The sequence below is a fragment of the Strix uralensis genome, chromosome 3 (assembly GCF_047716275.1).
Source record: "Strix uralensis isolate ZFMK-TIS-50842 chromosome 3, bStrUra1, whole genome shotgun sequence".
Taxonomy (NCBI): Eukaryota; Metazoa; Chordata; class Aves; order Strigiformes; family Strigidae; genus Strix; species Strix uralensis.
In genome coordinates this window covers 109,266,163-109,330,969 of record NC_133974.1, presented here as the reverse complement: position 1 = coordinate 109,330,969, position 64,807 = coordinate 109,266,163, and the positions used below count along the sequence as shown (strand labels likewise).

At 45.7% G+C, this 64,807-nt stretch overlaps 1 protein-coding gene across 2 annotated transcripts; it reads right to left on the bottom strand.

The window, feature by feature from the left end:
* Positions 1–4,562: 4,562 nt before the first annotated feature.
* On the bottom strand, positions 4,563–53,028 carry STUM (stum, mechanosensory transduction mediator homolog). Of its 2 annotated transcripts, none has more exons than XM_074863858.1 (4): positions 52,778–53,028; positions 19,276–19,455; positions 9,622–10,628; positions 4,563–5,467 (listed from the first exon to the last, which is right to left on the bottom strand). In XM_074863858.1, the coding sequence occupies exons 1-3, from the start codon at positions 52,962–52,964 to the stop codon at positions 10,594–10,596; spliced, it is 402 nt and encodes a 133-aa protein (XP_074719959.1). In that variant the 5' UTR covers positions 52,965–53,028; the 3' UTR covers positions 4,563–5,467; positions 9,622–10,593. The 2 variants fall into 2 exon arrangements, with proteins under 2 accessions (XP_074719959.1, XP_074719958.1); XM_074863857.1 differs by having other exon boundaries at positions 9,622–10,448.
* Positions 53,029–64,807: the final 11,779 nt, after the last annotated feature.

Genomic DNA, 64,807 nt, shown 5'->3' with positions numbered 1-64,807 from the left:
CCTGGTTTCACTGATTGCTTCAGACCATGTATAAAGTCTCAGACACTCCTTGTCAGTGTGGGAGTGTCATTAGTGCCATGGGCTGCTGCCCTGGGTGGCACCCAGCAAGTGCTGCTGCAGGGCTGGATGTGTCCCAGCAGCGTGTAGCGGCCCTGAGAAGGTGAGCTTGGTTTGGGGAGGGGTCTGTGTTTCTGTTGGGGGATGAAGGTGGAAAAAGCCCAGCTTGGTGGGGTTGCAAGTGCAGAGGCAGAGTAATTTTCCCTGCTGCATGGTGGTTGCTGGAAAGAGTTTCCTTGGCCCCAGCACTGCTGTGCTGCACTGAGTGGGTGCATAGAGGAGCTACAGCAAGAGCTGGAGCTGTGCTGTGAGGGCATCTGGGCAGGCTCTGCTCTTGCAGGGGGCAGGGGGGTGAGATAATTTGTGCCTGAAGACAGGGTGAGATGTGTGTGGTGGCTGTGTGCCTCCCCAGGGGCTGCATGCTGTGGAGGAGGTGGGTGGCCAGGCAGGGGGTCTGCCAGGGTGCGGTGTGGGGCTTGGGGCAGGACGGCCACAGGCTTTGGTTGTGTGCTGGGCTTGGGGACAGGAGCGGCTCTGGTCTGGCTTCTGCCCACCCATGGGATGCTGGAGAATGGCAGGGCAGGGCTGTGTTGGGCATTTCTAGCTCTTCAGGAGCTCGAGGTTTGCTGGCTGCTGTCACCTGGTAAGGGCCAGCATATTGTGGGGCAAGTGCCCCAGGAACCTGCTGCTGGGTTTCTGGGTGATGGTGCTGTCTGGCTACAAGGCTGCTCTCAGAACAGGGGGTTTGGTGTCTGTTCCAGCAGAGCTGGTGCTGCTGCCTGTTTGAGGAGCCAGCAGAAGCTGCAGGCTGTACATCACCTCTTCCCTCTCTGCCTCTTTTTACCCCCTGAAAACTTCCTGGGTTTCTGCCTGCTGATGCCAGAGCACCCCCGGGGATGTGGGTGTCAACTGCCTGCAGGGCTGAAAAACTGCTGGAGATGCCTGTCCCTCTGCCTGAGGGAACGGACCTGTCCTCATGATGATGCTTGGCTGAGGATAAGGGACCGGGATTGTTTTCCATGGCTTATCTGTTTTTGCTAAGCTCCAGTTTTTGACTTTATATTTGTGTATTTTATTTTATTTTGGTTTTTCCTTCCCCTTCTGAAACTGTTGCATTAGCAGAGCTTTAAAGAAAACTCTTCAAGATAATTATCCCAGCTCTCTCTAGTGGATTTGCCACGTGATGGTGTGTCTGCATGGGTGTATTAATAGTATCGTAATATTATATATCAGTTTTCATCCCAAAGTGCTTCACATGCTGAGGGACGAAGCCTAAATAGAAAGAGGCAGCAAGTGAAATGGAGCTTTCTGCCTCACCTACCAGATCCCTCAAAGCCTTTTGAGAGGAGTCTTTTTGCTGGTCTTGCACCAAATCTGAGTTTGGCCCCCTGAGTCCCTCTGAAGCCCCCAGGCTTGGACCCACCACCCGGTTTGTGGCTGGGCAGGGCTGCTTTGTGCTGCTCCGTTACGGAGGCTGGTCCCCGGTGAGCTCCCTGCCCCTGATGCTCTTGCCGCAGCTGATGGCCTCGCCAAGCTGCCAACAGCAGTCTGCAGCCTTCCCCCTTCCCCATTCCTCTCCCTAAAGACAAGGTGTGTGGGGCTGGCTGTCCCCGCAGCCCAGCAGCGGGGTGTCAGCTGTGGGGTGTCCCTCCCTGGGGCCGGGTCAGGCGGTTACTGATGGTCTGTGCTGGGCACCGCTTGTGAGGGTGGATGAAGTGGGATCCGTGCTGTCACCTTCCCGATGGCTCCTTCCCCCAGCCTCACTGGGTGGGTACCCTCTCCCACTTCTCCAGGGCCACATTTGGCTTCTGTCTCTTGCCATTCCTCCTGCATGAGCTTGTGCGAACAGGAGGAGCATCGCGCTGCGCTGGCAATTCAGGGACAGGGGTAAGCACACTTTAATCTCTCAAGCTCCATCTCCAAACATTTGCCCTTGCGTTTGGGGCTGTGGAGGATGAATATCACAGGCACAGCTGCACTTCCTCACAGACACCTTTCACCTCCCCCACTGTGCCTCTCCCCTCCCCATCCCTGCCCTCCTCCTGCTCTGCATGGACAGCAGATGCCACCCAGCCCTGTGCCATGGTGCCACCTTCCCCATTCTCAGCAGGGAGCAGGGAGAGTCAAAGTGCTGCAGCAGGAGGGGTAAACCACCCCGGCAGTGGCAGCTGACAGTCGGTGGTGGGCTGCAGGGTGTGCGAGGGACTGCGCAGTCCCACTACAGCACAGAGGAATGTGCTCAAGGTTTGTTTACTCCCTGCAGCCTGCTGTCACCTGTGGCAGTCTTGCAGCCCTCCGAGGATTTGGGGGTCTGACAGAGTAAGAGGCTGGCCCTTTCGCAGCAGGGTTGCAGGCACCCCGGGGGTGGCTGAAACCCGTTCTCTGTTAACGCCACCTGGGCTAGAAAGGGGGTGATGGCTGTAGCCCTCGCTGTCCTGAGCAGCCAGGACAGGGAGTGTGAGGTCTCTTGCGCAGAGGGCAGTTGGTGTTGGACAAGCTGCTTCTGTAAATCTGTGTTTGCAAGGAGCCTCCTGCAGAGGTGAGCCATCCAAGCAGGGCCAGGTGAAGCTTGGCAGCCTGGAAACTACCTGTGTGCCAATGTTTGGGGTCAAAACTACTAGGTTGTGGACATTCATATGAATGAGCAATTGCTTGGAGACTTTAGACCCCTGCTCGTCTCAAGAATGACCATGGGAAGCCTTGACAGTCCAGCTGGGATCTCCCATGTGTTTCCCCACCTGTGGTGGCTTTGGGGAGGGAGCAGAGCAGTGACTTTGGGGTGTTGCATGTTGCAGGAGGAGCAGGGAGCATGAAGTACGGATGGTCAAAATGTGCAGGTGTGTTTTGAGCAGCTGTTGGCCCTTGCAGCAGAGCTACCTTTCATGGCAAAGCTCCCCTGTGATGGCTCTGCCACCTGACGAGGTCTGCTCTGCTCGGATAATGTGCCTGGAGTCATTTCAAAGTGTTAAAACTGCAAAGAAAACCCAGATGAGGATTGCTGGTAGGTGTGTGCACAGGGCTTTCCCCCACACCCTTGTCACTGCTTCAGAGGGGCAGGTAAGGCTTCTCATTAGTTCTCTGCTCCCCTGTGAGGCTCTGGGTCGTTCATTCCTTAAGAAGGCCGTGCCCTGGCCCCTGCCTCCTCTCCTCAGATGATACAGGTGTGCACTGGTGTCTACTGGATGCTCTCCACCACCCAGCTGGTGGAAGGAGAAAGCCCCATTTTTGATCCAGGGCTCATGGGGTTTCTCCAGGCTACGTAAAGAGACTCTGAATTTTGTTCCAGCTGTCCAGCAATAGAATATATTTAACTTAAAAAAAAAAAATCCACAGTATCAAAACACAACAAGTCACAATCCAATACTCGGCGATATAAATACGCATACAAATGGTCCTCTGTAACCCCTCAGTTTGGGCTCTGGCATGAAAATGAAAGGCGGGCTCAACATCGGGGTGCAAATGGCACAGGTGGGCGTGCACCCATTCCCTCCTTCCTAGGGTGGAAAAACCTGATATACCCAAGCATGGCCAAAACCGAGGAAAACATGGACTGGAGCCAGCAACAGACAACTTATCCCCCTCCCAGCCTGTGGAGCAGTGTCTGTGTCTGTATGTCTGCAGTGGGTGGAAAGTGGGGTGCAGGTCAGGGTGTGATCTCTTGCTGGGTGTTTGGGGGAGCGCTGCCATCACGTCCAGGTAGTGCCGGTGGAGGTGAGCCCCTGTTTTGATCCCCAGCCCAAATGTGCCATTCCCTTTGACCAGCCTGCTGCAAGCATCCTTAGAGCTGGAGGATGGATTGAGCTACTCTCGCCTTGTTGGTCCTAGAGTCTATGTGAAGCCTTCATATTCCACAGCACCATTTTGGTGGAGGGGATGGGGGGGGTTTCACCTCCCTCTGGCCAGTGGGTGGGTGCAAGAGAAGCAGGACTGAATTTTAGCCTGGCTCTAGTTACGCATATGGATGATGAGGAGGAAGGATGGCTTCTGGATGGTATGGGCTCTTGTGGGATTCACTGCAACAACCCTGGTTCAGCTGGTGCCACTGTCACCTGGGGTTTTACAGCGTACTGGTACCACGGAGGGGTGGAAATGATGAGTGCCAGTTTGGAAAATAAACTGCAGCACTGCCTGAAAGTGCAGTCAGCTAGAAAACACAGGGGTGTGTTATCATGCCGTGGTTAGCAAGCGTGTGGGAGAAGCCATTGCTTTTGACTGGGAGGAATATCAGATCTAGCCAAGCTTACAGCTCTTCTTGTGTCTGGGCTTTAAATGTCAATGAACTCTTGGTGGTGTCTTGTAGAGGATGCAGCCTGGGTTGAATAGGAATAAAATACACTCTGGCTGGAGCGTATGCATGTGTGTGAACTGCAGGGTCATCCCAAAACAAGTAGGAGGCAAGGCAAGGGTGGAATAAAACAATCCCCTGAAGAATAACGAGACCATGACTGTCCATGGAGCTCAGCACAATATCCCCTGCATCACGGCGAGACTACGACAAGGGGCGATTTCCAGCAGAACTGAAAGATCTTTAATAAAATGTGTGACAGTCGATGCACGTAGGGAGGAACATGCGGCTTTGTGTCTCGGGAAGCACAGGATGCGGCACAGATGGAGGCACCTCGCACGTCTAACACTCCCTACCGCACGGCTGCGTGCCAGAGCCGTTCTCGGCACAAAGACCCCTGACCCTCCCGGCTGCGATTGCCAGGCACGTGTGCCACGGCTGGGAGCAAGGCTGACCCCCTGCAGCAAGCACGGTCAGGCAGGCAAAGGGCCGGGAGGGCGGGGGCCATCTGCCATAGCACCTTTTCCATGGTAATTACGGTTTTGGCAACACCAATGAACTTAGAAAAAACATTAACGTGCTCTGCATTGAAATGGTTGGGCTGACCCAGAAAGAAACTGGTTTACGACTGGCCACAAATTTCAAAAAGACATTTGGTTTGGTTCCTACCTGGAATTGCTTTCCACTGAGTAGTAAACCAGCTGTTCAGCCCGGCTGGGTTCAAGTACCAAGGAACTATTTCATTAAAGCCCTTTTTTTGAGAAACCTGGTTTTCACAATCAGGAAAGAGCAGCAGAAAATACTGTGTTGCTGGCGGATGGGGGTGAAGCATTTGCATTTATTCTTCGTTACCTGCTATTGCTCTTCAGCTGTAAAACTTGCATCTAGAACATCTATATTTAAAAAGCAGATGATATTGGGACAGCCTGGTGCCATGCGCCTTTGACCAGATCAAGCGTTCGCTGGCTGTGGCCTCCAGCTGCGCCGGCGAGGAGGCAGGGGTCGGCTTGCAGCAGCGGGAGGCAAGTTGTCCAGCCCTGATGTTGGTGGGCATCCCGGAGTGAGTGGCCTCCCTCTGCAACGCTCCGGAAAGAGGTGTAAAAGCACCTGGTGATTAATTTGGCCCTAAAGAGAAAGACACGCATTGGTGACAGGGGAAAGCACCAAATTAGCAGTCGTACCTGTGTCTTCACTGCGTGGCTCTTCTCACCAGTGTGTGAATTGTGGGCACCATGCACACACCTCCAGCTTGCTGCCAGCATCCCCACCGCAGGCTCCTCGGGAGCCCCTCGAGGGGACTGGCTCTGTCTGGTCTGTCCCTGGCACAAAGCTCTGGCCTCTTATGAAAGGAGGGGAAAAAAAAGCTGGGGGGGGGTGTGTGTATGATATTAAAGATGGGGCTGAGCAGACCCCACCTTGTGACCACCAAGGCTTGAAATCCCATCTGTCGCCTCCGGCTTCCCCAGCCCTGCCCTGCAGCTCAGCCTCCGAGCTCACTGCAGCCCATGTCTCCCTACTACTTGCCCCATGGAGACCTGAAACCAGGCTCAGGGGCTCCCCACTGCCCGAGAGTGCGCTGCTGTTCACACTTGGTCTGGGGGGAAATTGGGGCTGCTGGTTTTAATCGGGACTATTGGAAAAAGCGGGGGTTTTTATCATCATTACTGCAGCAGGGCAGCTCTGGGGAAAATGCAATTTGGTGCTTGCTCCCCGGTAGCAAGGCCAATGTATAAAGTTGCTCCTGTCCTAAAGCAGAGTGGGAGGCTGTCTGGTGCTAATTAAAATCAATTTAAGCAAATCTCCACAACAGGCAGAAATAAGGCCTTTTGTCCTGGGTGTCCATTTGACAGATTTCAGAGCTTCCAGAGTGGTGTGTTGGCTATTTTCTTGGCTTCACCAATTTGATAGAAAGGTCAAAAATAAGAAAAATTTTTATAGAGCAAAACCTGAAACTAAATTATAAATTCCACACCTCTCCTGCACAGCGCTGCTGTGCCAAATGCAGCCAGTACACAGACGTAACTGAAGTGATGCTCTCTGGAGACCTGCGGCAGTCCTGGGGAGAGCAGCGTTTCCATACAAGTCCTTCCCCAGCTAATCTAACTCTTCCGTCCTCACTAGAGCACAGGGACAGGCAGCACCAAACGTGGCCTGAAAGGCCAGCAAAACCCCGGCAATGCTGACAAGGAGCTAATTCTGCCACTTTTTGTTCCCAGAGGACTTTTTGTACAGGTGACTGGTCTCTGGGAAGGGGTATCTGCTGCTGGTCTGACATCTGATGCCACAGGACATAGGACTTTTGGCAGTTAATGCACCGTGAAAATGTCAGATTATTTAACCCTCCCCAGACTGAGACTTCCTGCACTGCCTGTCCACTAAATGTTTAAACCCATCTTCTAAAAGTGAATCCATCTTCACAGGCACCAGAACAAGTTGTTCTTAAGCCACACTTGGCTGCTCCTGTTTGAGAGCTCCTACACTCAAAGGCTTTGCCTAGTTAGCCATGTCTGCAGAGGCTCCCGCACATCCATCCCGAGACCACAGCACAACTAACTCAATGCTCAGGCAGCGTTTGGAGTTTGCACTTGAACCAGCCATTCTGTTTTGGGAAATGTGAGAGGTAACCATTGCTTTTGGTCATCGTGCTCGCTGCAGCTGAGCTGGCAAGTTGTTTGGGTGGCTTAATGACTAGTTATAAACCGCAAAAAAAAGTTCCCTCCAATCACAGCAGCGGCTTGTGAAGGTGTTTTACAGCTGTGCTACTGATTCCCTGTTTCCTCCTGGTTAAGATCCTATTTACCCCTTATTTTCCCAGGGAAATGAAGGAGCACAGGTTCCCTGTCTCACAGTAAATGCTGAAGCTCAGATCTATAACATCTGCACAGTCCTGCAAGCCACAGAGCTGCAGATGCCACAGCACAGGTCACCGAGCAGCCACCCTCTTAAGCAGTCCTTTTGGTAGAAATGGTCAAAGAGAGTTGAAATTGTTGACCATCATGAGCAGAAATCCTTTTGGTGATTGCTGTGGCAACAATAATCTCTAGGAGCTCATCCCTTGGCTTTAACACAGATGTCAGATGACGGTTTCATCTTTCCACCACTGACCTACTAAGAGTTTGATTTTTTTCAAAGTGCTGCTGTCTTGCAAGCCTCCCCTTAGCAAAGCAAGGTAACCATGCCTCGCTGTGGCACAGCATCATGGCAGGATAACTGTGCTGATTTTCCTCTTGAGCACGTCCAGCCCTGGGTTAACAGCATCACTGACTGGTGCTTGTCTTCCAAAGAAATCCACTTCACTGCTGCCTGTGTTGTGTGGCTTGTGTCTCTAAAAGCTGATGTTTTTGCATCTATCTTCCTCTAAAATTACAAATGAGCAGCTTTCTTGTCTGCATCGTGTTACGGATCTTTGCTTTCTGTGGAGCAGCCCAAAAAGGTTTGCTCAGCACCCCCATTTGGATACAGGGTAGTTGCGAAATACCCGTTTCTGGCTGGCTAGCAGAGCAGTATGAGCCACTGCTTAGGGTGCAAGGCAAGAGAAATGCAGCCCGAGTTATTCCTGTGTTTCTGCCATGGGTGTGCTTTGGAGTCTGGCAGTTTAACCTTACTGCATACTGCTGTTTCTCAGCTGTGCAACAGGGATAGCGATCTGTCTGTCATCTACAGATGCAGGGGGTTGCTGTTAATATTTGGCCAGGACCTGTGAAATATTGTTTTAAACTTAATCTGAAGGGTCTTTCACAAAAACATTTCATGTTGATTTGTTTCCTCGCGCTAACCATGTGCGAAAGACCCAGTTTAAACATATGTCTCCTATAGACTATAGGCACTGTAGGCCATGTGCTCAGTGGGGCTTGTGCAGTTTTGCAGGCATTTAGCTGAGCATGTTGGCTCAGGCGTGCTCGAACACCAGGTAGTACTTGCACATACACAAAGGGAATGTCTGCAAAATACACTGCCCTAGCTGAAATCTGGCTTGGTAAAATATACACTGAGTTCTTTGTGTTACAAATTTGCATCCTTATTATATGCGTTCCATTTGCTCTTCCGATTAAGGCTGCTGAGATCAGGGGAAGTGCTTGAGCCAGCAGTTTCCTGGCTCACAGCGAAGGCTGGTGCTCCCAAGGCTCCTGACTCTCTGCCCCTTTCTCCTGTTCAGGCAGCTTTTTATAGCGCACAGTCGTCAAAGGATGGGATGAAAGAAGTTTGTCATCAGCTCTGATGCCTGCACTGCATAAATGCTAGATGGGTCCTATCCCATCACAAGTTAGTTGGGACTGTGGATTGTGCTTTATTATTAGCTCTGGAGAAGGACTTCCTGAGCTGGGAGAGCAGAGAGGTATTGGTGCCTGCTTTCCACAGGCTGTGGGCTCACAGTGAAGTGTGGGCACTGGGCAGGTAGGAAACTTTCTGGGAGGAAAGGTCCTGCATTAAAGCCTTCAGGCGAGCACCTGGGGCTACAGGGAGGCTAAGCCATGTTTCCTGCTGGTGTAAACACTAAAGAAGCTTCCTACTCCACCAGCTCCCTGGGGGGGATCTCCAACAGGCACCCTGCCCAGTGCAGGCCTCTCCGCCACCCTTGGCAGGTGGCTGTCCTGTTCAGTGCACCCCTGCGATGCCTCTGAGGGTTAAACACACAGTGCATGGAGAACAGCCGGGTGGTCTGCACTTTCTGCCTGCAGGTGATCAGACAAGGAGATGTGTGCTCAGGGGCACTTGAGGCTGTTTTGACACCTGAGCTCTCTCAGCAACATAAGGTATTTCAACTGACAGGATCTGCTCTGCATGGAAAATGAAAACCTGCTTTAAAAGCAAACCATCGTTCTAGGATAGGCTTGCAGGGCAGCGGGGTTTGCTGCTGTCCCCTTGCCCACCAGTTGCCTCTCTGAAGGAGCCATGGGCTGGAAGTGGGTATCAGCTCTGTCACGCTTGGGTGGCTCCCAGTTTGGCAGCCAGTTTGTGTGAAGCTCCTCTCGCTGGAAGGACCCTCCTCTCAGCAAGAAAGCAGCCTGATTTTGCCCTCTTTCAGCGGGGCTCCTCCAGCTACCTTTTTGGAGTGGAAAAGCAGCCAGATGCTGCCACCAGGTCCCCCCGGCTGAGCTCCTCTCGCCCTGCAGGATCAGAGGAGTCACTCAGCCTGGATGCCCAATTTAGCTCTGTGCATCGTGTGTTCAAACCAGGAAAACACAGCCCTACCCCATTTGGCCACGGGCTTCCAACCACGACAGCTACTGAGCAGCTGGTTAGCACCAGGTCGCAATCCTCGAGCTTTGGGCACTTACCCCAGGGAAGTGGAGCGGGGACGCTATTTCAGCCAGGAGCACACACTGCGCTGTAAGGGGATCCATTTTCAAAGCATGGAGACACTGCCAGCAAGTCCTTTTCAGGGGCAGGAGACGAAAAGTCTCTTTTTTTGGAGCTCCCCCAGTATTGTTTTACACTAGGAGCTTGTTGCAGGACGTGGCTGCACCCGCCACCCTAGAGGCAAGGCGCTGCAGGGCACCGGTCCCTTGCTAGATAAAGTCTCCCCAGGACACGGTGGGAGGTCTGGTCTTCACATGGTGCCAGCGGTTGGAAGCAGGGGATGGCCCCAGTCAGTTCCGCAATACAATACGATTTACAGCAAGCACGTTTTTCAAGACATCTGCAAGGACAGAGCTTCATTGAGCATCATATATATACAGACAGTAGAGGAGGCTGGGCTGAGCCCTCCGCTACCGCGAAGCAGTCAAGGATGGACTCTCAGGGTGAGGAAAAAGTACCACTGGTTTGCTTTTACATACTGTACATATATCTATTAATAGCTCCTTGGCATTTGATGTTCACAGCCAGTTTCCTTTAACGGTGAGCGTAAAAAGGAGGCAAAATGTCTTCAGCTACTCTCCCCTGGGAAGAGAGAGAAAGCAGCATCTCCCGCTCCCCCGGCTCAGCTGCCTGCCCAGGTGCCACCTTCGCCAGGGGTGTCTCCTCCCAGCACCCTCCTCCTCCTCATCGGCCGCCCACCGCGTGCTGGCTGGGGCCAGTCCTAACCCACGCCGTGCTTGCCCCATCTCCGCTGCTCAATGGCATCAGTGCAAGTCTCCGTCGGCTGCTCTGCACCTCCGCTCCGCTGGACGGGCAGATGAACCGGGTTCAAACAGAAGGAAACAAAAAAAAAGGAAGAAGAAAGACAAAGGGTAATGAAAAGGTCCGTGGCCCACAGCTGCCCAAGGAAATCTCTCGCCGTGTTTCTCTGACCATACTTGTCCCAGCCACTACAGCTGCTGTGGGATCCCCTGTTCCTTGTAGCCTGTGAGGAGGGAGGGGAAGGGAACATGATTAGTGTTAATACCTAATGAGGACCCTTGGCGAGGCTCAAGTGAGCCATGAGCCTGGTTCACCAGGAGTGGCAAATCATGTGGGAAAATAGGGGGGCTGCCATGTCCCCCCTCGCTGCCAGGCTGCCCCAGGGCAGGCTCAGCCCAGCGAGCTGCCCTGCCTTGCTTTAGCCAACACCTGCCGGGTGCAACCACCTTCCTGGGCACAGCAATGTGGCTGTCAGTGGCCAGCCTTGCCCTTGCGGTGGCTGCCTGCCACCGGCCCCGACATGGGCAGAGGCACTTCTGCTTGAAGAGCTTATAAAGGGATAGTAGGTACTGGCAGCCACCAAGTCCAGTACAGCTAAATAACCTAAAACCTTCTTGAAGCATTTTTTTGTGCAGTGCAGGGGAAGTGTATGCCCTTATATACTGCTCCAGAGACACCGCTGTTCCCAAGTGCTGACCTGGCAGCTTGCTGGTTGTGCATCTGACACACTCTCATCTCTACTTGCGATCTATGTCTGAAACTTGTCCTTCCAGAGGACTGCCAGTTTAGCTCCTGTGCTGGCTTTTGCTAACAGAGCTCTCCAGCAGCAACCAATTCGCACTGCGGTTTGCAGAGGTGAACAAACATCTCTTGGAGGAGAAGGGGAACACCTTTAATCACAGGCTGATGTGTCAAGAGTTCAAACACAGACCTTGGGATGCCTCTGTGGACCCTTTCCCTAATGATATTCTCACTGCCTTGTTATGCATTTGCTTTGCTCCAGCCGGCAGAATTACAGGTGCTTTTGCTGTCCTGCAGGACTGGAGAAAATGGAGCTTTCCAGCAGCAAAACAAATTGCATTGGGAAACTGCCCAGATCCCTCCTCCTCTACCCCTTCTCCTCTTCCCCTGGCCATGGGGTCTAATGTATCACCGGACCAAGGCAGCAAAGCCCTCAGGGGGCTCTGTGTTGGCTCATGCTTGGCCCCAGCAGACACAGGGGCCCTGCTGTGTGGCAGCTATGTGGATGCTGCAAGGGCTAAAGCAGCCTGTCCCGCTGCTCATCACAGCTCCTCAGGGGACTGGGACCCCACTCTATTTGCTATCCTGTATGTAGAGGTTGAGGGGATGCTGCAAATCCCATAGGGGAGGGCTTCTTCCCCCAGGAGGGCTAGGGCAGGAAAGGGCAATAGGAGAGCACCCACTGCTCTTGTGCTGACACAGGATAATGAGAGAAATACCGTGTTTTTTTAACACTTTCCTAGGTGGTTGCAGTGACTGCACCAGAAGCTTCACCTACTTTCTTTTTAAGAGAAGTTGGGATTGTTATTACGATAGTACCAATGCAAAAGATCTCCTTTTTAAAGAAGCAAACTGACCTTAGCTGTACTGCCTGCAATAGTGAAGGTCTTTCAACTAGAAACCTTTCAAAAATCCTGAGTTTTCTTTGTTTAAATAACATAAGCAGCCTGCCATTTTTATATTTTGAATTTCAAATGAGTCTGAAATTTCACATCTCAGAAGAATGTTTAACTCTTTGTACATCTTTCCATTGATGCTTTTAAATATTTCTTTCCAACTCTTATGTCAGGATTTTGTAAGTCCCTTTAAAAAGCTGAACACAAAATACCAGTAAGTACCAAAGCCCTATCTTTAAGGGACTTCTTGATGAAAAGAATTGGACCCGGCAAATTAACTTTGTTGTACTCTGGAAAGTCTATGCATGCCCCCAGCCTTGGCAGCCTGGATCTCCTGCTGCTATATGAGCACAAGATTAACAACACTTACCAGCATGTACTACCCTGCACTGCATTGCTGCCCATCGTGTGCAGCTGAACAGAAAGACTCTCACCTCTTTCAAACAGCTTTTTCTAGGGGGAAAAATGATGATTTCTTATGCATTTATGTTCTAAGTGAGTCAGCTCTGAAGGCAAGATGAGCTGGTTGGAAACTGTAATATGGGCTTGTATACAGCATTGGTTTAATTTGTTGAGGGAGCACAGTAAAAAAAAAAAACAACCAACCATCTGGACCAGAGTTGGGGCCTGCCATAAATCCTTAGCTAGATTAAGCAAGCTAGGTTATGCTTACAGTAACTTGCTTGCATATCCATGCCTTTTATTAAGATATATTAGAAATCCTTTCAGTCCTGCTATCAGTTTTGAAGCTGTCTGGAAGCCAGTTACAGTGGCTGAGCTTGTATCTCTCTTTACATGACCAAAGCAAGCCAAAAGATGCAAAAGATGACCCGTTCTATGCTAAACTTACTTATTAAAATACTTCAGATTTATTAGTTTATATATGAAAATAGTTACTGCATTTTTTGCATAGGAACAGCTATTCTGTATGAAGCAGATTTACATTAGTACGCCTGCAATACAGTTAAGGTTCAGCTCTGTAAAGCAATGAGCTCTGGGATCAAGATTAAGTTGGTCTGAGTATATGTGCACAAAATCACTGATTTAATCAAGTTTGCTTGAAATTGCACTTCCGTAAACAACTGTAAGATTCAGGCAAAAGGAAACGAGTCTGTGCACAGGCTGTCCTACCGGGACTGGGTTCATGCAGAGGGTGGCTTCAGGACGCTCTCGAGGCTGAAATGGGTCCTGCCCTGCTCCGAGGGTGCCCTTGGGGCAGCTTGAGGGGCATTTCAACGCTGGGCGAAGAACACGTCCCCAGGGCTGTGCAGCCACAGGACAGACACAGAGACAGGCGGACACACACGTACAGGCACACGGCTGGACCTGGGTTGGGAGCGGGCAGCACTGGCCAAAGCGGATCCCAAACGGCTTGCCCTGGCCAAGCGCTCGCTGCTTTCCGGGGGGAGCTGCCATGGGGTGTGAGGAGGAGGAGAAGGAGGAAGAACAGAAACAAACTTACCTTGTGAAACTTTGATGGTGAACAAAAGGAGGCAAAGGAACATGAAAGAAAGAGAGAGGGAGAAATGTAACTGTAGACGATATATCCAAAACACATGGAGAACCAGAAAAGAACAAATAAATTGGAGCTGCAGAGTAAACAGAGAACAGCTGCTCTACCATCAGACATTCACACCAGGGCTAAACATTATTTAAAATCCTTGTACTTGAAGCAGATCATTTTACTTGGGGCTCTTGCTTAAAGAGGATGGGGGAGTCCTCATCTGCTTTCCAGCTCACTGGCCCCGAGCCGGACAGGCTGGATGGACCAACACCTGGGAGCGATGCTCCTACAAACACTTTCTCCTGTGACACTGCTATTTCACGGGGTTGACTGAAGGGAAACCACTGAAGGAAAGCAGCAAATGAGACGTCATGGCATACTGGGCAGTGCATGGCACGTCATTCACAGCCCCAGAGCTGTGAAAACTACAGCTCATGGCTTTTTTGGCAGTTTTGTTGCCGAGTTTGCTTGTGCCCACAGATAACCCACAACCGCAGCGTGCCTCAACCCAGCTGGGTGCTGCAAACCCTCGTGGCATTTAACATTCCTACAATATTTTAAGAACTTATCCTATCGCAGCATTTGGTAGGAAACTGCAAAAAAGGGTATTTTAACTACCTTCCTCAGGCATAGTTTGGGGAATGCCTCTAGTTAGATTTAGTTAGATTTCTAGTTAGGTCTAAGCAGGTAATTTGTCCTCAGAATTTCCTTCATGTCATGAAGGGTTACCAGCTGTTTTAGGATGTGGTTCTCTTCCAAGTCTCTCACGCGCTTTCTGCTCCCTTTCCTTCCCAGGACAGCTGCATTACCTGCCCTAGCAGGGACCCTGCAGAGTACAAGAGGCTCGGTGGTGCTTTCCAAAGTCCCTCGGAGCCCGAGCATACAGTAACCATGCAATCATCTGCTGCTGCTTCTGGCAAGGTCTGAGCACTGTAATTAGCACAGGAGTGACAAGTGGACAGCATGATTACAGGTAATTTCTTATGACTAGCTGGCAATCAGTCCCTGAGAGTCAGCTGCCCACTGCAGAAGCAGGAGTCCCTGTCCTGTGAAACCACAAGCAATGGCACCTTACTCATTCACAGGCACAGTCATGCAAGTCGTTAATTCAGAGGCCAGAAGCTGAGCAAGGGCTTCCCTCAGAAACCAGGCTTGACTTCTTGGCTGCTTTCATTAGAGGCAAAACAATGTCTGGACAAAGAGTCCCTGACTTTGGTCCCCTATGCCACCTCAGTGTGATATTACTATATTGATTTCTGTGGTATTTCTGTCAAAAAATGGCACAAAACCTTTTATAATGAGCTCTGAGCAGTTAGGGAGTTCCTGGAAAGGCTGTTCCTCTGCGTTCGTTCTGCACAATGCAGCTAATGAAGACGTGTGTTGCGTGGGCTGGGGACAAGGTGTGCCTTTCGCAGAGGGAAACTTGCCCAGAAAGCCTTAGGAGGCTCATTTTCCAGTTGGCCTTGGCCAGCTAATTAGCTGTTCTGCCTCAGCTCCATGCCTTTCCCCGCAGCCCTGAGGAGGGGTTCGAGGAGATCATGGTGCAGCAGTGCTGCCCAGCCACCACCAAGGGCGGCTGGATATTTGCAGTGGCAAAGGGAAAGTCCTGATTTTTTTTTTTTTTTTCAAAAGAATGACTTCCTTTTAATCTACCTTTGCCTTCAGACAGCAGGTAAAGTGAAGGATGGTTCCCAAAGCCATATGGCTGCTTAAAGAAGATATCTGTGATGTTTAATGGGGCCAGCTGGCAATTCATTCAAATTAGCAGAGAAAATGCCCCATGCCATTGTGCTGCCAAAAGTAATTAAGTGTGACAGCAAAACTGCATTCAGTTAATCTTCCTTCTGGGATATATCCTGCTAAATGTCACCTTACAGGAGATCAGGGCTGGGCGGGACCCCCTGAGGTCAGTCGGTCTCTTCCTGTGTCCCACCTTGCTCCTGGTAGACACGGGTCTACCCGCTCTCGGGGTCTTCCAGTGACAGAGAGGGCAGATCCTGCCATGCCACCTCTTCAGCATTTTGACCTTACTTGAGGGAAAACATCTCCTAATTTCCACACAGATCTTTCCTGCTGTTATTTAAGTAAGTCTGTCTTTGGCTAAACTGCTGCCCTCTCACATTTACTAGCCTGCTGAACCTCTTCATTGCCTGCTGTCTCACAGTCCTCTGGACTCTCTCCAGGTTGTCCACATGAAGTACAGTCTCCAAAGCTGGCCATAAGCCTCGCCGCAGCTTTATGTGTGACAAGAAAGGTGAGGAGACCCATTAATGTCCTACAGGCTCTGCTCCTACCTGTCTGGGCGGTGTTTGGTCCCTCCACAGCAATGTACTCCTGTGGAGCCTTGTGACTCACTGCAGCCACCACAGCCTTCTCTAAAAAACAAGTTGTTCCCTAGCGTGTATTTATGCGGTTGATTAATTTGTCCTTAGTGTCTTGGATTTGTCTCTATTGAGTAGCATTTGTTTTTTCAGACTATGTCTTCAATTTGCTTGAATCCGGACACTGCCCTCACTGTGCCTGCCATCCTTGCAGCTGCCAGTGGTGCAGGGCTGGTAAGCCCCTTCTCCGGTCCATCATCAAGCCAGGAATGAAAATACTGAACAGAGCTGGATTCAGGAGGGAACCTTTCAACACCTTATATCTTTCCAGTTCAGGAAAATGTATTTAAAGAACAGTTCTCAAGTGTATTTTCACCCAGGTCACGTCTTCCTGGCTTTCTGGTAGGAACGCTATGTGAGACGGTGCCAGTGCCTGAAAGTCAGGGGGGATGGCTGACCACCGCCACCACTCACAAAATGAATTCCCCTGCCGTAGGGCATCAGGCGAGTCTGACACAGATTGCTCTGGGCAAACCCAGGATGACTTTGTTTCTTTTTATTCTCTAAATGCATGCAAGTCACTTGTTTGATTACTTCTTCCAGGAATTGAAGTATACCTGATGGGCCTATAATTCTTCTCCTCTTCCCCTCATTAAAGGTAGTATAACATTATCCCCAAAGCTCTCCTCTCAGATGAGGCTTCCCCTTTTAATGACTGAGAATTAGCACTAGATTAAAAGCTGCAATGGGCGTCTTTAACTCCCACCTAGCTCTCTACCAGCTAATAGGCAGGCAGGCCCTGATCCAGGGAGCGAGGCACTCATTCCTCAGGGAAAGCCGGAGAGGAGTCCCGGCTGCTTCCCACCCTTCTCCTCACTGCTAGCCCCCATCAGCTTAAACACCACCCGCTGTGCCCTGCCTCTAGCCCATCAAAATTGTATGGCACCCTTACAGGGATGCATGGAATGGTCCATTTCTAGGCGAAGAAGACCAGAAGTGGACAGTAGTTTCATATTTTTTTAGCTATTTCCCACCTGCATGCAGATTCAAGCTGCAACAGTGTACAATTTCTACAAATAGTTTGTTGCGCACATAAACAAAACCCAACCAAAGCAAACTGTTTCCTGGCAGTGTTTTTAAACGACATGTCTTATTTCTTGCATTTGAAACATTGTTTCCTTTTTAAGTTATTACTTTTTTTTTAACATGAAAACAAAGCATGAAAAAACAAACCATTTTGGGTCTGACAGGGCTGTTTGATCCAGCTGGGAGCAGTTGATCACTTCTGTTCTTTGTTTTGACTGAAAAATTAGTTTTTTCTTTTATTCTCCATCAGCCAAGAGCTGCTTTATTTAGCTATTATTTTCTCTTCATGGTAAGTAAACTTAAAACCCAGCTATTTAATGAGACAGCAAGAAACTGCCAAGGGCTGTAACTTGTCAGATAATACATAGCTGGTTAACATAAGACACGCTGACTCCTCTTACCCTTCTCTACTGCCACCAGGATGAAATACTGTTGCTGTGGTGGGCGACCTCTTGGCCTGAGCATCTCCACCACGTGCCGCTCACCCACCCTCTAACTCCCAAACTAGTGTGGTCCAGCCAGGTGTGGGAAACAGCTTTGGGGCAATACTTCCAAGCTGTATAGTTTTCCCTGGCAACCAAACCGGGAAACCAGTAAGACCCTCCTGAGCCCCAGCCCCTCTACCCAGAGGACATACATGAACAGGACTATGGAGAAAAGCAAGTCACAGTTTCAGCTGTAGCTCTTTGTCTGGAGAAATACTTTCCTGCCTCTCCCCACAACTGCAGAACTGGGTCCTGCCAGACAGCGAACTATGCACAGAGGCTGTCCAGCAGAGGAATAGCAGAAGAGCATATGATTATGAACACGTAATTACGGGATTACACACAAATTGGGCAGGTTCTTAAAGACACATCACAGATGTACACCAATTCACAATTTATCCTCAGAAACTCGGGCTACCCTTGCTCTGTGGGTACATCTGAGAGGAAACTTGGCAGGTGGTTTGCAGGGAAAAACGAAGGACAGTGCTGCCTTCATCCTGAGGGAAGCCTTTTGCCTCGCTTATGTTCAGGTTTTTAATATCCATTGTTTGCTCTGCAATGGGGATTGCCCTTAACTCAGCATGTAAACTGAAGCTGTCTCAGAAATCACCAAGTGGTTTGGTGAGAGGGTTTAACCCCTGGGTTTGGTAGCTGAAGATGTGCACTGTTTTCCTGCTGGTTTTCTTTCAGTTTCATCCCTTTCATCTTTAGGCAGGTGCCTGGCAATTTCCTGAGATCCTCTCTCCTCCTCTGTCATGCAGCCACAGATGTCAGCAGCAGCAATAACAAAGTGGAGCCCCTTCAAACCAAAAAGCAAAAGCTGAGGGTAAGACGTTCTCTGGGAGAAGCGCTTGCTTCGGGAACTGCTTGCCCCGGCCAGCCTGAAGGATCTCAGACCTGTTTGGTTTGGGACAATGCCCACTGGCCTCTGATAGCCTTTGGAAAGGGAGTGGGGTCTTTCTGACGCAATCAGCACCCTGAATTTTGGGCTGCTTTTGGCTCTGGAGAAGAGGTGAGACTGTCACATAATTCTCTGCAATATGATACAGGTGATATGATACAGATATGATACAACTTTTGCACCAGTAAAAGTCTTTAGCAGATAAGTTAGAGAGCCTGTATTCTAGACTGGTAATATATACTAACTGGGTGACCTAAATTATGTATGTTTAAAAAAGGGTTCCTTCCTTCCCTAGACTAATGTTTTGGAGGCTTCTTAAAAGGTGTAGGGGAACTCCTTCTAGGAGTAGCTTAACAGTCCTGCTCAGCCTAAGAATTTGGTGTGAAATAGGAAAAAACCCCTTTGGGTAAATGGATTCTGGGGAGAAAGGGGAGTCCAGGAGAGTCCACAGGGCTTTTCTGGGGACAGCTGGCCCTGCATGCCCTGTGGGAGCAGAACTGGACTTGCGGCAAGGTCTCACTAACTGAAAAAACACAGCTGGAGTTGCGAGCGACAAAGGGCTTTCTTGAGCGACAAAGGGCTTTCTCGTTCAAACACATGTGCAGATCTGACCAGGGCAGAAGGGGCTCCAGACAGCAGAGTTCACAGTGCTGGGATGCCTCACCCCTTCCTGCATTTTTCATTTTATAAAGGGGAAAGGAAGATCTTAAACCACGTGGTGGGATGGGAGGCTCTTCCAGATGTGTCACAGGGCCCATCCCAACTGCCTCCCAGCAATTTCTCTGCCTACTGTGTTTTTCTCACAGACTTGCAGAGCCCATCCTTGTGGCTCTTCTTCCCTACAGTGCAGTCCGATGGCTTGCAGGAGCATTAGCTGGGACCCAGCAACACGGCCACAGAGGGGAGAAGTCAGGGAGGTGAGTGCGCTGTACTTACTTGCGAGAATGACCATGTCCATCCCCCAAAATATACTCATAATCCAGCCAACCATCACAATCGCCGTCAGGATCTGAATCAGAGCAGCAGCAATGTTCAGCCAGAAGACACAACACATGTGCCTGTCGGGGAGGTCGGTCCGGGCTCCGCACAGCACGGTGAAAGCCGATACAAATGTTCCTAGGGAGAGAGCAACAACAAAACACCCAGTGAAAGCCACGGTTTTGTGCCAAATTCCTTCTCTTAGACCCACTTCTCATAGCATCCCACTTCTTGTGCCCGCTGCAGTACTGAAAAGCTGGAAACACTTTACAGGAGGACAAATGGAGGCACAGCCACATCTCACTGGAACATGCTACTCTCTCCCATTGAATTACACCAATAGGTATACTTGAAAACCAGGACAGAAAAAACACTCTTTGCCTTTTGGCTCCTTTTCCCCCACCCAACAGCAACCACTTATGCACTGTAGGCAGTTTACAAGGGAGTGCTGTGTGTCTGTGGAAATACCAGTCTACCTTTTTTTCTGCCCGGTGGCTCTCTCTTGGGGAGAACCTTTACTACACAGAAGCTCTAAAAGGGAACACTGCACTCAGAGTTAAGAGTAGAACTGGCTCTAGAAAGCTGTACGGGTCTGGCAGCCTGTTCCTATTCACAAATACTGCTGTAAAAGGAGCACACACAAAAAGAGAGGTGCTAATGTGGCACTGCATCTTTGCACAACACTTTCCCCAGTCACAAATTGTTACCTGAGAGAATGTTTTAACAAAGCAGAAGCAACTAAACCAGTGCTGGAGCCAGGTGACCTGGTGTTGCAGCCCTTGACAACTCAAGGGTTGGTAAGCCCTTGAGACCAACTTACAAAACTTGCAAACACCCTTCAGACTTCCTAAAACAATTCAGATGAAGGATTTTCTTGATGTATGAAAGTTAAAACTGGGGGGAAAAAACTACACCACAGCAGCCTTCACAAAGACTCTTCCTGAATTTACCACACTGGAAAAACCTGACTGTTTACTCACAGCTGATGTCCTGGACCGCTGGCTAACTAGCTGGGCCCCTGGCTAACTAGCTGGGCCCCTGGCTAGCTGAAACCTCAGCTCAGGGAAGCATTGTCCATCACACAACCCACCTGCAGAAATACACAGCATGGGCAAAGAGCAGAAGAAACCGTTTCTGACCCCTAGAATGTACAAGCAGCTGACCAAGAGGTTCAGTCACCTGATCTAAGTATGCATTTCAACACCTCTTATCATTATGGATTGTTGGGAGTTTTTAATATAAATACAGCATTGCTAAGGTAGGTACAAAGATGTAATGTGGATTGTACTGGATAACATAGTTCTGTCACGTGCTTTCTTTAATGAATGTCTTGAGTTAAAAATCCTGCAACATAAATCCAGTGGTTTCTAAAAAAAAATTGCCCTTTTTCCTATCAAAGGATGGAAGCCTGCAAATGCCCTGTAAGATATGAAGGAATGAGCTCATCGTCAATGCACACAAGTGCTTTGTTGAACTCGGGGGAAGGAGGGAGTCCCTTGGTTTGACTGAAGACCAGGAGGAAACACTCAGTTTACAGCCTTCCAGCAGACCTCACCAGACAGAGAGAGCAGAAGGATTTGGTTAAGAACAAAATACCATTTCGTCCAGCACTGCCAGGGCGGTAGAAGAGATAACCTCTTCCACTGCTGCCTCTTCTTCAGTGGGTCACAAGGATAACAGGCAGTTAAGATGCCGAAATGCCGAGGAAGGCTGGCTACAGCCTATTTTTAATCTCACCATCCTCAGCATCTTCCTAACACTCCACCAGCTCCTAAAACCCTGCTTGTTTTCCTACCGCTGGCTCAATCTGATTTTGTACTCCCACCCGCTCCCTTTGCCGCACACCGAAGCCGAGCGCAGAGCAGTCGTGGAGTGGCACCGTGGCGAAGAGGAGTGGGTGAGCACTGCTGGGGCGGTGGGAGAAGCCCTATGGCAGAGCATCCCTGGCAGGGAGAGGGACAGCGTCTTCTCCCGTGTAAGAAATCCCCCCCAGGCTTCGTTCTCTGACTGACTTTCACAGGCAGGGTTTCATCCCTTATCCACCAAACCAAAAAGGTCTGCCCAGAGAAAAAGGGGAGATCATTTTAATCCCAAAGGACACTGTATAAGTCTCCCCATTGCTTGTCAGAAGAGAGGCTGTCTTTAGCTCTGTGCCTTTGTCTTCCATGTCTTTTGTGTCCTCCATGTGGGATTATGTGAGATTTCTGCCCTGCTTCGCCAACTTTTTTTTTCCTTTATAGTTTCTCCAAAGCACAAGGAAGCCTGGAATATTCCCCTATGCTTCCTGAAACTTGCCTGCAAACTTACACCACAGCACTCTCTGAGATTAAATATGGATTGAGGCAAGATCAGAGACTGGGTGTTCACGTTTTCCCATCAGGATGCAAAATCTTGCCAAATGGAAATGCATGTCTCTCTTTAAAATGAAAATGAAAATCTTCCCCTCCTGCCTTACCTTTAACTCTTCCAAGATGTGTTACAAAAAAAGGTCATAAATGAGCAATAATTTTTAAGCTACAGCTTCAAATCCTTCCAGTGAAGCTTTTAAAATTTTTACATCATTAGAGTGAGGTGCTGAATTAGCTAATTAATCCCCTAAACACCACAGTGACTAAGCTAATGTCTAGTCCCATTCAGAAAGGAATAAAGCAAACAAAGCAGTTAAGTGTCCCTCTCTGGACAGGGAATTGATACAGAAACTAAGATTAAAATCTCATGAAGCTTGGCTTTTGATTCCCTCTTCAGGCCACTTTCAGGGAGCCAATTCATTTTTCAATGCCAGTGCATTTTCTTTATTAATTATGATTAGCTAATCTTTGGGAGGTTGTTGGCATTTTTAAATACAAGACCTCAGGCATGCCAGCAGATACAATATGAAAGTATTTTTCCTCTAGTCCACATATGCTTTAAAATGTGAAGCAGAAGAAAGAGTCTTAAATGCATTTGCCAAGGTAGATGTTTTCCCCTTAAGAAGCCATCGTAGTTACACATTGCCGAATATGGAAGCGCTTGCATCTGGAAGCAGAGAGGTGGAGAGGAGGAGGAGGAGGAGGAGAAGGAGGAGGAGGAAGGCAAACAAGCTGCATCTGTCAGAGCTGGGACACCAAACCATTTCCCTTCCTGACCAAGCATTCAGACGCTTGAATACCTATAGCCTAGAAATCTAAACTTGGTATGCAAACTGCAGCTGAGATGATGTTGGCCAAATAAATCAGCTGTCCAAAAAGGTCTCAGGCTGTGAGTGTAACCAGCAAACACAAACTGCTAACTTCGCAAGCAGATGTAAACTAAAACCCCCACCACTGTGCCAGCATAGCATGAGATAAGTAAATTATATCAAGCATTTCTTATACCTTCCCAATGAAAAATATCCAAAACGCAGTAAAATCTGGCATTATTCTAAATTGTGAATTAACACAGCCTCTTTGGGGACAGAGGGGAGGTGATGGAGAGAAGATGTCCTACAGTACCTAACAAGTCTGTTCATTCAGCCTCATGGGGCATCAGGGCCCACTGCAATCACCTGGCTGAGCCATACAGCCCACCCAGCACCTGGAGCCAGCAAGTACCTGGGGCTGGGCAGAGGGATGGGTGGGAGCTGAGGTTTGCTCTACTGGAGTAGCTGGGGGGCAGAGGGTGAAGGCACCATGTATAGCAAGGCTGAGAGGGGATGGGAAGCTGAGCTTGCTCTTTCAACTCATCTCATCTCACTTGGGGCAGTGTCAGCCAGCTGGGGCACTGCACACCATTTTCGGCAAGGGAAGAAAGCCTCTGGGAGCTTGTGTTTGCTTTTGCTGTCAGCAGAATTGGGGTATTTTTAGATTACACCAGTAAATATCAAAGGCTTTTTGTTTTTAACAGTTTAACCCATTGAACACAAAGGGGATGTGTTATCTGTAGGACAACACTATAAAGGAAGAGACAAAAGGAGGGGTTTTTGCCTTTTCTCTCAGGTCCATTGTCATGAAGAATGAAGTCCCCTCTCCTGTGTATGCTGGTACCCTGGCAGCCATGGCCTTCCCAGGAGCATCACCTGCTGGTTCCTAGCCTCACAGAGTACACAGAAATAGTGTGAGAGAGGAACAGTTTGGGTTTTTTCCTCTTAGTGGGAAAACTCACACCCTGAAGAGAGCTCTCCTGGCTTACCACCTTTTGGGTGGGCTGGGACGGAGCTAGACATGAGGTCAAGCCCATGGCATGTCCTCAGCACAGTCTCCTCTGTGCTATCTGAGTGGAGCAGTGACTGTGTTATAGCGTATCTTAAGCTGCATGAAAGAAGTTTTTCTCTCCCATTTTTGCAAAAAAGCCTATCCTGGGCACTTCTGCAGGAGCTTCAGCCAGACATGGAGCTTGGCGTGTTTCATCTGGAGGACCTGGCTGTGAGCAACCTTCTGATGGCACCTCCCCAGAAACATCAGAAGTGGGAGCCTGGATGGAGCCAGAGTGCAAACCAGAGCGAGGTGAGACACCGATGGCCACACTGTAAGTAATCTGAGCACAGAGATAAGTTGTTAGTGGGCTTCTCACTGACTACCAGATATGTGCAACATCACAACAGAAAGCATCTCTACTGCAAGGAAATCACATCTGATGAGCTGCCCTGTTACAGGTGGAGGAACAGCAGAAACCCCAATTACTGCAGTCAGGCAGCATGTAGAGCAGCTGTTGCTGGTCACAGTCCCTACAAAAACCTGGAGGCAGGGAGGGGCTGTGAAATACCCCTTCCTCTTCCTCCAAGCCTAGAGGTTATTTAAGATGTTCCCCTGTAACACTGAGTGTAAATAAGGCAGTGGGATGGTGCTTCTTTTTCTACTCTCAGAGGGGAAAAGTAGGACCATGTCATGATGCTGGAGTACAGCTGCAGGTAAGCACAGCCAAAGATGGGAAGGAGAGGGGAGTGAAATTTGAGGTGTCTGTGGGAACAAGGAAGGCTGTTGGATTGATGATGGGAGATGTAGTTACTGAGTGTGTTTGTGGGGATGAGCTGTACCTGTATAGTTGTATCGTGTCAGGGGAGTGCTCTGTGTGGGGATATGTCTAATGTGCCTTTGAATTTTTTAAGGAAAATGATTATTAGCTGTCATTAAACAGTGTTGGCAGGTATATGAGGCAGATGTTATGGATGTGCTGAAAATTCATGAGACATGCTGGTTCTCCTTTGTGTGAGTCAGAAAAATTGTGCAAAAAGGGTAATAAAAGATTGTACTTGTGTCCTTGTTATTAGAGTGAATGTGGTATCTGTTGGTTAAGACATTCTTGGGTCCTAAGTGTCCTGAATTTATTTTTATACTCTAGTTTGAGCTGTAAAGAGTTGTTTCAGTTGTGGAGGCCTTTCATCCCTAGTATCAATTCATACGCTAAACTGTAGTCCTTTGGATTATGACGAGGGAAAGAACTACTAAAACTTGCCCAAGAAAGGGCTATAGCAGCATCTGCTGATGTTGAGAGGTTTTTCCCTCTGCTTATGTGGGCAGAGCTCAGCTACACAATAAAACAAAATTGCAAAGCATTAACACTCAGGGTGACTATCTGCTGAAGTTTCCTGAAGCAGAGAATTGTTTGTATCTTTGCTTGAGAAAACAGACACAAGGTAAAACCCCCTCAAAGCATTCTGCCCAGCACCAGTCCTCACCAGTCTCCTCAGTTTCTCCCTCATTGGAACTCAGTAGGGCTTAAGCTGCATCAGAGAGAACCTGCCAGCACAGGTGTATCACCTAAATCCCCTGAGATCAGTGCTTTCTTTCCAAGCTTACTACAGCGCTCTGAACAGAAAAGGCTGGTCCAGAAGAGAACTTGATGTAGCTGTGTGTGAACTACCATGGCTCTTGCAGTTTGCAAGTGCAGCGTTATTGTTCAGGGTCTCCACCATGTCTCTTCCTCCTATGGCCTCCTCAGAGAGCCATGATGGCAGGCAGGAGGCATGCAGCCAATCTCTCTGGTTTGCAGCAAAAGTGGAAGCGCAGAGGTGGGAAGGGGTCCTCCTGAGCAAGGTAACCGTTCTCAAGAGCCTGGGCCTGCCTCCGTGGCCAGATGTTGCTCCTCTGTCAGGAGGCATATTCCTACCTGGTTTCCTTAGAGGCACTCAAAGCAAGTAACAGACACCAACCCACTTGCCCTTCAGGCCCCTCTGGAAATAGGTACATGCAACTATGGCTGCACTCCTGGAGCAGAGCATCCAGCTGAAGTGTGTGTGGCCTTCTACACCAAGCAGCTTGGGAGTGCTGAAGAATTTGTGCTGCTGCTATGGGTTGGGGCCAGTGCTTAGTCCAGGATAGAGGCTGTCATTTACACAGCAATTCTTCACCTGTTAGTGGGTGCTGGACTTGTTTCTCTCGAAATATGAATAATGGAGAGATGGCAAGACTGCAACCCAGTGCTGCAGCATCAGCAAGGTTTAGCTGTCCCACCCAAGAGAACATGCAACCTGAGTGGCAGTGGCATCCCCTATACCCTTCCCCTTGTAGCTCATTTCAGCCATGGAAGTAAGGCAGGACTCGGTGCAATTACCTGATTTTCTTCTAGAAATAATGGTGTTTTAGACCAACATCTTAAAAGCTTGGGGTTTAGGCTAAAGTTTAATGAAACGGCTATTGACAACCTTTCTTTCCCTTCCCAGTATCCATACAGACTAAAGCCTACCCCTGCCAAATACAGTGCAAGGGGGCTACGGTGGATAGGTGGCTTTAACAGTCTGAGGGGGAAGAAGAGCAGGAGCAGTGGACAGCTTAGAAAACAGGAGGTTTGCTTGGTCCCAGGCAGCACCTCTTGGAACAGAATATCTGAATCCCACGTGTGCAGGCCAGGCGTAACAAGCACTGCTGCAAGTGGGGAACATTAATGATGAGCAAACAGCTGGCGTCGAAGCGATCGTCTGCAAATGCCAGGTCTCGTGAAGAGTTGTGTGGGCAGGACCTGGGCAAGAACAGCGGGCACCAAAGGGTCGGAGAGCGAGAAGAGAAAGGGAAGGAGGAGGGAGTTGGAGGCAGAAAACGTGACAGAACCTAGATGTTGCCATGGAGAGTAGCTCATGAATTTTCCTCCGTGGCCTGCTATTAAAAATGCTTTGTTTAGCTTCTGCCAGTGTGTTGTTTTTATTTTCCCCTTCCATATCGGAAGGACATTCAAAGTGAATTCTGGCTCTGTCTGGTCCTTTTGGCCTCACTACGGACAAAAATACACAGTTGCTTGACAAGTGAGAGCTGGTGCTTGCAATTCTTGTCTCTACATCATTTGTTCCAAGTTTCAAGTCTGCAGAAGGCAGGATGTATACACAATTAGCTTTCTGGTTTCCCTACGTACATGAAAAATGTCCAGCATGTCCTAAAGCATTATATGGCCATGACTGATCACAACTGCTTCAGTACATTGCTGTAGCTCCAGCACTGAGCTCTGCATCTGTTTGTTATTAGTAGGTGTGTGTCATGTGGTCAGAACAGACTTGACAATGTTTATGTAGCATATACAGAAGACGGCCCACATGTAAGTAAGATAACACTGCTTTTGCATCAAAAATGAGGGTTTTTAATGCCTTAGAAAAAGTTAACTCTTCTGAAAATGCAGTTTTTTAACACGAACTTCAAAACTTGACTGCAACAAACTTTCACAGACTTCCAAGGCTAAAAATACATAGTGAAATCTTAAATTACATGGGGGGGCTGCATGAAGGTGAACTGACTTACTAAAGCTTTAATTATACACAGAGCCATGGGCATTATTTTTACTCTGTAGCACTGCAATGTTTTGAACACTTAAAAGCAGCGACCCATAAATAGTGAGATTGCAGTACAGCTTGTTCCACTGCCAGACATTCCACAATCCTTGGGTGAAGTTTTCCAATCCAGTCCTATGGTTTAATTCTGTTGACTTGATGCTTAAAATTAAGGGTATACTTTGAAGTATTTGAAATTGGAGAATTTCTGCTGAACGTTGATGCAGGGCCCTGATGCATAATTCACAGTGGTGGAGCAGACCTCAGATTTCTGCCAGGACTTGCTGTTGCTGAATTATTTTTGAAAGTTGTACCTGACTCCTGAACTAAACTAATTTTTTCCCTTCTTGTATAAAAGATGTGGTCCCAGAACTGCCACTGACACTTTGCATTATGCTTTAGGATAGTATGAACCACTGGAGAGAACTTGTAATTTCCCAGAAGGGGGGGAAAATATTGCTACACAGAAACCTAGACAAAGGAAATGGGAAGGATTCACCAAACAACACCTACCACCTATTGTCACAGAAAATTAATAGCTTAAGATAAGCCCATCTACACCAGAAGTGTCATCTTTTGCCATACTTCCAAGATAACATGCCACAAGGAGACATTCTTTGCCACTTATCACAGTATCTTAGCTGACACTCAGGTCAACTCTCGGAACACACCACCAATCTTTCGCTTACTCCCAGCTTCTTCCCGATGTTAATGTTAGTACCTCACTAACAGACATCTTCCTTCCCAACCTGTTCTGGCTCCTGCTTGGGTCACTTGAGAACCCCTGGCTGTCCAAGTTGCACCGTAGCTATGCACTACACCTGTCCTGCTGACTGTGGTGGTATAGAGAGATGCTTTTGCTGGATGTAGGGAAGTCATCCTTTGGGCACAGCAAGCAGTCTAGCAGCTTGAGCTCCTCATAGATTAATCTGGCTTGCTTCTAGCCCACAGCTAGGCTGGCTTGGTTAAAGCTAATACAGTTCCCCAGTAGCACTCTGCAGTTTGTAAGGTAGACGCCTGCTATGAAGCAGACCACAGGCTGTCTGCATGTCACAGACAGGGAACAAAGAGCCAGGGAGGCTCAATGACATGTCCCTTGTTCTGCTGCTAGCCAGAGGCACCACTATGAAAAGACACTGCAGCCTTGCTTCTGCTCGATGACTACTTTTCTTTGCTAATGGAATGAGGGGAGAATTTTAATTAATTTGCATCCTTATTAAGTATGCCAGCATTGAGAGAAATAATGTAACTGGCTTCCAACTATAACAACAAACATAAGGGAGAACAAAAGGCATGACCACTCTGCCCTAAGTGGATGTGTTCCTGCTGCTTTGTAATTTTATCAGCAACTTAGAAGCTCTGTTTCACGGAAACAGCTCTACGTGCTGGTTTCTCTCTACTGTCTCCTGTCACGCAAAACTCTCTGTATCTGTACTGTCTACAATTAAATCAGGTGCTTATTCCACCTCACGCTCCACTCCCCTCCCACCAGCCCACCAGAAACACCAGCTTAGGTGCTTGGCCATGGCTCTTCTAGTCCCAGGCTGCTCTGCATTCATCTGCTGCAGGAGCTCAGGATCCAAGTGGCAGGGGAACCAAGGGGACAGAAACAACCTTCCACTACAATATCTCTTATTTTTAAGACTATGATCCTAATTTACAATTCTCAAGCACCACCAGAAGTCAATTTTGTTTTCTTGATATACATTCAGAAACAAACTTTGAGCCTTTCCATTTTATGCTATTATTTGAAATAACTTGAAATAATTTGGATGTGGCTTTTCATCCAAACAAACCTGGAAGCTTCAAGAGCAGAATGTCTGGAGAGAGCCCCTCCTCATTTCAGAGTGGCCACAAAACCACCTGTAAGGAAAGCGTTTTGGCTTTCTGATACCTCCAGTTCCTAAAGGACCCTGGAAAGAAGAGCTGCATAACTGTGGAAAAGTAATGAGGAAAAGGCTATGGATTCCTAAGAGCTTTCACAAAGGCTCTTGCCAATTATACAGTGATGAACTGAAGTTTATTCTAAATTATCTGTACCAGGGACAGACAGCTCTTTCCTGTCGGACACGGAGCAGGAGGTGGGCAGGCGTGACCCTCCAGTCTTAACTTCCACACTGGTGTAAGGGCTCTTACTACACTCAGTGTTTTACTGGGTGAAGCCAGTTCAAATACTCACTTGTTTTCCTGCCTCTGCCCTCTCACAGGTTAATTAAGTGCCATTAGTGCCCATCTCGGGGTGCTCTAATTGAGCAGAAGGAAAGCAGCAGGCTAAGGGCAGTGGAAGGGTCTCTCTCCCCTGCCCCGCCTGTCTGCATTCAGCCAAGCAGTTCAAGGCGAGGTCTGCAAGCTGCACTGCCTCGTCTGTCTTTCTGATCACTGCCTTGCAACGAATTTAGCCCTTTGAAGCTACCTAACCACATTTGCTCTGCTGGTGGAAGGACAGATTAACTACTTCTAAGACTCACTGAGCAGTGAATCTGAGCTTGCTGCAATACCCTGGAGTCCTTAACTGTGAAGACGAATCATGTTAATTAGGGACTACCAAGATGCAAGACAGAATTAATCTTATTAGAAAGTTAGATGGGGATGCAGAGCAATTAGAGGTTTTGCTACAGATCAGGACAGCTGAAATGGAAGTGTAATAAAGTGCGCCAGCCTCCAAAATCACACCAAAGCACGAGCTATCTTTCAAGTAGTATAGGAATGTAAAACAAAACTGTGACATAAATGTTCAGAGATCTGAAGTGATAAGCATGCAGGAGACTAACGAAAAGACCTTTTTTAATCCAGAAAACTGAGTGCATGCATTTTATAAGCCAAAGCATCTCAAGCAGGAGGTGCAGTGCTGCACCCAGGAGTCTGGAATATGATTTGGGAGACCAGAATTCAGTCTTGGCATTACAGCTGCTTGCTAAATAATTCTGATGCTGTAACTTTATTCTTGCAGTGCCAAAGTAACATTATTAAGGTGTTAACACCACTACTTTCAAGTGTCTTTTCTATTTAGATGGTCTTTGTCCCAGGAAATTTACCATCTTTCATGTACCTAACATGACAGGGCTATACCTCTGTTATTCTGTTCAGTGCTACTGTAAGTCAAATAGTGACCAGATCGTGCTTTTAAAGGACAGTTGTCACAAAAGCGCTATTCTTTTTAAGTAAAGTGCTTTACCTTTCATCTACTAAAACCACTGTAAAGTTGCTGGTTTACTCATGTACATAACATATGAAATATTTAGGAGATGATGCTTTGTACTCTAAGTTTGGCTTCAGTACCTTCAGGTGACTCAGACAACAAATAAAAATCTCATTTCGTGATAGTTTACCTAATGGAGAACATAAAGCTGTCTTTACCCTATTCAGCAAAACCATAGGGAACATTTTCTGCAGCTTCACTTGAATCCAATTCAACTGAAATTTCCCACACTAACATCCTTGAACAGCAGATTCAAACAAGACCAATTCTGTAGAAGAGCAATGTCGGATGAGTAAGACAAGGATCCACACAGAGCTGGGCTGCAACCAACCCACACTCTCTTTGGTGAGGAGGGCAGGAGCTGTTAACTGTAGAGGTGAAGTACAGAGTCAGCCTCCACACGTGACCTGCTCTCTACAGTCTTGCTCCTACGGAGAAGATGGGGAGAAGATCTGGAGCCTTCCAGAGCTGTTTTTGCTTCCCAGGGAAAGACCCCAGGCAGACCAATAAAAGCAAGTATTTGTTGGCAGCAGAGAAATGAGCTGTGGTACCTTATGCCTGACATTACCCCAATGGAGGCTCCATAAATAGAGCAGGCTGGAGTGACCCATGACTTCACAGATTCTGTGAATATGAGCACCAGCCAAAACAAATTAATTCAGCCCAGCTAGCACAGTTTACTAAAAAGATGATTCCTTATTAGTGTGGAGAAGATGTGGAGATTATGGAGGCTACTGCACTGTATCTGCATCAGCAGGTATCCCATGATATTGTGGACAAGGACCTGAGCAACCTGCTCTAGTTTAACCCACTTGGAGGAAGGATGAGATGACCTCCTGAAGTCTTCCAGCCTCAGCTATTCTATGATATTGCAGTAACTTTAACTACTCTACGCAAGGCTTAGTGGATCTGTTTTCCCAGAGCCATGTCCTTCTGCCACTACATGATTAACAGCTCTTGAACACAGGGCTCTCAAGATTTTTCAATTTATTTTTGAAGAGCTGTTCTGGTTCTTAAACATCAGGCGCAATTACTCTCATCGCAATCAGTACACCCAAGCAGAAAGCATGCTTGTGTGTTGCTGATCGTGCCAAAACAGGTGAACTCCAAGTCAACAGCCCCCACCTTTGACATTGCCCCCCTAAGCGCATGCATGCTCCTATCAAACAGCTCAGCCAGCCTCTGAGGGGAGCTGCCTTTGTACTGAGGGAAAATAGCACTTTATATAGAAGTGCCTTCTTTCTTTAGAAGTAAAAGAAATATTGACTTGGATAAAATCATCATTCCTGCAAGGTCTAGCCCTTTTTTGTCTGAAAGCAAAACCAAGGGAAACACCACAGCTTGGCTGAGCAGGTCAGAAACAGACAAATACTGGGTCCTGTTCAGGAGCTGGCTACACAAACAGCTACTGTCACTTGGCCAGCCAAGACATGTCCAGCAAGGCCTGGGCCTCTGCACAGCCATGTAAGTGGGCTTGCAGGATTCTACATGTGGTCTTTTCATCTGAATGCCCCCTGCACACCTCCATCTCTAGGAGTCGTTGCACTCCCAATTTGCAGAAAACAGCATCCGGTTTACAGTTATTTCCATTACACGACAGATTTTCCCTTTACCAAATAATTTCCAGAATCTGCTATCTATCTACTGGTCAGCATTAGATAAAAATGCATATGCATTTGTTTGTAGATATCACAAAGAACCAAGTCCCCAACATCACAATACAGCAAGTAATTATTCTGAGTGAAAGATGAAAAGTAATACCCGTATTATACAATGACTCAAGCACAGCATTCTTCAGAGGTTAGAGAAGATTTACATGGAGTGAGATGTACCAAGGAAAGTGTTACACAAAGAGAAACTGGAAATGATCATAGTTTCATCTTGTCTGTTCTTTTTTTATTCTCATGTTGAATAGGTTACAATAAGGTTAGGGACAACAGTAATGTGATTCAACTCACCTATGCAAGACTGCTGGAAGCACTTACCTAAATGTTAAAGGGTGCAGCTGAGATGAGATTCAGACTTAAATGTCCTCTCCTGCCTTACTGAGAAGCCATCAGACTGGGGGCAGGGGACTGACACTGACATTGCAACACAAGACTTTAAAACCTAAACAAAGACGTTGTTTCTCTGCTTCTGTATGTCCTCCAGTTCAACAAACTGGAATTCACTATGGTCAGTTCTTACCTAGTTTTCCATGGCATTTTCTAAACAGGGCTGTTTTTTGGGGGGTACCAACCCTGCAGAGGAAAGAGAATTCACATTTTCTATTTGTGGGCCAGCCAGAGCCAGGATCTCCTTGTGGTATGCAATGTATGAACCCCAGAAGATTCTCCCTGTTGCAAAGAGCTCATACTGCAGTTCTTGAATATCCCCAAAGCTACTCCTGCCATAGCTTCTCAGGAACTGTTCTCTCTCAAGAGTCTGTGGGTCTCTGGAGCAACTCAAAAAATCTCCATAACCTCCAACCCACTGAGGACCGCCATTTGTACCTTGCATGGCTCCCCTGGTTCAGGACTCTGGAGCAAGCAGCAAGGAAAGCAAAAGAACACATCTCCTTGGAAAGAAGGGGTGGGCGTAGAGGGAAAACACTTCTTGAAAGGGCAGGCTCAGCTGCGGGACCATTCATCTAACCTTTACTCATTCCTATGTCGACATTCTTTTCCTACTGCCAAAAAAGACATCTATATTGGGCCCAGATTCAGCTCTGACACAAATCCATTGACTGCCATGGAGTTACACTGGGGATTAATTTGGCTCATCAGGTCTAACCTGATCTTGGCAGCAATTCAGAAGCGCAAACAGCAGAGAGAGAGTTCTTTTAAATAATAGTAACAGGCCATGGCAAACATTGTATGCCTGCTGTTCTGTGTAAGGCTGATGAATTAAATCCAAATGGGAACCTGAACAGGGCTAACATAAATATGCATCCATGCAATCTGAGCAGAATTAGAAATTGTAGAAAATTGATCCTATATGCATACCCTCACTTTCCTAACTTTTTAGCAAGTCTGTGGTGCTGTACAATGAACAGGCTCTGCTCTGTACAGCAGCCAGTGTTGCTCTCCTTGCTCCCTACCTGAGGAGGACCACAGTGCCCAGTGATGCTGGTGAACTCTCCAGGCTCACCTTGTGCCCTGAAACTGTGCAGCTGGGAGCCTAGTTATCCAGCTCCCGTAACCCCACAGCTTCTAATAGCTGCTTATAATTTAAGCTCATTTCTGGCCTGGATTCACTGTATCAGCATTCACACCACCATGTGAATTCAATTTATGGGACTGCACAGCTGAAACTAAGGTAAGAATGACATTTTACCCCACTACAGAAAAAGGCCTCTTGTAAGTCTCCTACATTGACCCTAACCACCTTCCTCCCTCCCTTTGCCCTGTAAATGCTGCAACGTTACCTCAATTTTGTCCTCTTTTACAAATGAGGCTTCTGTGCCCTTTGTTGAAACTGTTCTCACTAAGGTCTGCAAAAAGTCTGGGCAAGCGTCAAGACCTCTGCTCCATCTGCAGTATCTCTGTCTCCTGAGCTGCTCTGGAGCCTCTTAGGCTCTTTGACATCTTGCCATCTGCCTTCTTTCTCTCTCTTACCATGTCCTCGACATTTCTCACTCATTACCATCTTTCTCTTCCTATTTCGCAGAGGCACAGACTGAGCCTTTGCAATGCCCTTCCCCCTGTTTTCTGTTCCCTCCATACCATGCCTTCTTTAAACTTCATCTGCACACAAGCCTTCGTGTGCCATCTCCATCTCTATGCCAGTGACTCAAACTCCTGCGTCTCTTTAGGGCGCTTCTCCCACGTCCTGCCCAGTCTTTCTGGTATCTCTGCTTGAACATCCTCTTGTCTATAACTTGCAGACGGCAAAGTCAAACTCCATTTCCCTGCATAGTGAATGTTTCTCACTGATGACACCAACCACCAGCTTTCCATCAATCAGGTTCACAAGTGAAGAGAAAAGGAGGAGAATTATGTATCCAATTCCGCCCTCTCCTTTTTCCACACATTCAGGTCACCCTAAATACTATTCCTTTTTCTCTCTCACATCATCAAGTTCAATGTTTTTCTTTCCTTACACTCACTTCAATCACTATAGCCTACTCTCCAGCCACAGTTTTCCACGCACCATATCAAATGTTTTCCACTCTAAGACTTTACTTTTGGAGCTGATGAACATCTGTTGCTGTTATTATTTATATATCCTGCAACATAAAACCCTTACCCTTGAATTAAGGATCTGTTGTACTTCCTGTGGGACACAGAGTAACTTGTTGCAACAATTCATTTCTGTAATTAACAAATATCCTCATCCATATTAGTCATTTACAAAGGTGAAGTCAGTTAAACCACTGTTGTGTGATTTTTTTTTTATTATTATTATTTTTTATTTTTCTAAGACTAATGAATAGGTCAGATACTTTTCTTACATGTAGGTATCTGCAGTTCTAACCATCAAAGTGACAGAAAGCTATACTTTCTCCTGCCCAAAGTTAATGAGTAGTGGTGGAAACCAAGCTGTTCAATTAACAAACTGTGGTGAGTCCATGCTTCCCCCCCCGCCCCTTAAAGCATGAGCTACACTACCATGTGCTCTCTGAAAGAGTTATATACCACAATGTTCTCTTCCTACTTAGGAATTCCTTACTCTTCTATGCTAATCCCTACCGGTGCCTAAAGTGTGTTTCTACAGTCATTAGAGCTTCCTACACTTAAGCATTAAATAACCCCACATTTCCAGCTAAAATAATTCATTTTTCTTCTATTTTAGTGATTTAAAATGTAGCATTTTTTCTTCCCTCACATCTTGCAAAATTTCTAGTACAGTATTGTACAAAAGCAATGGTCTGACGCATTAGAGCTATTCTGCCATCTTTTATTGTGGCTGCAATGAAAAAAAATAAGCATGTATTTTTAGCTGTGCTAAACAGAACAATCTGATAGCAGAAGCCTGTTATTGTAATTCAAAGGAACATTTGTTTAACCAGATGCAGTCATGAAAAATTACCTTAAATTTTACAATTAGTATTTTCTAGAGAAGAATGTCTGTTCCATGTAAAATCCAAGTACGTCAATGCATTAGGACCACATCACAAAGCAGCTGCACCTTACTAAACTTTCCTCGGAGACAGATTGGAACAGGACCACCAACACTCTGGGGCATCAGAGCCAGCCACAGCAAAAAAAAAAAAAAAAAAAAAAAATCTCCGATACTAGGGCGATCAGGACAGTGCAATAATTGAAGCAGAAGAGCCTAATGTAGGATGTCAAGTCCATAATGATTACATTGTGCTCTTCAAATGGAACCACTGTCCTATGGCAGCTCCTTGCAGGGAAAGGCAGTAGCAAGTTGGCACACAGGACAGCAGGGGAGAAGGGAAGTTTAGGCTCAAGATCCACGGATAGAATTACTTAATGAGAAGTTCCTAAGGGTTGTGCAGACTTAGTTCTCATCCAGAAAGTACTCCTCATGTAGAAAAGGAATTTCTGCACACAGTAAAAGCACTGGGTACTTGTGTCTGGGCTGAGCAAAATCAGAATCATGGGTGGGCCTGGGGTGTAGGTGGAGCAAGCTAGCCTAAATGCATGATTTGTGAAAGATCACTAAGCCCAGAGTGAGCTCAAGGCTGCAGAGCTGTCCTGGCAGTTCCTACTGTATTCCCCTGCAAGAAATTAGAGGCAGCCCAGGACTCGGAAATCTTTGCATTCACCTTTGCATCTTGCTTTGTACTCTTCTCAACTGTTGCAAAAGGCCTGAGTATTTCAGGCCCAACACTCAGATCACCCCGCCCTTTCCAGAAACTCTCAAAACCAACTTGTTCCTGCAGAGATAGAATGAATATTGCTGTCTAAGCTCCCCAGTAACTCTGTCTCTGCTCTTGGAGGGAACTAGGCAAACATGAGCTGCCGTCAGGATTGTGTTTGGTCTTTTGGCTGAATGTTTGGAAAGTAGAATGATGCTATGCACAAAGCCCACCATGCCTTACCTGAGAGATGGTGTGGCTGGCAGCAGGATGCTTCAAACCAATGCATGTGCTAGTAGCTATGGGTCATGTGGAACTAGCTCTTCTTTTTGACCATCTGACAAAAAGCAAGACCAGATTTGGGGGGGGATGAGAGTGGGAGAGGATTGGACCGAGTAAGACAGTGTGATCAACTCCCCTCACTACTAATTGAACTAATACTGATCAAAATATACATAGAAGAAAGGTCAGTCAAAGGCTACTACAATACCAGGATGCAATTACAACTTGTGGGTTAGCAAGTCCCTAGATCGCAGGATACTTTAAGGAAGAAAGGAGTATCAGGAGAAAGTGCTGGCACACTTGCTGACACATTGGCTGGCTGTACAAAGCAGAACCTGTCTGGTGCTGTGGGGAAGTTCAGTCTCATCATTGCTAGCTGAATGACAAATTGTACAACACGGGGATAGTCTGCACCAGGCATGGGATCCATGTGAAATATCACATTTCTAGATCTGGGATTAAGGCAATACAAGTCTATTGGAAAAGTGCTTTTTATCTTCCAGTTAGTGAAGATTAACAGCTGAGCCAAACTGCTCAGCAGGGAGAGAACATGAACATAGTTCTTATCCTTCTCAAATGTCTGGCCTTAAACTATTTATAATCCTTCGATATTTTTTAACATAGGCAAATAACTGCATATATTTTTCTACTTATTCTGTTACTTCTCTCCTAATGTCCATACTGACCAACAGAAGCACTTCCTCTAGTTCTCTGTATTTTAGCATTTCATAAGTACTAATGATTCCCCAGTGCATGTTTGTGTAATTATGTATGCTAGCATTCTCTACCTTCTGTTGAAGAACAAAAGAAGGAAGGTAAAGAAGCTAAAGCACAGACTTTTGAAAACACTTCGGCACCTAATTCCCACCAAAATCAAGGAATTCCAGGCTAAATCATACCTGAGGCCATAGTGAATGAGCTGTGAGGTTACTTGATCAAATTCTGGCTTTCTTATTTGAGCCTCACTGCCCTCTAAGGCTTTTGGTGATAATGAAAGTGAAACATACAGATTAGGATTATGAGTATGTACCAGAAATTGAGGATACTACAGGGTATTAAAGAATGTTTGTCTGAAAAGTCTGTTTCCTGTGCTGTCATAGTTCATATTGCTTCCTGTTTAAGCAGTGCTAATGGTACATTTTTTATGCCTCGAGGAGACCAGAACTGGTCCAATAGCATACTATCAAGTGCTCATGCCGTGCAACTATACGAGGACCTAAAGGCAGAAGAGGACCAGCTATCAGGCAATTAATCTTTTCCTTGTATAGGTTATAAGGCCGTATCGTCAACAGAAGGGAACATGTATCTGTGCCACAAAAGATTCAGTGCAAAGTCTTACCAAAGCTTTCGGAATCTTAAATTTAGCTTACTTTAATCATGGCTTTGCACTGAGGTACTAATGTTTTCATCTGCCATCTCTTGATGTGAGGTGGCTATCTCCAGCTAGGGCATAGAACAGACACTGTTACTTCAGAAGTAACTGCTTAAGCTGCCACAATCGAGTTTGTGATGGAGTTGTCAATGCCCCACAAGTCAGAAGAAGAGTGAGAAGGGAAACCTTTCTACATTAGTCATCATAACCAGAGACTACTGCCAGGCATCATCCTGGCTGACTGGGGTAAAGCGAGGAGAGGCAGTGGCCAGTTCCCAAGATTCATCTGCTCTCATCTGTCAGCCCCATTAGTAAATATAACAGCTCTCAATGCTGGATAGTGAGAAACAATTAACAAATTAAAGCACTACCTCCTCCCCCTTGTTTTCCCCTTGCCCTCAAGTTCAACTTCACTCTTTCATTCCTGAGCAGTGCAGGACGGATGAGGAATGGGGCAGGGGGGGTGTTGATCGTTCCATGGGCTGCAGTCCTTAGGGACAAATCTGCTCTACTATGGGCTCCCCACAAGTTGCAGTTGTGTCAGGAGTACCTGTTCCAGCACAGGCTCTCCATGGGGCTCTCTTCTAGCTGTTCTCACAGAGGTGTCCCCCCTTCCCCTGCAACCCTCTGCTGCCAAAACCTTGCCACCAACACCCAATACACATACACTTTGGGAAAGAGCTAGCAAAAAGCTATGCGGAAGGGCAACAATAATAATTACAGAAATTAAAGGTTTTTATGTGAGGACTCATGAGAAAGATTAGGAGGTCTAAGCTTCAAAAATATACAAATTACATGAGACATGGTAGATGTATATGCATTAGGAAACAGCATGGAGGTCAGACCTACTTATGAGTTCTTGTAAGGACAACATGAGATCCAAAAAGATGTGTGGGCAATGCAGGATGTATTTTGAAACTATTAAAGCAAATGCCTTGTTTTGCAAAATGGTTAATGGGTAGCTTTCATCTGACCTAACCAGATATCTGTAAAGGAGGCGTCTTGATCTGAGCCAGTTACCCTTTGCAGTCAAAAAAATAAAAGGAGATGGAGGCCCCCAGAGGGTGTGATTCACTTAACCTATTTTAAAGAAGAGATGAGTCACATGCTGGTAGTGCCTAATTCCTCCCCACAGATTATAATGGCAACCAACTCAGATGCACAGGTAGATGAATCCCATCTAGTATGTCCAATAAAAAGAACATCTGGTATTAAGCTATTTTGACTAAATCCTACTAAATTACCTCCTGCTTTGGTGTATCAGCTAGCTAATCAGCTCCTTTAGGAGGAGCTTTTGCTACAGGCAGGTTATTGCATTCAACTTTGTTCATTACGGATCTTCCTCTGAAGCATCTAGTACAGGATACAGTATGAGGTACAACAGAGCAAGAACTTCGTTCTGCAGGACTCCTATGCCCTCAGTGTAGAATACAACCATGTTATTATGGATACAGAGGGAAGATGGGACCTAATTGTTTATGGTATCCCTAGAATACCAATGTTTAAATGTTATTTTTGCAATTCTTCCCTGTTGAGAAAGAGAAGTAAAAACGAGTTCTTTGTTCTGATCATTACAGTTTATCAAAATGACCTTGGTCATTGCCTGAAGGCTTTGCAATGCTGATTAAATGCTCCTGCAACAGCAGGAAGACATCTAAATGTGATCTTTCTAGCTCCTTTCATATTGCCTTTCTTCTTGAGGGTATCTTTTTCCAACATGACAGTGTTTGCAGGGCTCAGATGAGCCCTGTTGCTAAGAAACAAGTCCCAACTGTGCCTTTGAAACTCTGCCTTTAAACATACAACTCAAGGAAATATTTTTCTTTTCATTACACTGTATTGTGTGTTTTTATTAAGATTTCTTTTAATGCAGATCTGACTCTTGGGGTTACATTTCTATCATAGCCTTCTGAGATAGAACGCATTCTTCTTCCATTGACTGTACAGTGCCATGGTCACCTACACAGTTGTATAAATAATATATTTTAAAATACTACATTTTAAGGTCACAGTAAGGCCCTATTTTGCACGCAATTGTGTTGTAAACAAGAAGGAATACAGTGGAGCTTACTGCAAATTTCTGTTAATATTAAACTACAAAGCACAGTACAAATCAGTGTTCTTTCACATGACAACTCTAGGGTGCATCTGTGCTTGCTTGACTTTGGGGTTTGGGTTTTTTGTCATGTAGTAACTAAAGCACACTGAAGTCCCCCTTGTCTCTACAAGATAGTGTGAAGCTTTCATAGGCATAAAGTGAATTACAGGATCATGTGAGGGAGTAACCAGCATATCCGAACTACAAACTGCCTTGTCCATCCTACATATTTATTTGTGTTTTCACTAACGTGTGCCACAGACAACACCTTGCTTCCTGACAAACACAAAGTCCAAGAGCAATGGAACTGGTCATTAAAAACAGTTTCCTTGGAAGAGATTAATGGAAGCTAAAGTATGGGTGCGTGATTTGAGGCACTGAATTGCAAGAAGTCTGTGTAGATTCTCTTGCCAGTTCTGCCATCAAATTCCTTGACAATCTTCAGCAGGTTATTTTCTCCAGCTTCTCCAGACTGCAAAGAGTTCAAGCATGTGACGCAACCCTTCCTTCATATTTCTGTATCATAACAGGACTTAAGTGTAGTCTGCACTTCACAGTGCTACTGAATAATGCGGTAAAACCCTGCTCAACTACCTACTTGGCACTTCTCATTCCAGTAAATAGTGGACTTCTCAGGAAGGACTTAAATCACAGTCATTGGAATAAGGCCTCATGTAATTTAGGTATCATTCTTCACAAACACAAAAGAACATTTACTAGTGCATAATGAAGTGTCATAAATATTTAAAACAAAACCACATTTGTAAGAGAGAAAGCAGAATAAGTTTTGTGATGCAACAGCCTCAGATTTTTAGCTTTGGTTGCTGGCTAATTTGGGAAATAAACTGCAACTTAGGAAGAGTCTTCTCTGGTTTTAATATAAGAGCTCAGTTCTGCAATTTTTCTTCACAGTAAGTAACACTTATTCACAGGAGCAACCCCAGGGGCCAGCTCAATGTTACAAGAAGCAAAAATGGTGAGCAGAAGTGAGGCAAAATGGTTCTAGAGGCTTAACACCACGCTGCTCTGCACATGGTGGATTCTCAGTTCTGACAAGTGGGTCTAGCTTGAAATGGGAACATTTTATACCTGTTTTGCACCGGTTCAAATGGCTGACTGTTGCTCCAAGCAATGTGACCCGGAGTCCACAGAGCAACTAGAAGAGGGCATCCTCTCTGTCCAGTTCTGCCTTGGCACACAGAGAGTAAACGAGCACTGAAAGAACATCTAGTGGATGGAAAGCACTGATGTGAGAGCAGAACATATACACACATGGGCCAGATTTTCGTTTGTACCATATATACCATATTTTAGCTAATACACAGAAGAAAAAACTTTTATTGTTTGTGTTGATAATACTAAGAGTGGACTGTTACCATTTATTCATCACAGCTTCAGGGAAAGAAGGATTCAGTGTGTAATTGCTGAGCAAGAGTGGTTCTTGGGACCTAATGCTTGGTCTAAACTCCATTCCTGGCTCCACCACAGGATTCTTCTAAGTATCAGCTGCATGGAGCACAAGGAGACAGATCCTACTGTTAACTACGTTGCCCTGAACCTACCATCCAGAGTGGGAATACTAAGACTTAACTCTGACGGAAATGAGAATTGGCACGTTGGTACTCTTGTGTGTAAGGAGCTATTTGGATCAAGATTGGTTGGTGACACAGAATGGTTGATGGCTGAACACAGAGTCCTCCCCATTCTGCTATCCACACTCATGGCGTGGTTCAAGCTCTGCTTTGCACTTGTGCAGCTATCTACACCTCTGCAGCGTGCGTGTAAAAGAAGGCTAGCCTCTGTGGCAGTATATGACGTAAGGGGCTAGCTCTCAAGGCACAAAAATCCGGTCACCGTGTACAGCTGACCAGTGTAAACAAGATGAAAGTTAGAACACCTCAGGGAGTCAGCTTCAAAGGAGTACCAGAATCCATTTCAATGTTGGTTTTGTGGGATGTGTGGGAGGAGCAGAGGACTGAGTGAAATAAGTACTCAGATGCAAGTCGATATATAAAATTACCTTCTGTCTTTTAAAAGAAAAAAACAAGAGAGAGCAAGCATTTTTGTACTCACAATTGCCAATGATTGTAGTTCCTGTGCTCTTTTCTCTCTTTTACATGAGACAAGGAACCATCCCACCAGCTCTCTGTAGCCACAATGAAATTTCAGTAGGAGGAAAAAAAATCTCATGATGCTGAGTCTAAAATAGTATTTAAAAAAAAAAAATAGTTTTTGTTTTCTAAAACCCCTGCTAAGCCTTCTCTGGTATTGATCAGTTTGTTGGGTGCAGAGCTAAACAGAGACACGCAGCAAAAAACATTTATCATCCTTGCAATACAGACAGGAAGATCTGGCAATGCTTTTGTAATGAAATAGATCAAGAGAGATCATTTAATGGCCCAATCCAGAGAATCTGCACAAGCATACCATCTAACTACATCAAAACCAATGTACCTACTCTTTCAACAGATTACCCAATAACCAGTCTGGAGCATATTAGTTTAGAAACAGGTCTGATTTGTTGCAATCATTTCACAAAGACAGAAGGAAAGTATGGGGAACCATCCCGATCCCACAGCTAGGAAGGAATTTTCTTCTGGCTACACCTCACAAATGTCTCAATTTGTGTGACCAGTCCTTTCTCACAGTCCCAAATCCTTTGTGAAGCCCTCCCACTAGGACAGCAACTCCAGAGTGGGTTGCAGGGCAATGACAGTTGCACGTCCTTACAAATTCTTTGTGTATGTAGATCCAAGGAGGTTTTAGCTAGAATTTAGTCTTGAGATTCTTGGAACCAATTTTCGGTGGAAAGGAAACTTAAAGCTTCCTGACTCCAAAACAGTGTTTGCTAGAAGACATGAAAAAAAATCTTTCCATTTACAGGGAATATAAATACGTAAACCTTGATTCAAGAGCTTATTTTATCTTACTAAAAAGAACCTAGTCCTGACCACTGTCAGTGAAAGAGGTCTGACTACGTGGGCCTCTCCACACAGTGATTTCTATGATGTCAAGTTGCCATCTCCTTTCCACAATGCAGCACAGCAAATACAATGCTGGATATTCACACACAAAAAAATCGTGTTTATGGAAATCAAATTGTCATGGCAACAGAAGAGGTCTTGCAAGTATTTTAAAAATAGCAAATTAACAAAACCCATTATGAAATCTAAAATCCATTCTTTTATGAATGCACTGAAACAGATACAACAAATGTTTTTCTACCTACGTAAAGAAGAAATCATTTAAACCCAAGATCTCACCTCACTGTACTGGCATATGTAATAGATATATGCACACAAATAAATATGTATTTTAAACTTAAAACAGCAAAACTGTTCAGATGGACAGTGTTATACTAATGTAATCATTGGCCTTATTTTATTTTAGGTAAAATATTCTCATATAAATGTTACGATTCATACTTCATAAAATGACTCAACTTTTTAACGTAGTAAACTTGTAACAATGGCTCATTATAATCTAGTTTATTAATCTTCATTAAAATCTCCGTTCTTCAAGGGCTTATAGCACTTCCCTAAAAATGTACAAACACTTTTTTAAAACAACATTCTTACTTGGTTCAATTGAAATTTTTTCCAGCAAAATCTCAAGATTAATTTGACCATTTAGCCTTTCCATTCTTTATAAACTTGCTTGTGTTACAACTGATACAAAATGACTATCTACAAATTCAGAGCATTTGTAAGTTTCGTGTGGATATTCATTAATGCTTGTGGCAAACTGAGAGCTCAGCCTAGACAAATGACAAGCTGGTGAGATGCTCGATAATTATCTGTGATATGTTTAAATTCATTAAAGACGGCAGCCTGAGTCCCCTGCACAGTTTCTTGTATTATAAGCATTATTACTGAAGTCAGAAATGCAGCACAGGTCAAACCCCTGCAGTGAACGTGATTATGTTTCCAGGAGTTCCTCTATTGATTGTAGTCACTCTTTCCTCTAGCAGGATTTGACCATGATCTATTCCGGGCATATCCTTTGGGTATGCTTATACTGGAACTTTTAATTTAACGTAGTGTATTACCAATCAACTTCCATCAACCATCTCGTTTATATACACTCATCTGGATATTTCATAATCATATTCTTAAAGACATGAGTGTCCATGGTTTTATCTCGTCTGGCAGAGTTGTAAATTAGTCAGCAATGTATCTACTTTTTTAATTTAAAGGCTCAGTATAATATTGCCATCCTCCAGTGCTGAAAAATCATGAATCAAGTTCTCTAAAACTGAGATTTTTTAAAAATGAAATTCATTCTTTCTCCCCCCATCCCCCCCCACTTTTTCTTTCTTTTTTTTTTTGAGATGGGATCATATCTTCAAATTCTATTCCAAAGCCATGAGAGTTACATTTTTTCTTTTCTTGAAAGCAGAGATTCTCATCTAATCAAGAGCCTCAGGGGACAGGGCTCTGAGGAAACACCAAATATTGTGAGAGTCAGGATTGCATTGCTAGGCCTTTTGAGGGGCTGTCAAGTAGTTAGAAATTGTTTGGCTTGTAACTCCCTTGGAATGGAAAAACTGAGCTTTGAACTGCCTTTACAATAAGGACTATGTTGCTGGAGGAAGGAGGGTGAGAGGCAGCTTCTAAGTGGTAAGATGGAAAGAAAATCTGTGGAAATTAGTATTTTAAATCAAATATTCAAGTTCTGTCGACTTATTTTCAACTTGACTCTACACACAATGAAACCTAGTAAGTTTATAATATCAGAAATCAACAAGTGAAATATAATTAGGTAGAATGGCACCTGATTTTTCTCAAGCTCTTACAATATTTTTATTTTGGGGCTCCTACTTAACATAAATGCTCAAAAACCCTGGGGAGAGGAAGAGAGATTAACTCCTTCACTTAATGAAAAATCTCCCAATCTTCAGCAGAACCAGGGAAACCCAGGTTTCACATTCCTGGAATCTCTAAAGCAAGCTCAGTCAACACCAACTTTTCTTTCTCATGTGAGGCTGGGCCCATACTGATGCCATGTCCTGGGTCTCACTTGTATTCCATAATGTCTAAGGTTGCTGTGCGATGCTGGCTCCAGCTCTCTGCTAAGGAATACTGCTGCCACACCAGCTTCCTTACATGTGCATCACACCACAGCTGCTCCAGTTCACAGACCAGCATCTGAAAGGCAAATGAACTCTAACTGCAGTTTCAAATAAGATGCTGAACGGTGAACTGGAGTAGCTGCAGCAGAGGTGGGCATCCCCTCCTGCTTCCCCTGCTGCTGGAGCCATAACTTCCAGCATAAGTTGTGTAAGGCACAGATAATGTTTTTAATTGCCAGTAAGGTTTGCCAGATGCCAGAACCTTTATACTAGTAAAATTTCAAGTACTGGACATAGGTACAACACTCTAAACTGGTTTACCTTCTTCCAGATATGGGCTGGAAGGCACATCCTATGAGGAGCAGCTGAGGACTCTGGGTTTGTCTAGTTTGGTGAGAGGGAGGCTGAGGGGCAACCTCATTGCTCTCTACAGCTTCCTGAGGAGAAGCAGAGAGGGAGGTGTCAATCTCTTCTCCCTGGTATCCAGTGATAGAACATGTGGGAATGGTTGAAAACCATGGCAGGGGAGGTTTAGACTGGACGTTAGGAAGCATTTCTTTACCGAGAGGGTGGTCAAACACTGGAACAGGCTTCCTAGAGAGGTGCCCCAAGCCTGTCAGTGTTTAAGAGGCATTTGGACAATGCCCTTAACAACATGTTTTACCCTTTGGTCAGCTCTGAAGTAGTCAGGTGGCTGGACTAGATGATCATTGCAGATCCCTTCCAACTGAACTATTCTATTGTGTTCTATCTTTATTGACCAGCATCTTTGCACAGTGCTACCAAGTCCATATCCATCCACTGTAGTGCTGCAACTGTGTAACTTTAAAGTTGCAAAGTTCTAAAATGAAGACAAGTCCAAACACAGACAAAAGAATGTTATATGTCAGATTGACTTTATATCACATATAAAATAAGAAAAGCAGCAAGCACTTTTCCTTTTCTCCCTTCCAGGTCACCTCTGAATGAAAGTTTTCACAAATTAATTGCAAATTCCAGCCCCTTTTACAAACTTAGGGACTATTTTAGAATCCCTTCATCATCCAATCACTTGTTTGTCCACAAAATTCAAAACTGTATACAGATTCTAAAATTCACCTTTCTGCTTTGTGCCAGCTGCTGCCACCTACGGGTGTGTTTGTGTTCAGGGTGCTGCATGTGATTTGATGGATAAGAAAAAGCCTGAGGAAGCTGGTTTCTGCTTTCCACTCCTCCCTTGACTATCCTGAACAGCTCCACAAACTCTCAGTGCTCTTTTCGTGGTGGAACAGAGGTAAAATGGCAGAGCTGCTGCAGGCAATGGTGCTTTCTCGGAGTTTGTAAATCTCTCTGACACCCACTGATTCAGAGCAGGAGAACAACTCACCTCCATCCTGCAATCCAGACTAGCCAAAATTCACCCGTCAAAAGCATTCTCCTCATCCAAGTTGCTTCTGTCTTTAAATCCTTTCACTCCTTGCCTCTCTTGCTGCAAGAAGTTCCAGTTCTTTGGCCTTTTCTCCTTCTGGGCTTGATTCTCTATTTTTCTCTATGTCACACCCTTCGTCTGGTACAGCTTTCCAGACTCCTTAAAATTCAATTGGTTTACTTGGCCATTTAACAGCTCTTCTCTGCTGTCTGCTCCCACCTTCACTCTTAATCTTCAAGTACATCTGTCCAAATTGCATTAAACGACAAACGAGACTGCAAAATGCTGAGCAAACCCTGTCTCCTTACGTGTTCATTAAGTAATGAATACCACTGCAGAACTGCTTCAACGACAGCAGTGAACAAAAACCAGTGAACGAAAATGTCACTGGCTATTTCTTTTGTCTTCTATTTTGATGGAAACAGAAGGCATGAGGGACAGGAGAGAAACTTGTTTGCATTTAAGTTGGTCTGGCACTGACAGCAATTCAAAAGCAACAGCACTACGGCTGTGAACAGTTTGACAGTGAAATGAACCAAAAAGTCATTATAAACACAAGTAGAGCTCAACAGCTGATTTTTGCCAACTACAAGGAGTGAAGAGCAAAAAGTGACCAAAGGACATAAACAGTACTAAATATTTGTACTGTGACAGAGACTGTGGTCAGGGACAAGGCACTGCTGTGCTTTTGCTGTGTACGCCCATAACTGCATTTGTAAGCAAGGGTCACAGGAGAATGATGAGTAAGAAGGCATGTACGTATGTGACCATTAGGGCTAAGCAGATAAACTCAAGAAAGGGATCCAGTGTAAAACACAGGAAAGGGAGGAAGAAGAATATATTAAGTATTCAGGCAAGTAGGGTCTAATAAAATACAGTCGCAAAGAGGAAAGCAGCTCTCTTCCTAAAATACAGTCAGACACTGGATAAAAACTGAAGGGCCACGCCAGATCCGTCAGCAAAGATAAAACCCTACTGTTGTTTTGCTGATCAGATACATAGGTTGGAGTTGTCTCAACCAAGAAGCTGTAAACTTGAAATAATTTGGCATTTACTCTGGTCACAAATTATCTGCGAATCACTTTTGAGTTTTCCAAGCTTGTTTGTCATTCTAGATGGTCCAGACGCTTCATGGCACAAAAATATTCCAGACTACCCTGTGCTGGCAAGATTGTTGAATGACTGTTCAATGTGATCAGCCAAGTAAGTTATATAAGACATTTAGATTTCTCACTTACATCTCTGTTTAAAAAAAAAAAAAAAAAAGGAGGAAAACAATGGCCTTCTCCATACGGACAAGAACAGAACCTGCAGGAGTAGAAACCTGCAGATTCAGTTGTTCTTGTGCCCAGCTTTACCTCACCATGAGGAATACCTACAGCACAGCTGATACCGCTGCTACCAGTAATGGAGCAGTAACCTGGACGGACACATTTTATCACCCTTCCCACCTCACAAAAGCAGAAATTACCATAAAGAACTTTTTGATCTTTTCAGTGTAAAATACAAAACCCAGAGTGAAGTCTACTGACAAGAGGTTTGCTTTGTTTAATTATGCTCTCGTGAATAAATAGCTTGTTTCTGCAGACTACCAGTGGTCTATAGATCACTGACTGAAAAGCAAAGTTAGCTAAAGAATTACAGCAGTAAAGTTCACAAACACAAATTCATACAAGCACTTGCAAAACCTTTTTTTTCCATAAATGAGCTTGTAAATCACCCAGATTCATCGATTTGCATGTCCATAGGAAAAAAAAAAATATTAAGAAGGATCATAAATGCCACAGCAAGTTTGAGATTAATGCACAGATGTTTGAAAGCCCCAATTTCTTTTCTGCAATATTTGTTCTACTGTAGGTAAGAAAATCTGTTTTTTCCTTGAAATTCTTTGTTTCAATAATGCAGATGATGGATGTTTGCTTGTTTACCATTCCAACAAAAATAAAATGGGTATTGATAATTTTATGCAGATCTCATCCCTGCAACTTTCCTGAGTGTTGTGATCTGTACTTCAGTTCTTTGGAGAGCTCATTCTGCTGAAGAGAGCCATGGCTTCTAATGAGAGCCTTCTGCAGATGCTTGGCTTCTATAAATCGAGCATTAAAGCCGTATTTACATAGCTGGAGGTCTAGCCCTTCAACTCCATCAAGACTAAAGCAGAATAAACAGATGGCAGAAGACTCGTGATACGGAGCTGACACACCCAGGAACAGGAGAGCTCTACGCTGCAGGAGAAAAACAGTTAAGTGGGCTGAGAATCATCCCTTCTTTCTCTAGCTGTCTGTGAGAGGCTGTCACTCATGATCTCCTCCTCTGGCTACTTCATGGCACATGGGTGGCTGCTCTCCTATCTTGCACTAACATGATTTTATGCTACGTATTTCAATTACTCCCTACATAAAAATAGTATACATGTATAATTCAGGCTGTGATCCAAAAGTCCACCCCCTTCCTGACAGGAGGGATTAATCTTGGAGAATACCTCATACTTTCAGATAATTCCACTCACTTCTCACATTTGCCTCAAGTTCTCCACCTTCATTTTCCCCCTCCCACACACGTGATGTCGAGGGAAGGAAAAATGCGTGGGAAGGAGGGCAAGATTCCCTTGTATCAGCTCAGGGAATGACAAGGAGCCAGATCTTCTCCCACGCTGACTGGCACGCGGCAGCTCCAAGAGAACACAGTCTGCCAGCTAAAGGGCATGGCCAGCCCTTCTCTCAGTTGCCATCTGCAGCACGTACCGGCTGGAGGTGCACACTGCTCAATCCTGGGGAACGGAAAAAGAGAGGATAAACCACCATTTATCTCTGCTGGTGTCACCATCTTCCATTCTCCAGAGCTTGTCACGGCATGATTTGGCCCTGAGGCCTCAGAGCCTGCTCCAGAAGCCCTAAGCCAAACTAGAGGTTACAGTGTCTGTGGCACAGGGTGCCTGTGGCAGAGCTGGAACGCTGGTAGCCAACGGCATGATGGCCTTTGCCGCAGCGCCTGCTGAGAACACCAGCTCCCTCTTCTCCCTTTCATGCTACCTTTTATGAACCTGAGCTAGGGACACCGTTGTTACAGCTCAGCCCTGCAGCACTATCAGATGCAGACGAGGAAAACTACATCGGACGATTGAAAATTCTGATCCAGGATGTCTCCAAGTGGTTGAGTCTATCACAGTGCATGGAAACAGTGTGTAATTTCAAGGCTGTTCTGCAAAACAGATTACAAGTAGATAGCCTAATCAAGATTTTTTAGGTTGCATTTTGTCTGAATTTCAAGTTTTGGTAAGACAAAAGTTAACATCCCCTCGGTATGAAAAATTTCCTACGAGTCTTTTGTAACACACATGCAAAGAGTAATTAAAACCCAGTTTACAATACATCTTAAAATCTGCAGTTCTGGGTTACTACATAAAACGCTGAAAATTAACCAACTGAAAAAAATAAACATTATAAACAAAGAGAAATCATTACTTCTCCTGTCCAAATAGAGTAGTACTACAAAATGTAAACAGCATAAAAGAAAAATAAACTGGATGTTTAAAATTCTCAGATTTCACCCTCATAGATAACTTCCATAACATAGGAAAGATAATTTAACTAAAAAAAGTAGTGGCTTGCAAAGTAGTTGGTAGCCTGCATCGGAGCACCACTTCTATGTAGATATCACTGGTTTGAGATACTGGGCACTAACAAACATGTCAAATGCACACGTCTCCAAGCAGTGGAACACTTGATTTATTCGGTGTTGCCCATTTTCTTGTCTATTCTAGTGGCTTCTGACCCTTTATTGCAATTGCACTGCAGAGTCTACACGTGAATGACAACTATGTGCAAAACAGATGAGGAATAAATTCAGGAACTGAAAAACAGAGAACTTCCATTACCACCTAAACACAGTCACACTCTCCACCTAAGCAGGCAAAATATACAGCAAGCCTGTGAAACATCATTTTAACATGTTATAAATCTGGACCACAGAAATTGCTGGGAATTTTGCTATTTACTTCACTGGGAACAGATCACACCCTAGATGTGAATACTTCACACCACCACAAATATTATTTATTTTACAAGTGTTGCTCAGTTCATCGAGATGGCTGAAGTGTGACGATGACACAAGATCTCTTTTTACCCTGACTATTCCTGCCAGTAGATTTGTGTTCCTCCTGTTTCCCCTTGTGTGTGGGCTATGTGGTATACGACAGGATATGGCTGAGATTGTAAATAGCTGTATTCTAGCTGGGTATATTATCTCGGAGCAAATTTTCTATCAAAATGCATTCAATATTAGCAGCTTCATTAAGCGAATGGTTCATTTATGTACGGACTAAGTGCTATGCTTTGCATACAGAGTTTGGAATGCATCTCCAAAACGATGCTTTTTGCCAGTCTGTGAGAACACCACATGGAAGGATTTCTTTTAATCTGTAGTTTTTGTTTTGCTACTTTTGCAACAGAAGATCAGGAGGAACAGTGGTATATACAGCCAGAAAGTACTGCTGAAATCAGCACATCAAATGGAAAACAAGTTTAAAAGAACAATCTCCACCTGTTAAAAAAAAAAATAGAATTACAACCATTTTGGGCTAGTCCAGCTAGTCGGTGATAACACAACCAACACGGCTGCAAAGTCCAGATTCAACTCTTAAGCTTTCAAGCCAGCATGGACAGGGAGCCCTACACCAGCCTTTAGAATGGAAGCACTATCCGCTGGCATTCTTTACTGGCATGTTCCGTGTGAGGGAAGGCACACCACCAGCTACCTCCAGCAGCCGCAACCAGAGAAAAGCTCCGGGCAGATAACCACATCTCAAGCCAGTTCTGGCATGAGGGTGCCTTACGGGGATCTACCCTCCTAGGATGAATGAAGAACACTGAGGGTTCTCTAGTGTGCTGTGAAAAGCAGCAGAGTATGAAGTAAAACATCATTGAAATGAGGAAAAGGGCATGGTAAGTCAGGTTTTTTCTTGTACATCTACAGTGAAGATGTAGCATCTTCAACGCCAACGGAAAACTACATTCACTTTGAAAGCTCTATCTTTGAACACCTCTCTCTGAGGACGGTGGGAAATTAAGTGCTAAATAACAATAACCTAAAACCCCATAAAAGCACTCAACCGGAGAGTTTCTGTTTGATTTATCACTCCAGGTTCCTCAGGTGGCTGCACACAAGGGCTGTGAAAACAACACACCTGAGCACGCAGCATTACATCTGGAAGCACATATACCAATGCTGTTCCTTCCACAGAAAAATTCTGAGGTATTTCAAAAGATGGAAGTTTTCCTCTGGAATACATCCGTAGGTTCAGAGCAAACACACTGGAATAACAACCGCTTGTACACACTGCACACAGTATAGTGCTCAGACCTAGGTAATTCTTTAATCAGAAGAACTTTAAGAATTTCAGATTCATGAAAGAATTAAGCCACCTGAAACACATGAAGCAGGTAAGGGCAGGGCAAGCTGGAAGGTACTCCTACACCACAGGAAGATTTCTGCAGTGGCCACAGCAGCAGAAATGGTGACCAGGAATGGACTGTGAGAGACTCAAGGTATGGACTAATGGGTTTTGTTTTGTTTGGGGTTTTTTAAATGTGAATGTTTTGCTTGCCGCTAGAATACTTGTATTTAGCCTCGTGTTACAGGTGCCTTTGTAGTGTTCAAACTCTAGGCTCCGGTATGCAAGTATTTCCTAATTAAAAAGGAGGAAAGGGAAATAGAGAAGGGATTACAGCCACAGTTTAGGGATGCGTTACCCGAGTCCCTCACTAGGGACTTCGCATCGAGAATGCCCAGTTTCTCCGGACACTGGTTCCTTACAGCAGTGCTACAAGACCAACATTTTTCAGGGGTCTCCTTAGGAAACTCGGGGAGATGGGCTCTGAAAGCTCGCCTTTGCTGGAGAGCGATGTAGTCGCTCTGCGCCGTGGTCCTCGGACCGAAATGACAATTCGCAGGAGCCCGAACAGCTGAAGCCCCTCCCTTACACCGCAGGCTGCCCAGCCTCGGGCCGAGCCCGCCTGAGGAGGACGGAGGGTGGGCAAGCGGGGGGATGCTCTGCCCCCGAGGCCGGAGACCGGCCTCTGCCTCGCCGAATCCCCCAGCGAAGCCCCGCCGGGCGCGCAGCGGGGACGGGCGGGTGCCCCCCGCCCCGGGCACTGCTCGCTGCCCGCGGAGAACGCGCCCGCCGCCGCTCCCCCCACCAACCGCGGCGGACCCGCACCGCCCGCTCCCCCTCCGCGGTGCGCGGCCGCTGCCCCGAGGGACGGGCGGCCGCTGGCCCTGGGGCTCTCCGCCAGCCCGCTCCCCCGGGGAACCCCCGGCGCCGCCCCAGCCACCGCTCCCGCCGCGAAACTTTCCGCCGGGGCGGAGGGGCTCGCTGCCGGGCTCGCTGCCTGCCTGCCTGCCTCCCCGCCGCGCCGTCGGGGAAAGTTGCCGCCGCCGCGGGGTCCGTCTCGCCGGGCGAGGCGCCGGCCCGGGCGAAGCAGCGGCAGGTGGGGGGAGCGCGCCCCGCCGCCGGCAGACGCTCGCCGCGGAGCCCTCCCCGCCGGCCGCCGCGCCCGGGGCTGCGGCGCTCCTTACCCAGCCCCGGCACGAAGGTGTTGAGGAAGAGGCAGATGACAGCCACGGGGAACGGCATGTAGGGGATGGCGGCGCGCAGGGGGCCCTTCTTCTCCCGGACCTGCACCACCACCCCGCTGGAGGGGGCAGCGCCCCGGCTGGGCTCCCCGGCCGCCGCGCTCTCGCCCTCTTTGGGGAAGGGCTCCATGGCCGGCGCGGCGCGGGCGCGGCCGAGGGTGGCGGTGCCCCGGCGGGCTCCCAGCTCCCGCCGCCGCCGCGCGCGCTCCCGCCGCCGCCGCGCGCGGCCCCGCCTGCGCGCCCGCCCGGGTGCCTCCCCCCGCTCCCGCCGCGCGGACCCTCCCCTCGCCGGCTCCCGCCGCAGTTCCCGCCCCACCGGCACCGTCCCCCGTCCCCGGTCCCCCGTCCCGTCCCCCCGGGCCCGGCCCCCCGCCTCGGCTCACCCCGCGGTCGGTCACCGGGCGGCGTCGGTGGGCAATGCCCCCGCGCGGCCGGGGCGGTGTGAGCAGAGCCGCCGCGAAGTGAGGAGAGGGGGCGAGGGGCTGCTGGGTTTGGTCTTTGGGAAGGGGAAAAGCCGTTTCAAGACGAGAGAGAGTGAAAAATAATGCCCTGTGCGGTTTTAAAAATAGCTGCGCTCCGAAGGTGTAAGAAAAGGTGTAAATTAAACCCACACTCATTGTTTGAAAAAGCCTGCTGTAAGGGGGAAGAGGAGGAAGAGGGAGGAGAGCCACGGGAATTAGAAGGAACTGAAGAGAAAAATATACCCCTGAAAAGCTAATCGCAGTTTGGGACGGTGTGAAAATGTATCTTAATTCACATCAGTACCGCTAGATGAAATATCCCTTTGTAGGGCTGGTAATTATTGTTCGGTACACAGTTTAATGGATGAAACGGTAATAGAACTTGATCGTGTCTGTAGTCAGAAAGGATGACGGGGCTGGTCATTGCAGATAGGGTTCAGCAGAGAAAACAGGAAAAATATTAAAGGCGTTAATCCTCATATAAAATGTAAGTGTGACACACGTACAGGATTTTTGCATGAGAGAGAGAGGGTAGCCTGGTCCCATTGTGCATTTCAAAGCTGTAATTTTGCCGAGGAATTCCTGCTAGGGGTCTAGACCCCAACACAGAATCTTGAAGTACTTTATGTGTGCCACTGGAATGGCACCTGGCAAATGCAGGATTCAACAGTTGAATCGATTTCAGTACAAATTAGTACAACGAAAAAGTTAGGTGAGCTAAATGACACGGATGCAGAATCCTGTTCCTAGATTATATTTTTTTAAATTTTTCTAATAGCGGGGTCCTGAACCGTAAAAACATAGACATCCCATGTAAAATCTCTTATTTTTAACAACAGGTTTTCTTTGCTTATCTTCCGAGTGCCTTTCATCTAAAATATCTTCTGACTTCTTTTTGATTAAACACAGTTTAGACATGTTTCTGGACCATATTACCCAACCTGGCTTGGCTAATTTTTTTTTTAGGGTGACATCTATTTCCATCAAAATAGTTCATGACAGCCTATTATATCCCCTAGACACAAAGCTGTTGGAGGGCTGCACCTTCCTCTTGGAAAGATCTGATGAATCTTTCCATGATAGACATGAATTCTATCTTTCCCTGCTGGTTGATCAAATTACAGTCAGATGAGAAATCTTTATGGCATGAATATTGACTAACTAGAGCCTGTACTAAGCAGAATCCACAGCTGGAACACTGTCAATAACTTGTAGTGATATAATTCTCTAGACTCAACCAGATGAGGAACTGATAAAGGTTCTGGAAATCGTGTGTGGGCGAGCCCACATTACCTACACTTAAAGCAAGCAAAAGGCCATGGTGAGAATAGCCCAAATAGAAAATCAAAGACTAAGATTAATTAAAACAATATTTTGTCAGAAATACTTAATAACAGGTTGTGCTTTTATGAAACATTTCCTTGGAAGATCTCAAAGCATTTGACAAATGTGAGTTAATTAATTTACTACTTCAAGATTAGTTGGCAATATGTAAGGCTTACTCTACCCGCTATTAAAATGCAGCCACTTCTAGACTGAACTGCATCATTAATTCTGCGCTGCCAGCGTTCATGGAAGTTCTCAGGCGCCTAAGGCAAAAGTTATGACTGTCTCCGAGTGTATTAAAGATACCATCGTGTAACAAGTTGTGACATTTCCAAGCTTCTCTAAACAAGTGAATTGGTGGCAACATTAGTCTGCTGTGATTGTTCCGTGCTCCTCCAGTGGTGCGTGATAACCATGCAAACCGTCTCGTGCTGAGCACCCGTGTGCTGCATGCTTCGCCATTACTCAGGAGACAAGAATCTATGTGCTGGAGAGCTTAAGTGAAGAAAGTAGTTAATGAAAAAGTATGCCGGGACCTAGGTAAAAAAATGTGACCCAGCACTGAATTTTTTTGAGGAAAATAAGGTTATCACTTATAAAAAGTAGTAATATTTGTGAGTATTAAGAATACTAAGATTTCTTAAAATCTGATCTTTGAAATATTCATTTCACTTCTCAGCATAAGAACAGCTCACAGAACCAATACACCTAACGTTATTTGTCTTTAGCTGAGACAAAAAATGGTTAAAACCAAAACAAACCTGAATGCACAGTGGTGTTTCAGACTGCAGAACTGTATTGACACACATGCATCCTTCCCAAGCCTTCTCCAGCCTTCTCTCCATAGTGCTGCAGGAGGTAAGCACTGTAGAACTGAAGACAAGCTTTGCAGCTGTGCCTCAAGGGCGGCCATTTACTAGTCTTAAACTGAGATACCTTAATCTCCTGGATGTCTGGTAAGAGAGTAGGCATTGAGTTGACCCAGGTGGCAAGAAGACTGCAGGACCTCCTGCAGATGGGTGGGCCTTCTACGCTGTTGTAGCTCTTCAAACCAGAGAAGTCTGGCCTCTGATTTCCTCTAGTCTTGAAAAGAGTACCTATAGTTGCCAGGTCCTTGATTAGCAAGCATGGAGAGAGAGCCTGTTTGTGAAACAGCCATGTGTCAGTGCTGTCAAGACTTAAGATGGACCTTCTGACTGACAGAAGCTGGTGCTCTTACTGCGAAGCCTTTGTGGTTGGTTATACTGCATGTGGACATTGCTGCGGGAAGTATATGCTGGAGCTTTGATCGGTATCCTGAGAGTTTTATATGAGTCAGGCCTGGAGGAGTCCAACATGTGGCTCATGGCCACCAAATTCCCAGAGAAGGCTAATCTAGCTGGGAGCACGGGAAGGCATTTATGTTACGGTCACAAGCTGACTTTTGAGGAGCTGCGATATGAGATTTTATAATGGGAGATTATCCCTTTGTTGGGTTTCCACAGTGTATAAACAAGGTGTATCTCAAACATTTTGCAGGTATGGGCATTTCTAGTTAATACACTAAAGGGTAAGGGAAGTGCCCTCAGGCCAAGGGGAAGTTCAAGATTAGCTGGTTGTATGAGTTTGCCCTGCTGTTGTAGAATAACTTTTTCTTCTTTCCCTGCTTGCACTAGTGTTTAAGTTGTTGTTATGCAGTCAACGGAGAATTAGAGACCCTACAACAGGAAAGGATGGTGCTTCTTTGTTACTGTGTTCTGAGGACTGGGCACGCTACAGTTTGCCTCTGACTTTGAAAGGGAGAAAACCTGCAAACTGAATACCAGTGACATACCTACAGTAACCAGGGGTCCATCGCTTTGAAATACACCCCGCTCCTGAGCATGTTAAGAGAGATACAAAAATAAACACAAGCACAAATCAAATTAGAAGTGTTATTAACAAAGACAATAAGGAGTCAAGCAGAACTGCTGCTCCCCTGGGCGCAGGAGGAGCCCTGCAGCCTGCGCTCCAGTACACCACTGTAAATCCAGTGCTGCTCCACATACTCTAACTGAAAGCAGAGTCTGGTTCATGGAGTCCAGCTTTCTCCTAACAGAAGAGATCAATTAATTCCATTCACGTGCAGGAGGTTAGAGTTATTGGATCACAGATGTGACAGTGTCGTTAACAAATCCATTGTATCAGCTGACATCAGGGCTGGGGAGCCCTGTTTCTTCACAGAGACAAACGTACCTCTGTGCAGATGAACGGTTTATTCATTCAGTACCACTTGTGGCCCATGTAGACTGTTCTGACGGGACTGTCATGGCACTGAGACCTCATAAACTTTTTCCATCTGACAGATGTCAGACAGTCATATGTGGCTGGGTTTGACTCAGTGGGCTCTTCAAATGAGAACTATGCTTATTGCTGTCCTAGTGCATGGGTATATCCTGCGCACACAAGACTCCTGACTACTTTTGTTACAGACTTTAAAGAGACATTAAAAAAAAAAAGCTGAAGTGGATTCTTTGTGCCCAGCTGGCACCGATTCCAGTGGGAGCAATAGTAGCCTCCTGTTTATTAATCCATCTTCTGTTACATGAGTTTGTCAAAATAACAGGAAATCTTATTCTTTCCATAAATTTCTATTAGCCTAAGACTTTTAATGGTGGCATTTGCAGCTGTGTCCTGTGATGTCTTGAGAGTATGTGATGATACCAAGATCACCAAGAAATGCTTTGGATACCAGCACAAATCTGTTCCCCTAGCTCCTTCCTTCCTTTCCAGGCTTCATCATTACGGCCTGTGCACAACCAATAGCAGTCATTTCTAGGAAGCATGAGCATCTTATCACTGACAGTCCTCATGTTTTAATGCACGTAGCTGATTTCCTTTCTTCCCAGATCATAGTCTCCGTGCAGTTGTTCTTCCTCCAAACAGTTTTGGACTGTTGTACATCGACCTCGCGTGTCTGTGCCAAGCTCTGTAACATCCCCTAACCTTGCCCAATGTGAACTGTATAGCTCAGAGAGAGAAGATCTACAGTAAGTAAATCCTCCCAATATAGAAACTGGAAACAGATAGTTGGGAAAATCTGTCCCTATCATAACATGACAAGGCAGGTGAGGAAAGAGGAAGTGCAATAGTAGTAGACATACTGGGGTGGCCCAAAGCAATTCTGCAAGCACAAATTTGTCTCCCCCACCCCCATTCTGAGTCATGCACTCTTGCCCTGAAGGTAGAGTGGATACCCCAGTCACAATGGCTGCAATTCGCCGTGTAAGGAGCCCAAGCATAACAGCACCCATTAAATAAGCAATGATGCTGAAAGGCACATGGTTCTTCTCTACTGTGTTTCACTTTTGAAGTCCGGTGCCAGCCACGAGGGCTTCTCCCACATAAGCACGTCAGACTTGTCTATCAGCGTCTTGTTATGGAAAATGCATTCTAGCAGCAAGTTAAATGTCAGTTGTCTTGGATTTTGAGAAGAGAGGTGACCTTAAGCTAGAGCAGCTAGCTCAGGGTTTGTACTTTAAATTCTCTAGTCTCAGTCTTCTCACATTCCAGGTTTTCTAAGAAATGTGAGATATGAACAGAAATCTGGAGTTCGGTCCCTTGATGACTGCATCCCAGCTTTAGGTTTGGGTCTGTCTCTGGTTCAGTTGCTTGTTGCTGTCTTAGACTAGTATGACTTAGGTTTATTGTCAGTCTGCATCTGTCTAAATGGTATGGCAGCACCTCTAGCACGATCCCTAAAAGTTCAGAGATTCATTCTAGAATTTACTTGTGACTGTTACAGGTTAACAAAGATATTAACCTGCAGTAGTGTCAGACAGCTGCATCATGTAAGATAAAGAAAGCAACCTGACTAGAATCTATTTCTACCCTACTGGTCCACTAACACCAACTGCTTGTCAAATGGAAGTCCTTTGCTCTAAATCATATCCTGTTGATAATTCTCTGCCACTGAAATAATGGTCTTTGTCTTTCTTTTCCCTGTCGTGTCTTTTGGTGGGAATGGACCTGAATGACAAAATTTAGAGGTAGATCTTAATTCACCTCCAAACATCGCTCAGAAACTGTAGGGAAGAAAAGGAGTGACTTCGTTTGGCCCCTGCTCTATTAATTTCACATTATCTGTATTTTTTCTCATTTCATTTCTGTCACTGAAACAAGTGTACTTATGGAAAACATCAGGGAGGCTGTAGATTTCTACTGTTACACCAGCAGCCACCAGTGTCACATGTGGTGATCTTGTGGCACTGGCTATTTGCTTTGCCACTGATTATTTTTTAAGTCTTGAATGTCTCTGTCCCCATTTGAGCTTATGGAGATTAACTGTTGAAAAGTTCCTTTCTCTTCTTTCTCCTAGTGTCATCTCATTTCCCCCTTTTATGGCCCCTTTCTCTGGACTAGATGATCTTCAAGGTCCTTTCCAACCTAGATGATTCTGTGATTCTGTAAAACTTTCTACCTTGCAACATAGCACAGACCACTTTGTTATTCACCTAGCATTCCTGTACGCTTCCATCCTGTTCTTTATTTGAGCAGTCTTCTCTCCAGCATGAACTAAGTATTGATCACAGGCATTATATGGTGCTCCTGGGAATTCACTTTTTGAAACTGTGGGCAGGACAAAGTTTCTAGGAGCTAACTCTTGTGACATTTAGTATCCTGGATTATTCAGTCGTCTTACAGCATGGTTCAGTAGATCAGTGACTGTGCTTGGAAATGCCCATGGCTTGCTGTTTTAAACCATTTGTGTTTTCCAGGCCCATTCCTACACCTCACAAATACAGTCTCCTTTTTTCCCTCTTTCCCACTGGTCACAATCTCCTTGCCCAACCAGTCCCAGTGTCTCCACATGATGATCCATTTTTCTCCTTCTGCTTTGTGTCATAGCTTCCAGTACCAGCCTTACTCAAACACTGCCAGGTTCTGGCTGTCTGCCAGGATGAGACCCTGTTCTTTCTCCCCTTCAACAACTTTTATCCTCCTTGCAGTGCGATAGTTTGCAGGAGGACTTAGAACAGACAGGCACATTTTTGTAATTTCTTTTGCCATATTCTGGTCCATCTACAGCAGTTTAGAACTGCCACAAGTCCGGTCCATTGCATTTAAGGGGCTTTATCCAAATCAGTCCAGTTTACCTAACAGCCATGTAAGTTCCCTACTGCAGTCAGTGGAGAGGCAGAGCCTCACATCTTCCAGGAATGATCAAGTTTGCTTAAGTTGAGCATCTATTTCTCTGGTTAAGACTGGGAGGAACCAGTAGGAAATATTAGGTATCTTCATCCGTTTCTGCTGCTCCCTTTTTGGAGGACAAACATTTAACGGTTTAGTACATTTCACACAAAGTAGAACCAAGTATCTGTGTGTTCAATTTCCTGGGTAAGTATATTCTGCCAGAGACTATTATTTAAAATCTGAATGCTGTTCCCACCATGTAAGATTAAATTAGTCATGCTCTGATCATGGCTTCTCTGAGGGACCTAGGCAGAGTTCAGAAGACTAAAATAAACTACAGCAGAACTGCAGGTGGGAGAGAGATACCAGTCTCCATAGAGGAGCACTAATGAGTAGCAACAAGCAACTAAAATTACGTAATAAGGAAATACTGTGTCTGTGTAGTGAAACACCTCTAAATTTAGGTGGCTGAAAGATTAAGCAGTCCTGAAAGGTAAGCGGGAATGCTACTATTACCGTGCAGATTTTAGTGGGTTTAGGATATCTGAGTTACAACTTAAAGCAATGTTTGGACAGACCAGATTCCCTTCTTTGTGCACTTGGATTGACCCCCTCAAGGTCATTGTTCTTGGACATGTTTTCTAGTATGAGTGTGAGATGAGACAAGAGCCTTTAGTGTACAGATTGTTTCTTTCAGACTATGTCTGAGGGAGTCAAATTATGATCTGTGACTTGAGAACAAAATCAGTCTGTCAGGTAAACTACTGCAAAGCCGTCATGCTCTGCCTTAAATGAAATTACTCCTCAGATCAAAGTTTTTGCCACTTATATAATACTTTTTATTTCTCAATAAAAGCTGGTTCAGACAAGATTAAATGTTATGTATTGTAAGACAGCCTTTTCAGAAAGCTGTGAAATAGAACAACATATGCTGCTCCCCTTTCTTGAGATTTGCTTGAATCATGATGCCGACAGAGGCTGATTTGCCAGCATACATAAATTTTGATCCTGGAGAAAGGTACCCATCTATTTGACAGCTGTGAGGAATGAAATCCTCTATTTACCAACACAAGAACAGTGGAAAAGCATGCTTTTCTCATACTGTTCTACCCCTTACCTGGAGGGACCAATTTTAGAAATGAGTTAGAAGTCCAGAAGTATGAGCTATTCAGTCCTTGTTTCTCTGCTACTGTTGCATATAGCTTTGTAGGTCTCAGCTGGATGGAAATCAGCAGCTACTGTGACATAGGTCACATCTGAACAGGTGTAAGCCGTAAGCGCTTCTGGTTAGCTCAGGGATTTCCAATGGGATGGGGAGTTTCATGCGTGGAGTATAAAAAGTTTTATATTCTCTTAAACATGGCTGCCTGGGCTCTGGTCCATGTTGAAGGCTTTTGTCCAGCGCTTTGTGGGACAGCAGCAGGTCTCTGGTCTGTTCCTAGGCGTAGATAGCCTCACAGGAGTTTAACAGTTTCAACCAGACTTGCTGAGAACAGACGAAGGGTTTTGCCTGAGGAACCCTTTCAAGAGGGAGAGGTTTTATCTATGCACTGTCAAGTACTTATTGCAACGTGAACATTCTCTGGTGCTGCCAAGTCTTTCTCTCTCTTATGAGCAAGTAGGGAACTTAATTTTCTGAGACTGTACTCGTTCATTTTGTGAATACTACATTGACATGCAACAGAGTGCTACAAACTGTAGCGATGTTCCATAGCTATTAGAAATTAAAATAGGAGAAAAATGGTATTTTTAAGCTTGTTCAGCAAAAGAAGAAATTGCAAAGCTTTGCTTGAAGCATAATGCACCCAACTAATGTTGGCAAGAGTTGGGAGTGGAAAAATGAAGATTGTCATAATCAGGAAGGCAATAATGACAGAAGCTGCTTCTCAGGCAATGGAAGCTGATAGTAGCAGCATGCAGAGGGACTGAACGTCCTGTTGTAAGTGGTCTCAAGGAAGGACTGTGGGAGGGAGGCTGGTTCCTCATTTGTTTTAGCAATTCATCTGACTGTAAAAGAGTTCTTGAGCTATAGGTGCGCTATCAGTTTAAACCACTGCTTCCTAAGATATATTTGTTTTCTTCCTGAGATCCATCCACTTCTTTTCTATCTCTCCTCCTGGAGCTGGAAGATTACTTTAACTTATTCCTTGGCATAGAGAAACACCTATTTAAATTCCTTTTAATCTAGAATGGGATTAATATTGCATTTGCTGATCTCCTTGTGAGTTATTCTTGCCCACAGGAAGGGTATACCTGGTGCATTAATTTAGAGAGATGAGTCGAGTGCAATGGGGGCTAGGCAGGAAGTATTCTCTGAGCCCTGAAAGGGGTGTTTACAGCAGAGATTATTACATTTCTGAATTTCCCAGGCAAAGAGCGGTAGCAGGTAGATAGATTCTGGGTAGAGGACTATGGTGAGCTCAGGGAGAGAAAACAGCATAGCTTCTTTTGGTTTTCAAAGTCTGAGGGAAAGGGCAGCCTGCAGTTTTCCACCCTTGAATAAAACTGCCTAATTTAATCTGAACTTTTTTTTTTCAGAGAGAGTGTAGTTGTCGGTGGTTCTCTTCATCCCAAAGTGATTTTCTGTGCTAAAGTAGGCCTAAGAGTCTACACTGAGGAAACATGCACAGGGCTCTGTGTCATGAATAGCTGGCAAAAATCTCACTCCAGCATATGATTCTCCAGGGCTCTATAGGAACGCTGGCTGAGCCAGCTGGAATACTTATTAATGACGTGGCTGTAGGGAACTGCCCAGTCATGTCACCAGAGACTGGGAGATTCAATCCCATGACCTCACCCTAAGCATCCTAGTACTTTATCTGCAAGACCAGTACACATCCAAAGTTTCTATTCTCTCTTATGAAACCCTTACTCTAGTTACTTGAGAACTTTTGTCCCTGTGTGCTTACTTGTTGAACAGACTTCTATATTAGATTTTGCTGCATTTAAAAGAGCATTTCTAATGTCCAATTAAACTGGAAAATCCATGCTCAACAGATTTGTTAAGTATGATTCTCCATCTAGTCATTATCTTTAATGAAGTCATAACTTCCTGAGTGGTTCTCGTGTGTCCTTAATTAGCACCTCCATTCTGTATCCACCCCCTCACTGTGGAAGTCAAGCTGTGGGTTTCTTCCTGGTTCTTGGATCCCTCATAAACCTCAATATGCACTAGCACCTCTCCAGCCCACCAGGTCCTTTTCTCCTGTGGTCTCTCTGGCTATTTTTTAATGCTTTTGTCCCAGAGACAGTGTCCACATTCCTCTTACTTGACTACCAACAGAAAGTGCTGTGGACAGCAGTGTTCCCCAAAGGTACATGTTGCCTCTTGAGACGGCCCCCTTGCACAAAAAGGATTGTGTGAAGCTTTTCTCCAAGAAAAGCTGGATCCTTCCGAGTTTTACCTTCCTGTGGCACATTCAGCATGGCCTTTTACTGAGGCCAGGCAGAGCTTATTTCACTCAGCTGCTCATGTCAAACTGGCAGGGTGAAGCATGATGGACCTCGCTCCTTTGATTCATACACTGCTGTATTTTTTTTTTTTAGTTAATTGCTTGATTTTTCTGAGACAGATCCCATCTGGCCCTGATGTTTTGTCAGCCTTGTGACATTCTAAAAAATTTTATAACTATTTTTGGCATGATCTCAACTTCTGACAGTATTTCTGCTTTCTTCCCTCGAAAATGTATGGCTGTTCTTGGCATCTTCTCCATATTCCCCATTCCTTATAAACATTGCGCAGAAAAATTGTTTCATCAGTGTCTGCTTCTTCTGTATATAATTTACCCTTCTACCCTTCTGAGGAGCTGGCCCCTCAAACATGCCATGTTCTCCAGCTATCTATAATTCTTCTTCATCAGAGGAAGCATTTGTGCAATAGTTTTGTCAGTCTCCACTTGCTGCTTTGTCTTCAGCTTCCCATGCACTTCTGATTTCTTTGTCTCTCATTATAGGTTTCTACTTGCCTTGGGTAGTCTGCCTGGGATTTTAATCCCAAATTGCCTTCTAGCCCATGAAAGGGGAATACTTGTGATTGTAAGCTTTGCACTAAGCTGTAGATGCCAGGTAATATTCCAGCTGAAACACAATGGAGTTAGTCCTTTATCTTTCCAAGACAGATGGATCTAATCCTAAAAATCCTTAAAATCACTTTCAAATGATCTAAGAGTAGAAAACAGGCCTTCATGGGAAGGTCAACAGAAGATTTGATCACTTTCTATAGATGCTTATGCAAAGAGGTGATCCGAGTGTGGGTAAGGCTTTACAGCCTTGTTGACAAAGGCACAACTAGATGGCTAGTGTGCCATCTAGTTGTGCCTTTCTTAAGGTGACCCATTTGATGACTTGCTCACGAATGGAAAGTTAAACCTGCCAGGACTGAACAGAAATTCCAGGTTCTGACTGGCAGGTCCCAAATCTCTTTGCTCCATTTTGTTAATTAACAAAATTCTCAAGGGTACTTCTGAAGTTGTTTGCTGCTGTACCCCAGGCTCCACTCACTCTGTAAAATGAATTCACAGTCCTGGAGCTCTTAGCTGGCCAATTTCTAATCTTTATTCTTTTTTGAGATACTGAGATCATCTTCTCTCTGTCTCCATAATCTGTTGTCCACGTGCCTTCTGTTCAGCAGGAAAGTTTTCCAGCCTAGCTATTTCTGTGCACATACAAAGGTATGACATTACCCACTCACATATTGCATGGTTCTGGTTGAACTCTCTCTACGCATATTCATCACTGACCGTAATTTAATGATGAAATAAAAATCTAGCAAGTTGCAGGCTGTGTGCCTGAAAGATACAGGCAGCAAACTGGCTTCACAATTGTGAGCTATTATGATTCTACAAAAGTCTGTCACTACTGTCAGGGACAGAATTGATTTGATAACTCTGTCAGCCTAGCAACATGACAATACTTCAGGAGAGTTTTTAAAACTTCCCTCATATTTTCCTATGTCAATAGATTTGTTATCATTTGGAGCTTGCTAGCCTTTCTATAGGCATGAGAAAGACTTCTGCCAGAAATATTGTCAGAGTGA

Excerpts from the sequence above, each read along its gene's own strand:
- STUM (XM_074863857.1), bottom strand. The coding sequence starts at position 52,964 with ATGGAGCCCTTCCCCAAAGAGGGCGAGAGCGCGGCGGCCGGGGAGCCC. Across the intron at positions 19,456-52,777 it reads CACCTTCGTGCCGGGGCTGG|GAACATTTGTATCGGCTTTC; the intron begins GTAAGGAGCGCC and ends CTCTCTCCCTAG. Across the intron at positions 10,449-19,275 it reads GGACATGGTCATTCTCGCAA|CGGAGCGGAGGTGCAGAGCA; the intron begins GTAAGTACAGCG and ends CTGCCCGTCCAG.